The sequence below is a fragment of the Aplidium turbinatum genome, chromosome 5, assembly GCF_918807975.1.
Source record: "Aplidium turbinatum chromosome 5, kaAplTurb1.1, whole genome shotgun sequence".
Taxonomy (NCBI): domain Eukaryota; kingdom Metazoa; phylum Chordata; class Ascidiacea; order Aplousobranchia; family Polyclinidae; genus Aplidium; species Aplidium turbinatum.
The window spans coordinates 33,093,150-33,164,894 of NC_137476.1; the positions used below are offsets into that span (position 1 = coordinate 33,093,150).

General features: G+C 36.6%; 5 protein-coding genes across 6 annotated transcripts in view; 2 read left to right on the top strand and 3 right to left on the bottom strand.

Annotated features, from left to right (window-relative positions):
* Positions 1-13,107: 13,107 nt before the first annotated feature.
* On the top strand, positions 13,108-16,217 carry LOC145771313 (uncharacterized). Its single transcript, XM_082583059.1, has 3 exons — positions 13,108-13,287; positions 15,000-15,154; positions 15,596-16,217. Exons 1-3 carry the CDS (start codon positions 13,172-13,174, stop codon positions 15,652-15,654), a joined length of 330 nt encoding a protein of 109 aa, XP_082439185.1. The 5' UTR covers positions 13,108-13,171; the 3' UTR covers positions 15,655-16,217.
* A 4,171-nt stretch (positions 16,218-20,388) lies between these two features.
* On the top strand, positions 20,389-22,437 carry LOC145771380 (uncharacterized). Of its 2 annotated transcripts, none has more exons than XM_082583136.1 (3): positions 20,389-20,596; positions 21,149-21,291; positions 22,175-22,437. In XM_082583136.1, exons 1-3 carry the CDS (start codon positions 20,469-20,471, stop codon positions 22,273-22,275), a joined length of 372 nt encoding a protein of 123 aa, XP_082439262.1. In that variant the 5' UTR covers positions 20,389-20,468; the 3' UTR covers positions 22,276-22,437. The 2 variants fall into 2 exon arrangements, with proteins under 2 accessions (XP_082439262.1, XP_082439263.1); XM_082583137.1 differs by having other exon boundaries at positions 22,193-22,437.
* A 1,360-nt stretch (positions 22,438-23,797) lies between these two features.
* Positions 23,798-37,516, bottom strand: LOC145770410 (broad substrate specificity ATP-binding cassette transporter ABCG2-like). Its single transcript, XM_082582051.1, has 15 exons — positions 37,401-37,516; positions 36,528-36,587; positions 35,872-35,989; positions 35,094-35,249; positions 34,393-34,550; positions 33,791-33,942; positions 32,962-33,093; positions 29,948-30,072; positions 29,251-29,346; positions 28,834-28,985; positions 28,481-28,570; positions 27,627-27,751; positions 26,628-26,872; positions 25,851-25,972; positions 23,798-24,745 (listed from the first exon to the last, which is right to left on the bottom strand). Exons 1-15 carry the CDS (start codon positions 37,508-37,510, stop codon positions 24,598-24,600), a joined length of 1,989 nt encoding a protein of 662 aa, XP_082438177.1. The 5' UTR covers positions 37,511-37,516; the 3' UTR covers positions 23,798-24,597.
* A 9,243-nt stretch (positions 37,517-46,759) lies between these two features.
* On the bottom strand, positions 46,760-51,588 carry LOC145771161 (gonadotropin-releasing hormone receptor-like). Its single transcript, XM_082582898.1, has 7 exons — positions 51,513-51,588; positions 50,962-51,068; positions 49,640-49,762; positions 48,816-49,035; positions 48,251-48,438; positions 47,556-47,683; positions 46,760-46,862 (listed from the first exon to the last, which is right to left on the bottom strand). Exons 1-7 carry the CDS (start codon positions 51,586-51,588, stop codon positions 46,760-46,762), a joined length of 945 nt encoding a protein of 314 aa, XP_082439024.1.
* An 18,695-nt stretch (positions 51,589-70,283) lies between these two features.
* Positions 70,284-71,745, bottom strand: part of LOC145771316 (gonadotropin-releasing hormone receptor-like) — a 10,144-nt gene continuing 8,682 nt past the window's right edge. The window contains exons 6-7 of the mRNA XM_082583062.1: positions 71,141-71,334; positions 70,284-70,683 (exon numbers count right to left, since the gene is read on the bottom strand). Of these exons, the coding sequence (XP_082439188.1) occupies positions 70,516-70,683; positions 71,141-71,334 (362 nt within the window). The 3' untranslated portion in view covers positions 70,284-70,515. The remainder of the gene's footprint in view (positions 70,684-71,140; positions 71,335-71,745) is intronic.

Here is a 71,745-nt window from a genome sequence, read left to right on the forward strand (position 1 = left end):
CAACTGTGCGCCAAACTGCACATGCCAAGATTTCCAACTCAATTTTCTTCCTTGCAAACATATGTTTGCCATTATTCATAATGTGGCAAATGTTCGTTGGGAATCCTTTCCAACGTGGTACACCAAATCTGTGTTGATTGTGCTCGATCCCGACGTGGTTGGTAAGTTAGCGGTGCCTTGCCCATCATATTCTCCACAAAGTGTTGTGCAACCGTCTTTCGATTTTGCCACCAATGTTGAATCCATAAACCACGACGCCCCTGGACCGAGCAATGCATCACCTACCACACCTATGACATCTATGAGGGATGTTCATGCATCTGTAGATCGATTGTGTAATGTTCTGTATCGTGTTAACGATCACACATTGATAAATGATACAGTCACTCGGATAGATGCAATGACAGCTGATGTTCTATCAATCTGCCAAGACGCTGGATTAACAATCGCAGGGGAGGATACTCGGCCTAAATCTCTGAAGGCAAAACGAAAGCGCGGATCGGATAGAAAAGTTGCGTGTGATCCACTGCCACAAAAACGTGCGAAACCAAACCCCTACACTCACCGTTATGGAGAGCATGCGGATGCAATGAGGGCTGCTTATGGTGCAACAACTCTGGACGCAATGAGGAAAGCAACTACATAGAATTGACTTGTTTGCAATCAAACCAGGCGACAATGAGCGATTGGCAAACGCGATACCCCCCAATTCAGGGATAATATGCGTGTCTGTGACCGCAGGGGACCTGGAGCCGAGTTGTTTTGCACGTTGATAACACCGTGCAGTTGCAAGCACAGTTCTGTGATCTTCACACCAAGGTTTTTTTCAGTTGCTAACACGGTCACAAATCGCAGCACATATGCGTGCTTAACTTAACGTGCTAGTGTTAAATAACAGCCTAATGGAAAGTGTTGTGGACTGAATTTGTTAGTTCAAATATATTGATTTCGATGACCAAAGCCTCAAATGATTTCACAAATGTCGCAATTGTTAACGACGACATATAATTGAGGATGTTAATGCACACACAAACTAGGGAAAGTATTGCTTGAAGAGTTAATTCCTGGGACAAAAATTGAAAACTGTAGGCTATGTTGAGCAGAAGCTGGTTTAGTGTGTTAAGGTGGTCAAAACTGTTAGCATGCGTCTACTTACATCCAACAAATAACGAAACTCTAAACTTCTCAGTTTGGTCGGGAAAAAAAGGGTTGCGAGGACAAATGGCAGGTCTCATCTAGGCAAGGGGAGGAGAGACACATGGATGATGATCTGGCCTAACAATAGTGGAAGTGCCATAGTGCATTGGCTATTTACAAAAAGTTAATACCGCACATGTTAAACAAAAATTATATATTTTGGGTACCGCAGCGGCAGAAAAAGTTGAGAAAGATTTAGACAAAGGCAGTTGGAGCTAATTGAGCTAAACTTTTAAATGTGGCAGAGTGCAGACTTACACATTTCAGCTAGAAGTATGTTTGATTAAAGTAATTTCACAAAGTTATTGGGATTTATAGTACTGAAGATGAAGAGCAGTTTTTTTGTCGTATCCAAGCTCACTCCAGGTGGTTGAAGATTTAGATCAGAGGTGACGAACCTGCGGCCCGTCAAAGAGTTTTGTGAGGCCCGCAAAACTCTTTAACAATCGCTCATGCATTAAAGACATCTCAAAGCTGTTTTATGCATTCACTGGTACACCTTTCCTGTGCTATTTTCTTGCCCTAAACACTAACTTTCAAGGTATAAAGTTAGAAAAAGGAAAGCTATAAGGCAAAGTTGTTAAAACACTATTCACCAACTTCACCTTGTATTTTTGGTCGATTCCAATATGTGACGTCATAGAATTTTGACAAGCGCTAAGTTGTGTGGCCCGATAACCATGTGTAATTGACAAAGTGGCCCGCGACCGCAAAAAGGTTCGTCACCCCTGATTTAGATTAAGTGAACGGGAAGACTTATACGACCATATGCTCGTTTCTGTGCAACAAGAAGTTTTGTTGCTGTTTCTCTGCATAGTCTTAAGTGGACTTCATGCCATCTTTCACAGAAGTGAACCACTACAACAACAATAATAATAATTGTATGCGCTGGCAAGTAAACACAGTGCGATGATCATTCATGATTTTGACGTTCTTACGTCACAGACAACGTAGCTTCTGATTGGCTCGAGGTTTTCTCGACAGTTAATGAAATTTTGCCGTTAAAGTGCTTACCTGCCTAACATGTCTACCGGTGAAGTTTACCGTAGTTTGAAGATTTTTGTTTATATATAGAAACGAAAAAAAAAATCAAAAAAACGCAAAGTTTTTGTATTTTGTCAGAAATTTTAGTCATTTGTAAACATATTTCTAAACACTGTTGAAAATGCAACAACTTTCATGTATTGATTTTTTCCTGGCAGTCACCTTATCAAAATACAGCCGTTCAATATCAAAGCCTTACTCAAGCAAATTTCTGAAAAATGCATTAAAAAAAAGCGACCAGTAACTCTTTCACTGCCATGACAGGATATCCTGTCAAGAAATTTCTAAAAAATACACACTGTTTGCAATCACCATGAATCTGGTCTTTGTTTGCCAAACTGCATGAGTTTGACTGTTTTAGAAAGAGGAAGACTTGTATTGTCTAAAAGTTGAAAGAAATTACTAGGTTTGTATTTAAATTACTTCTGCAATATTCAATTATTTACAAAGAATTGTCATTTTTTATAAAAAGTTGTCATTTTTTGTGCAAAGTGAAGCTTATCCAGTTCTTTCCTCGCATAACGCGTCAATATCTCCGTGACAACCTTTGTGCGGCAAGTGTAGCACTTGCCGGACATCTACCGGTAAAGTTTATCGCAGTTTGAATATTTTTTTCCGATTTCTAAACAGAAGCGAAAAAAGTTTAAAAAAACACAGATTTTTGTAGTTTGTCAGAAATTTTAGTCATGGCATTTTCAAAAAAAATACACAAAATTTGTAAACATACTGTAAAAGACTGTTGAAAATGCAACAACTTTCGTGTTTTGATTTTTTTTTCTAGCAGTTTCCCCTTTGAAGGTTGGGGGGGGGGGGCTGTCAATTCAACTTTTTTGTATCAACAGTTGTATCTTTAAAACCACTGAGGCTGCGACTACGAGATTTCTTGACTTTTCCTAACTTTTATTCACCTCTATTGAGCTGAAATTTTGAGCGAATAAAGGTTATAAATTGAGAGATATAAGGCATTTTCTCAGCACATCTTCTGAAATATTTCTTATTCTATTTATATGTTATTTTGCATTATTATATGTTATTTTGCATTATTATATTATTTTGCATGAAAAATATAGATTCAGATTGAGATTATGTAAAAAAATTGAATCACAACATTGCAAGGCATGTTTTTCATTACTCTACCAAAACATAATGTGTAAACTCACGCAATTGCAAAATAATCCAAAAGTCATAAGTCACCTCAACATTTCAACGTATATGAGCAGTTCTAAAATTCACATAGTTTTAATTTTCGGATATGCTCAGCGTGAATCATTTTATAAAGTGAATCCCAAATTTTGAAACCGTGCCTTAAAAAATAACAGAGATATCACTTCTAAAGCATAAGCAGAATCGACAGCCCTCCCAAACTGAGCAAGACTCCAGGAGCCCAACCTTTTAAGGGTTAAACAAAGATAGAGCTTTGTTAGAAAGTTCACTTTGCTGCACCCATGGCCATGTTAACCGCCTTCCGTATCCCTGGCCGGGGAGTCCACAGTTGTTAATGAGCCCACTCATTTTAGTCTGTTTGATTGTTTCTTGGCTACTTAAAAAAAACTGCTACAGAGGCTTAATACTTCATAGCTTAAATCACTCAAGACAGTAAATTTCGCTTCTCGGACTGGGGGCCCATGTCTATCTAGACCCTAGGCCTAGGGGCACACGCATGTTTGGTTGGTGGAGCGTTTTTCGGCTATTTCAAATAAAATATATTGGGGTTTTGCAATGCTAATCAGCATCTGGCATGACTATTTCCAATCAACGAAAACAGTAAATCTATGCTATTTTGTTAGAGTTTATAGAAAAAGAGATAATATTATCCTCTCGCTGTCTCAGAAAATGTTTTTTTTTAATTTATGGAATGACACTTGACCAACACTAAACGCTCTTGAAATGGAACATAAATATTGACAGCCAGTAGCGTTAGCAGGAATGGTGCAGAGAATACTTTTGTGTCTGAGAGGATTTGATTGGCTCAAAATCTTTTTAGGAGGGGCATGTATTGGGAAGGTTTGGCATAGGGAAAACGTTGAGTGGAAAAGATTTTGCGTATTTGTAGAGCTAATTGTAATTGTATGTAATTGTAATTGTAATTGTAATTGTTTGTAGGCTAATTGTAATTTTCTCAACTTTTGGTTAAACTCTATAGCTATCTACATTGTTATCGAGACAAAGACAGTGCTACGGAGTCAAAGGCGGATGTTTTTGATCCCCATTCACAATCCATGTTTAAAGCATAAAATAAGTGTCATAAATAAACTAACACAAATTAAAACATATGCAATATGCACTGAAACAAATCATGTTATGTTTGGCAGATTTTATTGCAGACTAGTAGCGGTCCAAGAAGTCAAAACTTGGTCATGTGCCCCTCTCCAAAAAATTGATAGAAAACCTGTATTTTTTTCGGTTTTTGCACTCAATCACTTACTCAATCAATCAATTTGTGCTCGTATTATCATATACTTATTTGCAAAATGTTAAGGCCGATGAATTTACGCTCGGTTTATTCAATACTCACTGCAGCACACACTACGCAACGGTGTCCAGCAAAGCAAGTGTTGTCAGATGTTTTTACAACTTACATACAATACAAAGAAAGAATCTTTAACAAAATTATCTCCACTGCAAGTGGTTGCAACATGCACTACCACTAAAATACATGGCCATACATGGCACTAAATGTTATGAAAAATTATGTGAGTGGAATGCAAAGCAATAGCCTACACGTTGTTTTAAAGTCGCACTTACGCAAAAAATGCGTTAGTCCAAATCTTTTTGTTAAATTGCTCAGAAACAGCAATAAGCCAGTGACGGATACTAAGTATCCTCAATCATCACGAGACAACAAACAGAAATATGCCAAAAAAGCGAAAATTGCTTTTCATGCTGATTTCATGAAATATAAAAATAACTTAAATAAGCCGATATCTCAAAGTGGCTTTGGTACTTTTTGATCTCACCTGTTCGATTTGAAAATATCAAATTAAAAACACGTCATCGCCAACCTATCACTTCCTCAAGTAAGAAACTCAATAGGCTACTCGCCAAACTTTTCCCAATACAAGATTTTAAAACGATGTCCAGCATTGTTACCTTGGCGAACAGTGGCTGAAATAAATTTCTTGTAAAACGGTAAATCTTAGAAGATGTTTCTTAATAAGTTGCATCACTTCCAAATAAAAACACAAAAAATATGACTTTGCATTGAACAGGAAAGTTTCTCACGTACAAGATTTAATGTCATTGTTATTTCTTTGTAAACGAATAGAGACAATTCAAAGATTCTTATTTGTCATAGATTAAAATTACATAATTTTTATTAAAAAACACCTGATAAATGTCGCAATGTGCAAACACGTTGACTCTAAATTAAAAAGTTTGTTGCAGGCTACGTTAAGGGTTGAGAATGATAATAATGATAAACTGCATGTTCGGATCCATGTTTAAATCCTGAATATATCAAGCAAAGCATCTCAAAACCTAAGTGTATTGCTGCATAAATATGAAAATATTCTATAAAAAATGAGTTTTCTTCTAAAAATGAACTAACACACTTGTGAGATATTGTGGCATTTTCGAGTAGATGAATGATGTGAAAGATGTGGATTAGCACCTTCATAATTATAGCAATAATTGGGATAACCGCCATACATCAATGTTGTTTTTACCATGTTCTATCCACAAATAGGGCTTGTATGTGTTTTATAAAAAAAATTTAAGCACAAAGTTTCCTGTTTTCTTCGTATCACTTCAAGATCCTGATCTACAGTACTAGCACGCAGCGAACAAGAAAAGTCTCCCACGTAAATTATGACTCATTTTATCAAACATCGAGAATATCTGTTTTGTGCATGTTAGATTGAATAAATCGACCATTAGTTTAATGTTGAGAGCTACAATCTTACCTATTGCTGGCGGTAGCCTATAATCACTAACGCAGTAGGAAAAGACTCCAATTTTTAGAAACAAGCGCAGCAGCTTACAGAATGGAATAGTTTTCTTAACCCTTCGCACGCCAACGTTCCCAAAATGGGAACATCAGCCATAGTCCTGACGTACTGAAACAACACGTCAACAAAACAAAAGTATTTCTACCACCAAAAGCAGATATAAATCCCGCTAGTCATTCTGCTTTTTTGACTAAAACTTCTTAAACCGTATCATATTCGTTTTTAGTTCTATTAAAGCTGTTAATATAATGCAATACCTGACAAATAAAATTTCTATATATACATACAAACGAAAATTTTGGAAGTGGTTAAGATACAAAGCGTTTCTGTTCATCATAAATTACGTCACTTCCAAGCTGATACAAAATCTATGAGATACGTTTGAGCAGGGAAATCCTCCCACGCAAAAGATGCCGTTTGGAATCTGGGTAAAATTCCATTTCATTGCAAGTATCGTAATAATTATAGGTTTTTTTTTAAAAAGAATATAATCTCACTTAAAAAAATTTGTCTAATTTGATTTAAAGACATCATTCCTTTTCACCCTAAAAGGTTTGCTTGGGTTTCTTTTAAGAACAAGGAAAACCAGCGTTGTACCTAGTAATCCCCCTAATCTTTCATTTGCGTCTGGCCAAAACTTTCTAAAAATCATATTTTCTCATCTTTCGCCTGTCTGACAATGCTATTATATCAGTTTATGTTATTAGGAAAAGAAAAGGAAGATGATAAGTATTATTTTTGGTGAGTGGCTAGCAGTCTGCTTAAGTTTTCAAAAAATGAAATGTTTTTTTATTTTTCACTGCCAAGAGATGCATCAACCTATTTTATACCCGGTGAAAGGCAGTGGTTGACGAGAGAGTATGTTGTTTAGAAAATTTCAGTTCAACTAAACCCGTGAAAATTTGCAAAATGCACAAATCAGGCTGAATCTCTATGCAGTCCTGCTTAGGTAAAACGAAAATTATTATTTCGTAAATTAATTTGTGAAAAACAGCTGACAGCAATCGTTTTAGTTGGTTGGGATCTATAATACAATTATCACTGCATTTGCTGTGTAAGTGCAATAACTCTGAATTAAAATGTTGATGCGTTTCATTGGTAGTGGTGGTAAAACGAAGTGATCTCTCGATGACTTAAAAAGAGACGCATGTTCAGTTGCATGTAACGCCACATCTAACAAATGTGACAGTGTCATCATACACTGTACAAAAAAATATATATATTACAGAAAATATCTTATGGATTGTTGAAAATTTAGTAGCCTATACTTTTGTAACTTATTATTTCATATTCTATCCATCAGCCTAAGAAGCATGTTATTAAAGAGTAACTTTAAGCATGTATTGCTTAAAAATGTTCAATTTAGTTGTATTATAACTTTTGGAGAGAAATTCATTTTTTACCACAAACAGGCAAGTCACAACAATACAACAGGGTTGAGCATTATAACAATATATTTTACATATTTACAAATAGTTTTAACAGTCATGCGTTTTAAGCTTAACTGAAGCCTTCATCAAAAATCTAAAGATAAGAAATATTATATGACTGTCATGGCAATATATTTCAAAATGTGTAGCTTTTACGACTCTTTTAGAGAAAACCGTTCTCGACCCCTCACCCTCATCTCGTAAAAATAGCAACTTTTCAAAACCTGTAACCTCGCAAATAGCAAACAACTTTAAAAATAGCGTCACCTGCGTGTTGCATTCGATTTTGTTTGAAAGATATAAAGTAACCACTGTTTTGTCTTATAAATTTTAATTTATAAATTTACTGCTTTTTGAAAGTACAAGGAATACTTAACTTTTATCGATAGCGGTTTTTGCAACTTTCTTTTCTTGAGCATGTTTCAAAATTCACTTTACAATAGTTGCAATCACGATATTGCACACAGTATATGGGTTGCAATGGTTGCAATCACAAACCGCACCAACAAAATAATTAAAAATTTATGTCTATGGAAAAGAATAAATCCAAAGCTTTTGCAGAGGTTTCCTGTAGAAAATGCAATCAAAATAAAGACAACATTTCAAAGAAAACATTCAATTTCCGTCCTTTTATTATCAAAGCATAATGATTTCAATATCTTTTTGCAAAACGGTAAAATAACAGAGTTTAAATTAAGTCACATTCCAAGACAAAGAAAGAGCAAAGGACTTCCAACCAAAGCTTTTCCACGCAAAATTCCTTTTCCTAGTTTATTTAAAATCAAACAACTTTTCGTGAAGCTTTTATGGAGGCTTCTGAAAAAGAAAGGAAATAAAAATTGCAGTGGAATTAAATTAATTTACGTGAAATAGACGACAATAACATGTTGGCTACTACAATCCTAAAGAAAAAAGACCAGCCATTTTAATTTCCAAGCACTTAATGAAGAAATGGGATAGAAACCCCAGCACCATCATTTTCAGCCTGTGAGAGCCCACTGCAGAGTGTAGGCCTTCCCCTTTTCATGCCAATTTACATGATATGTGCTAGTTGATACCAATTGGTTGTAGTACAAATTCGAAATGAGAAAACACACGCGGTCTATATCTGAATTTAAAACACGCTGCTACGTTTAATCCAGACATACCGGTAGCCTACTTGGTGTTCATATTCAAAGCTTCATTGCTGATTTTTTGTGAAATAAATTGATTTAATTGGCCTCTTTAGCGTATCTAGATGGCGTATCTGATAAGTTTCATTGGTAATAAGGGCAAAACGAAATGATCTATCAATGAGTTAAAAAGAGATGCATGCTCAGTTGCATGTAGCGCCACATCTAACAAGTGTGACAGTAAATAAAGTGACTTGCGTTCTTCTGGTGACTATAGGCCACTATACTAGGTCACCTCCTGATGTTAAGGATGATATCCAGCCTAAGAATAGCCTAAGAAACATGTTATTAAAGAGTAACTTCAGACATGTATTGCTGAAAAATGTACAATTTGGTGGTATTATAACTTCTGGAGAGAATTTGCTTTTTTACCACAGACAAGCAAGGCACCACAACAGAGCTTGGCATTATAAAAATATATTTTACATTTTCACCAATAGTTTTAACAGTTAAACGTTTTAAGCTTACCAGAAGCCTTCATCAAAAAGATTAAATACATCAGAAGTGTCATTTAAAAGAAAAACAATGTCCGTTTTCTTTCCTTGAGCATGTTTCAAAATTCATTCTACAATGGTTGCAATTAATCACGATATTGCACACAGTAGCCTATATGGGCTGCAATGGTTGCAATCACAATCTGCACACACAAAATAATTAAAAAATTTATGTCTATGGAAAAGAATAAATCCAAAGCTTTTGCAGAGGTTTTCTGTAGAAAATGCAATCAAAATAGAGACAACATTTCAAATAAAATATCCAATTTCCGTCCTTTTATTAATTATTTATCAAAGCACGATGATTTCAATACCTTTTTGCAAAACGGTAAAATAACAGAACTCTGTTTATTTTAAATTAAGTCACTTCCTAAGACAAAGGAAAAGGAAAGGACTCCCAACCAAAGCTTTTCCACGCAAAATTTCTTTTTCTCGTTTATTTAAAATCAAACAACTTTTCGTGAAGCTTTTATGGAGGTTTCTGAAAAAGAAAGGAAATAAAAATTGCAGTGGAATTAAAGTAATTTACGTAAAAGATACGACAATAACATGTTGGTCACTACAATCCAAAAAAGATACCAATCATTTTAATTTCCAAGCGCTTCATGAAGAAATGGGATGGAAACCCCAACATGACCTGTACGAATTCGAAATGAGAAAACACACACGGTCCATCTTTGAATTCAAAACACGCTGCTAAGTTTAATCCAGACAGAACGACAAACCGGCCAGAGCTATTTGAAAAGCTTTTTCATTAACAGGCAACAAAACGTAAAAAGTTTCTTAAAACGAAATTCTTTAATAAGAAGCTTAAGTTGAAATAAAACAAAACGTCTTCCAAAAATAATCCAAAAAAGAGTAGAGACAAAGAAATTGTGTTGAAAAATTCATGAAACATTTCTGTTGTAGACACGTGAAAGCCTGAATAACAATAATTAATTGGTAAAAAGAAAAAGAAGAAGAAGAAGATGAAGAAGAAGAAGAAGAGCAAGAACAAGAGCAAGAGCAAAAACAAGAACAAAAACAAGAAGAAGCAGAACAAAAAAACAAGTTTCAAGAACGAAGAAGCTTCAAGATCAAGGTTCACTTGTTCAACCCTCGAGGTGTGAGCTTGAGCAACGCACGTTAAGGACTGCTTTTCATTCAGTATCACTTAATAGATAGAATGATTGTCAGTCAAAAACACTTTTACAATCGAAAACTTCACTCTGTCAATCTTGGTAATCGGGCATGCATCAGTGGTTCAAAGCCTCTACAAGTATGCGAAACTGCCAGAATTAATCTCTCAAAGAAGCTTTCCGAGTTTGAGAATAAAGATCAATTCAATCAATCTATTACCCTGACGCAAGGCTACCAGACTTCAACTTCACACCTGTTTTGTTTTCTTTTTTAAAATTCTCCCATGCGGTTTGTTTTCGTCTATCAAGACTCGGTTCAAAACTATATTGCTTGGATTTCAAAAGGTAAAGAAACCTAGTTTGAAACAAATTTAACAAATTAATGTAAAGAAATTTTCCTACGTCCAAGAAAATATTGAATCTATCCCTGCGATAGCTCGTTTGGATAGAAGCCTGACCTTGTGAATGAAGAAACAGCAAGATCGAGTAACTCTAGCTTAATTTGCGTTGTGTATGTAAAAAAATAAGCATTCGGGGATGTCATTGGCAAGGTGTAGCGGACGTCGTATAGTCCAGACTATCCACTCATACCTAGCTGTAAGTACTTAGCCTACAGCAACATTCCGAACGCGGTAATGCGGTGGGAGTGACCAAAGAGAAATATCTAGACCTCTTGATTACATGCATGTATTTATTGTAGAAACAATTCTTCAAACCATCACACTACTTAATTGGTTGTAACCGCAAAATGTCTCGATCTCAAAAAGAACTGAAATCAAGTCATGTCTCATAAATGATACCATCACAGCAACTGAACTGGAATCATGGCTTGACCACGAATAGAACATGGTGGACTGATTGAACGATGTCACCACTCAACGACTGAAAAAGAATAGTACTAAGTGACTGAGAATAAAATCATAATGGCATTTAAATCATAATTAATATTAATAAAATCACTAATGGCATTTTTGACTCTAGACGCGTTTAAAGAGTTTGCAAAGTTGAGCGAATGCCCTGAGCGACGCTTGCAATCACGATATACAAAAACGCTGTGGCATTCAACATAGCATAGGCTACAACGCTGAACAGACGTGTCGCAAGTATTAAACTGCCGGTTGCAAGAATGTGGCATTCCAAATTCCTAAAAAGCACAAAAGTACTAGAAGAAATGCACAAATACCTGAATTCCTAGCTAGCGTTTCAAATTACTAATACACGACACAATGTCCTAAAGAAAAACTGCAGGGGATGAAAGGCCTCCAGGTTTCACAACAGCAATACTAATAAGACACAACAAAACAAATAAGAAAAACCTCAGGAGGCTACACAAGGCATTTGATCAATGATATTTCCTCATCTTCATCGGATTTCCGAAAGCAGTGAATCTGAAATCAACTGTTTTAAAATCAAAATTAAATTAAATAATACAATTACGTAGAATACAATTAAAGTCTGTCTTCACAGTTTGCAGCCTACACACAAATGACGAATGCTTTTGTGTCATAATCTCTGTGCGTTTGTTTTTGGTGTCATCTGACCCGAGTAAAGTGATCTGTTCCCGTCATTGGCCTACTTTGACAAACTTAAGCTCTTTAGAGCACTCAAACAAAAGACACAATAGGTTCAGCTGGACTGGCTAGGTCGGTCCGTGTAGTGTAGTAAATTTACTTTAAAGACGGTTTGTTTTTGTGCACTCTGAGAACACAAGATTCAATATAGCCTATATATAGTAAGCTAGTTATCATAAAACACTGAAATAACTTCTTAAAAAAAGACAATTTAGCAGTAGCCTACTTGATGTTCATATTTACAGCTTCATTGCTGGTGTTTTGTGAAATAAATTGATTCAATTGGTTTAGTCAAAAATAATTTTTCTTCCCATGAAATCAGACCCTATCACATAGGCCTACTAAGGGAAACTAAATATCCAGACATACAGTATTGCGTAACTGGAACTTGAAGTGGGCTTATTTCTTGTAGTATGAAGTATATAATTTACATTGAATTAGCAAAAGTAACATCTGATCTAAGTAAAAACACCGAACATGTAGCATTGGAGTTGAAAATGTGGAGATTGAGTCAAAATGGGCAAACAGGTGAAGACAAGTCCGTAGCAAGATTGTTGTGTAGAATGAGAAAATAATTTGAATGGGGGGGCTACAAAAATAAGAAAATGGTAGCATCCATTCGAGCAGACGGTCTTTTCTTTTACCACCCCAGATTCACGATTTCTCCGAATATACACTGGAAGGCTTTTGAAAAGCAGCCAGTCTTAGGTTTCATCATCCAAGACACGTAGACCTTCCACTTCGTTAGGTGGGGTAAAATGGTACAACCATTGATGATATGGTCCATTAAAAACGCACTTTTCATCATCAAGGAAACTTGAATAACAAACCAAATAACCTTTCATAACAGCTTCACCCTCTTGTCCGTACTTACTGGTTAACATCCCAGTTAAAGAAGAATCTAGGCAGTGTAGTCAGCAATGGATTATTTTTATTATTCTATTTAGCATTTTATCGTTCTTCATCAGCGAAAATACTGCGGAGTATTAACTTGTCCATTTTTAGCATGATTTCTTGTTAAACATCGATTTAACAATGGTTTGTTTGTGGCTTAAGTGGTAAAAGAGTAGATGCTTCTTGAAAACTTACAATAATTTGGTGTTGTGACTTGTACGTATAACATCCAACAGACAACAGACTACTGTAAATCAGTGATAGAAAGTGATTTGAATTGTTGAAATCAGGTCTGTTGTAAACGATGGCAACTTGTGCAGACGTTCTTGATTGCCCAGATGCACAGTTTTGTTGTTCTGGTGTTTGTTGCGATTGGGACAACACAATTGATGCTACTATCAAAACAACATACAACATTGGGTAAGTGGGTATTGTAAATTCCCTATCGATTAACAGGTAGGCAATGCACTATTTCGTTGAAAGAAGGCCATACATTGTTTTCGCAGTTGGTTTCAATTTGGAAGAGGCTGATTGCTCATCGAGAAAACGCATTTTAGAGCATAATCTTAGCTGTTTGTAATTATTTTCAGCAACTTGAAGTTGACAACTTGGAAGTCTTACTATTTATATCCATTTTATACCCACTAGACGCAGATGAAATAATTAAAACACCAAGACCAAAACGACGCTGGTTCGACTTTTTGGCTTGTGTTTGAGCACCGCACTTCAAACAATTCTAGTGGGTGAAATTATTTACGAACAACAACACTTCAACAAAAAGCGAATGCATCACTCTGTCAATCTTGAAAACCGGCCCTGCGTCAGTGGTTCAAAGTCTCTACAAGAATACGAAACTGCCAGGATTAACTTTTTAAAAAAGCTTCATCAGTCCGTGAATAAAGACTCCCAAATCAATCCATCAATGACGAATTGCCTTGAAAAAACATTCTAAGGCTTGAGTTGCGGTGCAACTTTTATCTTGTTTTACTTTCAAAAAGTTACCCAATGTCTAGGCAACAATTAATAGTTAAGTGCACGAGCAAGATTCTAAGGAACATTTAACCAGAAGTATTGAAACTTTTACAACGTACGTCCAGAAGGGAAACCTTTTAAAAGTGTCGAAGACAGCACTTACATCCGAGCAAAATGGTTAAAAAATCTGGTCAGTTTACTAAAAAATAAAAAAGTCTAAGCTATAGATAGTAAATTAAAAATATTGGAAGTATAGTATGGTGGAAAAGAAGATGTATCACGTCGTGAGTTCTATGAATTGACTGGTTCAAATCCAAATAAATTTAACGTGTGTTAGTTTGCACTAAAGGTCCTTCTTTAACAGAGACCACAAATAATGTCTCCTTCTCTTCAAATTAACACGTACTTTAAAGGGTAGACGTTAATATCTTAAAATTAATTCAAATATTTTTTTCACGATAGATAGTAATCTCATGTTCAGCATACGTTTCGAAACCTCAACCATGACTAGACTGTTTTCACCCCCAGTGTTATTAAATGAAATCATTCCTTGGTGCCACTTATTTTTAAATTAAATGACAGCACACATCGCAAGGGCCAACCAACAAGCCTATTGTGAAGAAAGATTAGGTAAATAGAAATTAAGGTTTGCAGTTTTACAAATCGGCATTTAACATTGTCAATCAAAACGGCAGTGGATAACCTACAGCCTAATTTTGTACGTTTTTAAATTTTGTATCTTCAAAGTTCTTCATTCTGTCAATATGTTTCTGTGATGTGCCATTTTGCTGTTAAATGGATAGTTTTTGCTTGTTTTAGTCCCTTTGATAAACTTCGTCGTGCTGACCAATGAAACGTTGGGAATAAAGCTAGTTATTACCATTAGCATCTTCTGGTAGCCTGGTCTACAGTTACTAGAAGAACGCAAAACAACATTTGATTGTTACTTATATTAGATTCTATTTGAATAAGCTGAAGATGCTATTACTATAGCGAAATCGATTTTTAGTAAATTACACTAATAGGTTAGATTGTTGTGTAAATGCCAGCATTTGATGAATGCAAAATAGCAGTACCATACTTATATTAGTATTATTATTATTTTGATGCCTCATAATTATCTTCCTCGACTGATTGTTGGAACTCTTATCTGTTACCAGGGTTGGAATGATCGTTGTCATGGTCATTGGAATCTTAGCGGCAATAGGAGGATGTATTGCTTGCTGCGTGTGTTGCTGCAAACGCGAAAATGCAGGATATGCTCCGGCTCCTCATGTCGTAACCACAACCACAGTCGTACCTCCTCCACAACAAAGTTTGTTAAAGAGAGCTTTCTTTTTTGTTGAATCGTCAAGACCTAATAGACTTAACCATCAATTAACCTTTTCTAAACTATGTGATTTTTAAAAGGTCGGTAAGCCACTTTTTGAGGTAATTGCATTATTATGTGTAGACTATTGGGCTAGTATTACATATATTTGATCTATTTTAACTAATCAGTAGCGAAAGGTTAAGAAAGTGGTGTTTCTCCAATTGTGTTATAACAGTTTCAATGTAGCTATAGTACAATATTATGGAGACAAGTTTTCTGCACAAAGCATTTTGCACCTTATCTAAACAAATAATTTTGCTTTTTTGCTCTATAAAAAGTTTTAAAACTTCACTGAAGCCTACATGCAACTTTTCTGAACTTTTTTAGATAACGTTTTATAAGTAACACGTTTATAATACATTTTTTTCATTTTATTTCATGCAGACCTCCAACATACCAAAGCAACAAGCAGATACCCAAATGAAACTATAGTGATGGAATAAAACCTTTTATTTGAGCAAACAAAACGACTCCAAAGCGGACATTATAATTATATTAAAATATACCAGCCTACATTAAAACCAAAGAACACTACTTTGGTAGGCTACAGTTATTCCCATCTTGAAACCTGTGGAAATTTTTCAAAACTCGGTAAACGGAGTAGCCTAATTTGAGGAAAGGCACTAAAATTAAATGTTATTCATTTCAAAGCTGCGTATTTTTTTTTAAATTTTTGCAGTTTAAAAGTCCACCTGCTAGTTAAGTTGTTCAAATGTTGACTATAAAAAAGTTGTCTTCAATTTTGCCTTAACTTCGTAATGTTTTCATGAAGCGTTTTAATAATTTTTTATTTAAATAGTGCTAGTATCTAAAAATAAATTTCAAGCAACTTTCAATTTTGTCAAGTATTTTTTGAATTTTTCCTACTTTTCTATGTCCAAGAAGTGTCCTCAGCTTTACGGACATAATTCCAAATAACGTCTAACAAATATTTTCACGATTATCTAATATTGTTCCACTAATTATAACAAGGCATATGATAAATAAAAGGCTCTTAAAATTAACAATCTTGTACTTTTTCCAGATTTTTTTTTTAAATTGTCTGTCAAGTAAAGTTGAATTCCTATTTTGTTTAGTCGGCTGGCGTGTTTTCAATTGTCAAGGCATCCTTAAATTTTAAGTTTTTTGCAAAATAATGCAACCAGTAAAGCAGAGCAAGAAGTTGAACAGCAGAGTTTGCAATAGTGAACAAAACTAGTCCTTTCTATTATCTTTTGTCATATCCCAGCTGACGCCAAGGTATAGATTAAGTGAACGGGAAGGCAAGGAAGCCATCTTCGTGTCCACCTTCAGGCATGCCTTTAAGTGTTCTGTCAAAAACACAGCCGCATGCTCTTGAGCAGTGTCGAACTGGCGCTCATTCGAGTGTGGCATCAGAGCTCTCACCACTCGACTGTTTGGCTGACTACACCTTTTCCAGCAATTTTAATCTTGATTCATCCTCAGTTATTTTTGCTAGCTGGAATGCTTTTAACAGCGCCAACCTTGCCTAAAGCTAACCTGCTCATTTTGCGCAATCGTCAGTCAGTTACAAAATGGAATTTGAAAAGCGCTGATTACTAAAAAATTTCTCGTTTTTTCTGCTGCCTTCAGAAATAAGATGCTTTTGTTATTTCAAATTTTTGCAATCAGATTCGAGTACAAGTTAGATGCAGAGGTTTCGGATTCTGTAAAGTGTTTGCAAATTTGCAATCACGAAATGTGACACTTTCATTGAGAAACTTAACAGTAAAACAGCAACGTTTAGGTCTATGTCAAATCGTTGAAAACTGTAGTACAACTTTTACTGTCCAGTTAAGTTGCATGCAGCTGTAGCCTACCAATCGCGTAAAGATTTGATCCATGCAGTTTCTTACTAATGATTAAGCAGTAGCTAGCCTAGATGTTTATTTTTGAGTTAAATGGAATACTTAAGTTATAAATTCATTTTGTTTCATTGGAAAAAAAATGGTCATAAATATTACAGTTTTGTTTGTGAAGGTAAGCGTAGAGCACAAGGATAAAACCGTCATGATAGGATAAAGAATAAGGACATAAAACAAATTAGAAACGTCTCATTTTATAAAAAAGTTGTCTGTTTATGACAATGCAATTGAATACGTGAGTTCAATAAGGGCCCAAGTCCTTTTTTCAAATTTCACTTTTTAAGCTTTCCAATTCTATTGTCTATTCAATGATACCTGAAAAAACGGCTCAATTTTTCAAGCTTAAACATGCAAACCACCTCCTCAATATTTTCGTTGGTTTTAAGAAAGGCCAAATTCTAGCAATTGAGCTTTAACTTTGCCATAAGTTAGTTTTTCTACAGAATCTTCCTTGAGTAAAATTTTCAAGCATAATGCTACTTAACAGCATGCCTAAGCATATGCTCATTATCGAAATTCTTCTTCAAAAGTAAATTGCATAAATAGTTAAAATGCATTTATCTCAAAACACCTTTAAATTATGTCCTTCTTGAACTCACGTATTCAATTGCGAATGAGCATGGCTGCTGTTACGTTGTTTGATTTTATGTGTTTTTCAAAAGACAGCCGCTTGTATCCAGTGGGTCTCGAATCTTATACAATCCAGTTAATTTTTCAATCTAATATTTTCGTTAAACAAGTCGTTATGGAAACGGCCTGCAACAACGTCATGGGGTGTCCTGAAGGTGAACTCTGCTGCGATGGATTCTGCTGTACTGATAATGACTTTAATAACGCCTTGAAGAACACCGTTCAGACTGCTTTGCCGTCCCAAGGTAAAGCGACGTAACTACAGATTTTTGATTTTCCCACTTTTTATTAAACGCTTCGCAAAGACTATATTTTTCTTCCAGCAAAGACTCAACAGCGTAACTGCAGTAGTTTGCGAGATATTTGTTGGTCAAAACGACGTAACTACATATAAAGATCATATATGCAAAGCCAAAACGACATAACTGCCAGTTACGTCGTTTTACCATAGAATCCAGAGCAAATAATCCCAGTTACGTCGATTTACAATAGAATCTAGAGTTAATCCCAAATTCTCAATGGGATGTCGGTCTCTGCCAAACAACGCCAGCTGTTTCGCTCGTTATGCAAAGACAATTACGTAGCAAAAGAATAACCTCATTTTGTAGATAAAATTCTTATTAGCTTCTGAAGTGAAAACATTTTATTTACAAAATGAGGTTAATATTTTGTTGCGTGTTGACTCTGCAGCTTCTGTACCCAAACACTCTTCATAAAGCGTCTTGTAGCATCATCCTTTTAGTGAACAGAAGCAGTTAGCTTTAACGCAGCTACAAGTTAAACGCGAATAATGGCAAAACAATCGACTTACATAAAGTTGTGAAAACGCTCATGAATGATTCTGAGGACAATTACGCTAATAACAGAGACCACATGCTGACATACTAAACAAGCTATGCCCGTTTATGCCGGAAAATCGACCACAATTTTCAGAACAGTTACCCACGAACGACAACTACTTGACCTAATTGATGTTGACTAAAGATACTGCATTGTATTTGAACCATATTATTATATTGTGTGTGAATTCAATACATTGTGTCAGATACGCCGGTTTACCTTTGCAGCACTGTCAGAAACACAATCAGGTTTACAAAGGTGAAGCGACGTAACTACACTAATTATCTTAATTAGCGAAAATTAGGACAGCAATCAACGTTTTTGTTCCATTGAAACAAAAAGTAGGCAAGGTCTTTTAGTTAGAGGTATCAAATGTTGAATTGCGATTAAAATGTCGTTATGGTTTACGATTAACTTTAAAGCGCTTTTTCTCGGTTTTAACTTTTCTGTAGTTACGTCGCTTTACCTTTGGACTGCAATGCCTTCTGTCTTCAGCATTCGTTTGGTTCGTTTCGTTCTTTGCGAATGATTTTCGTTGGTTTTAAGAAAAGCCAAATTCTAGCAATTGAGCTTCAACTTTGCCCCAAGTTAGTTTTACTACAGAATCTTCCTTGAGTGAAATTTTCAAGCATAATGCTACATTAACAGCATGTCTAAGCAGTGGCGTATTTAGGGAGGAGGATAAATGGGCGATGGCCTCCTCATAATGATCAGGTAAAAAAAATACAACTTTTACAAAAAAAAGTTGTAGCGCAAGACATAATTGTTTGGATGATTCGTCCTAACGCGGGGAGGGGGCGGGGGTATACTTTTTGCACTGTAATTTGTCAACAGTCTTTCTGCCTTGGCAATTGCTTGGCACAAATTCACGAGAGATTCAATGAGCACTGCTCGCTAGCTTTTAAAGTCAGCACATTTCTGCCTTCATTGATTCATGAAGATGAGGACAGCCTGATTGACAAGATTTTCGACTTCTACCATGAAATGCTGGATGTTGAACCAAGCAATTGCTTTGCAGCTACTATTGAATTGCGAAGATGGAGAGCGAATTGGCTTGCAGTTTCTGTGGATAAACGACCTGCGACTCTTGTGGATGCGTGTCAAGCTGCTGAACAACTCGGCACTATTCGAGTCTTTGCTACACTTCCAGTTACAACTGCCTCCAATGAGCGATGTTTCAGTTCATTAAAGTACCTGCAAAATTATTACCGCACGACCATGATCGAGCCACGTTTGGATGGTCTAGCTCAGATGTATTTAAACAAGGATATTGTACTCGAGTTCGAGTATGATGCAGTCATTGATATATTTGCCAAGCGCAGCCATCGCAATAAACTGTAAATTGTCATTGCGAATCGCCAAGAATGTTCAAAAGGCATTCGAGGTAGGAAGGACTAACTTATTGTTTATGTTCTGAAGTGTTTGATATCTTTCGTTAGTTTATTGATTGGAACAGTAACTTACTTCTGCCGATTTGCTCTTGATTTTAGACCCCTCCCCTTATGTGACGGTTTCAGCTAACCCTCTCCCCCCGTTCTGACGCATCATATGACATTTTGGTATACCTCCCCCACCCCTTATTTAAAGGGTCAAACAAGTTCAATTTGAACCAAAGTAGAACAATTTGAACCAATTAACAGCCATTTTACCCAAATTTGAGCTTTCTGTGTATACTACCGTTCAGACTACCCCGTGTGTACTACCCCCAGACCTCCATTGGCCTCCAGCCGCCGAGTCAGCCGCCAGCCTGACTGACACAATGTCTTGGCCTCCCCCTAACAAACTTTCTAAATACGCCACTGGCTGTTACGTTGCTTAATTTTATGTGTTTTTCAAAAGACAGCCGCTTGTATCCAGTGGGTCTCGAACCTTAAACAATCCAGTTAATTTTTCAATCTAATATTTTCGTTAAACAAGTCATTATGACAACGGCCTGCAACAACGTCATGGAGTGTCCTGAAGGTGAACTCTGCTGCGATGGATTCTGCTGTACTGATAATGACTTTAATAACGCCTTGAAGAACACCGTTCAGACTGCTTATAGCATCGGGTATGAAAGTTCCTTACATGTGCTGCTAATCTGTTGGGCACTTGAAGCAAACATAACATGAGCTACAATAGGTAGTTAGTAGGCTAAATCTTTATGCTCAGATTAAGAAAGCTTTTGATAGGTAATTTTTGGCTACTGCGTACTTGTGGTTGCTTTGAACCAATGACCCAGGCTCGTTACCGAAATTATCAGGATGGTTTTCGATTGTCAAAGTGTTATCTGTGAATTATTTTATCCACTAGGTACCGCTAACCGGAGAGCAATTCTTAAAGTGTGTTGCTCAAGCGCACTCACCGAGAACCGAACCAGGGTCGCTTGATCTTGAGGTTTTTGGTTCACACAGTTTGGCTCTTAACCAACCGTAACTTGTGTTTTTAAAGTATCAGCAACAGCTCCAAAGTAAATTGAAGTATAACACGAAACATTCAATCACCAACCAAATTTTCACACGTCTAAAAATATTTAGTTTAATATTTTGTTTCATTATCTTTTCATCAAATATAAAAAGTATTTTCATCAAATATTTAATTCAATATTTTTACATGCTTCTAGAGTTGGAGTAATTGTTGCCATAGTGATTGGAATCTTAGCCGCAATTGGAGGATGCATTGCATGCTGTGTGTGCTGTTGTAGGCGCCAAAGTCCAAATTATGTTGTCAGTCCAAACGTACATTCGACAACTCTCGGACAATCAGGTAGTCTACCACTGTCTTCATCTCACTGTTAATAGTCTGCGTTATAAGAGTTTTGAAATCACCTTTTGTCAGCTGATGTCTGAGACTTAGTAGTTGCATAGTTTATATTAGGACTGGTTGGTCAAAGAGAGGCTAATCTTGGATACTTAAAACCAATACGATAACTGAATTGAGTAGGCCTAATACTTAATGGAAACCAGCATTATGTGGCCATTTGCCAGAGCGTTTTCACGTTTTTTTAGTGGTGTTTCTAAAAGTATTTCATTGCAATGTATTGTGCTTCGAAATCCAAGCAATTTTATTTTATTTTGGGCATGAGAAGCGCACAATACACTCTCAGAACGCATTGGTAAGGACCATGGGGCGTGGCCCAACATAAAAGTCGGTGGTTAAGTCGATTCTGAAACTTTTATTACAAATCCGTAGTTCTTGTTCCAAGCAAAAACAAATCTTCAACAAGCTAACTAGGTTGTTGCAACTGAAAAGTTTTCGCTTTGTCTTTATTTTTAACCATTGGTTTTTGCAATAAATTTCGTTTCGCACCGCCTTTCATGAAATAAACTTTTATTTCGAACAATAACAATCCTCATGGAATCGCCTCAGCGGAAACGCCCGTAGATAGGCTACAAGCAACATTTAAAGTTTATGAAAATATTGCATTTCTTGTCAGAATTACTTTCCAGCAACAAATTACAACTATTACCGTAACTGAAAGTATTGTATGACTGGAAACTATGATTTTATCATTATCATCAGATACAGCGCCCAGGAGCATAGTTTGCACTGAGGATGTGGCGCTGCTATATAAATGCTGTTATTATTGCTAATGAAACGAGCATCTTTGGTGAGGAAAACGACATGTGTTATTGCCTATTTTTAAAAGGTAATCCTCAATCTGCAGAAGATGGCGTCAATCCACAGATGAACATGGTGCCAAGTGAATCTAATCCACCCTTTTATGAAACGAAGAATACGATGATATAAAAATGCGATCAGACAGCTTTTTGACTTTCACAGCACAGTTGGAATCAATTACACGCTGTTTAATTTCTAACGATTGTTTTGTCTGCTTTTTTTTTTACTTTCATGGCACCTTGGTTGCAATCTAGTGACTCTTGCCACGGTTTAGTTGCTTTGCTGTAGTTTCAATGTTTTCTTAATAAAGCTGCAACATTACCTTCGCTGTTGAACCAACCTTACCGACAAAGAAGCAATAAAGTGAAGCAATAAACCATCCTGTTGTTGCTTTTACTTTCAATTTCATCAGATGAACGATGCAACTAGTGCTATAAACGATAATTGTCCTGATGAACACCCAAACTTTTCAGTATTCAAAGAAGCCCTTACTACTCTCTTGTAGGTTGTAGTGATAATGTGGTAGTTTAGACGTGTAGAATGGACTGATACATGCAACTAATAGGCCTATAAGCAAAAAGCAAGCGAAGTAAGATAAAGTAGTCCTATACTCATAACTGTCTTTGGGGAATGAAAAGATAAGGTTCTTTATGCTAGGTCTTTGGCACTAACGAGGGTATGGTGGCCAGTTCCATTCTCTTGGCCGCCTTCGGCTATGCCCACCCAACTTATTACACCCTTGGTAGAGGGAGCGGCGTTTATCAACAACCAGCTTAAGCCGGGTGTCGGACCAGGTTCAAATTATTGAAAAGCAAATTCTTATCCGCTGCACCATCCCATCGCCAAGTTAAACAATAATTACCCAAAATCAGCACAAATGATGCAGGATCAGTAGGCTATTAATCTCTGTCTTTCGTAAAAAACACAAGGCTTACAATTCTTTAACAACAGCTATTTCCTGCTGTGGCCTCAGCACGCGATTTTGCAGAAGATGGTCTTCAATTTAATATTTGTGATTCACTACCAACACAATTGAAGAAAAGCTACTGTACGGTTGAGCATTCCAAACTCTAACGAAAATGTTTCTACTCGAATTCATGGGCATTTTTTAAGTTTTTATTCATTGGGTCTAATTTGGGAAGTTGCGTTGTATTCGTAGACGGTGATCAAAAAAGATCTTATTTTTTATGTAATTTCTGAACTCACGTCTACTTTCGATATCGTGCATAAGTGGACAGCATACAAGTAGCCAACAATATGCCAAACCGCGTGCTGCACCTCCACTTTGTCGTCGCCAGTTTTCTGAGTTTCTCTCACGCCACTGATTCAGACTGACAAACACCAAGAGACCTTCCAAATTTTGATAACATGGTTGATATGGGGTAAATTTTGGATCAATTAGGAAAGACATGACAAAAAGCGGCGTAATAAAATAGCGACTGTAAGACCGAGACCAATCATTTGACTACTAACAGCCTATCAAGTTTAGGGTTTCTCAGGATTGCATGAAAGCATTTAGATCTTGTAATCTGCAATTCATCCTTAAAATTAGCCTACAATCTCAATGTGCAGGCTACTTTAGCTTCAAATTTTAAATGGTCTTCAACGTTATCTTTCTAATTTTTTGTTTACAAACCACAATGTGCAAATCGATTGCATTTTAATCTTAAAAATTTTTCGCAATTCATTACAAATATCGATAGAAATCAAAAATTGCAAATGCAAAATCGAAAGATTACATTTTAACTGGTCTTAATACTCAAGACAAACAATTCGAATCAGTTCAATTTTGATCGACAGAAATATCTGTGGTATGATAAGTTAGCTCAACATGACCCAACAGGGCCGCCGGTCAAACATGGCTTGCAAAGAAGTTTATTTGGCCGCTATTGAATGTTAAGGTTACAATTTGTTCGGCCAACCACACGGTTTAAGCTTTCAGCACGCTGTAAAAAATGAATTGGGCCACTTTATCGCAACATATAATATATATCAATGTAATACAGCACACAGAGCTTGCATAGAATACGCATCAGCAGTACAGAACTGAGATAGTGGTTTTCAAAGCTATCTTACACTTTGTTTAATCTGCAATCACGTTAACGCTTGGGTTTAGACTTATCCAGAATTACCATTTCATTTGCTTTCTCTGTAGTTTGTTGCATAAACTTATGAAAGTATTTTCTTCAAGTGGAAATCCCAGAAGCCAGAAAAAAATGTTTTAAACATTTTTAGATTGTAACGTGAGACTTCACAAGCAAGTAATAAAATACCAGGTAAATAACCAGAGTATCGAGCCACTGGGTTTAGACAATTAGATTTACGTTTTCTCTTTGTGGAATGCAGGTGCGTTGCATTTTTTTAAGTAGAGCTCTCAACTCTGTTACATGCAGCACATAAAAATATTACATTTTGTACAATATTTAAACACGAAAAACTTTTGGAAACAATTTATTTTAGTTTGTTGACCCTTCTCATTTGAATGTAAGCCAACAAAAGGAATCCCACTCCAATACCAGTCATTGCAAGGATGTTAATCCACATTTGCCAAGGTCCATAATCTATCCCTTGCATTTGCATGTAGGCCTCTCCAGTCGTGCTGAAAACGTAGAGAATAAATTATCTTATTCATCATCATCATTCACAAGTGGAAGAATATTGATTGAGTGCAACTTAGCCATTGCGGCAAAAAAGGTTTTAAGCTTAGTGTTGTGTTATCACTAATGGATTGATAACACATATGATAACTTTTGCTATGATGACAACATCTAAGTTTAACCCAAAGCGATCTATACATACAGGCCTTGACAGCGTGCAAACTAGAGGCCTGACTGAAGGCCGATTTAATTTTGATTTTGAAATCTAAGCTAAATTTACTTGATATCCATTTGAAATGATAGTTTTGAGATCCAAATTGCCAAAGTGTGATCAATGAATCTCAAATCACTGCAAAACTACTAACTTTAAGTTCAAAAAAGACAAATTTTTCCGAATTACCAGTGGTGCCAGACGCTTTTTGGATTTCCAGCACCTGTGGCAAAATCTACTCCATCCTTTAAATGATGACAGTAGCACAAAAGTAACTCAAAATCACATAAAATATACACAAAACTAAACTTATTAACTAATACTCAAACTATCAACTTATACTAGCGATTTTGGCTACTAATAGATCAGTCTTAAGTCAAATTTTCAGCTGCACCGTCATAGCCTGTGTATAAAGGTCGTCATGGTTTAACCCATTTAGATAAGTGAAGCAAGCCTGCAAATTTTCTAACATTTTGAAAGACAATCATGTCAACACTGTTTTGCTATCTACCAGGGTCGTTGAGAGGATGGCTTAGCCCCAGTACCAATAAGATCTTTGGGCCCTAAATCGAGCCACTTCAAAGAAAAAAGCAGTTTGTTCAAAAAATACGCGATGGTTACTGTAAGTTCCCAGGCTCTTTCGAAAGGTTACGGGTTCCTAAAATCATACTGGGCTGGGGTTCAAAAGTATCCTATGGCTCCCTTGTCAACGCTATCCGCTAACTAGTGCTTTGAATTTTAAACTTCATAAACATAAAAGCCTACAACTAAACCAGGGCCGAGGTTGGAAGTCAACAGTTGCCGAAAAAGGATAAGCTTGTAGAAACATAATCGTACAACGTTTTAAGTTTTTCCGAATTGTTATCTGTTAAATGTCTATCAAATTGGCTACTTACCAATTAGGTATAAGCTGATGAGTGATTGTGCTGAGGCACGGAGTGTTGGATGAAATGTTGAAACCGGGATAAGATGAGTTGTCAATGAATACTAACCCCGTCATCTCATTGATGGTCAAAGCCTAAAAATGTTTTAATTTTGTCTTGCTGTTTCTTCAGGTTTTTACCAACACCAATGCTTTTTATATTTCTAGTCGAAGAAAAATGACTGCAGCCTATCAAGCCTATACTCGGAGGAAAAATATGTAGCCTGATTGGGAAGAAAATGATTGAAACGTTTTGTCAATCTGAGGTAAGAAATATAGTCCCAAAGAAAAAAGAATTACAAATTGTTCGATTTTTAGCACTGATCATAACAATTAGTTTTTGAAACGTTTGCCAAATACGAGTTAGTTTCTGCAGTTTTGGCTCATTTTCTCGTATACCTCCCACTTTTCTTGATAAAAAAATTAAAGTTGAATTTGTGTGTATGCAACTTTTTATTCTACAGTTTATAGAGTAAGTTAAGATTTAGCGGATAGGCAGGCAACTCATATGACTAGTAAGTTAATTTAACAAATTTGCACTACCATTATGCATTAAGTTGTCAAAGCTCTTTACAGACTGCAGAAACAAGTCTTTGAAACTTTAAAACAGGCAATAGTTTTTTCATTGCCAATAAATGAATGTGCGCCCACATAAAAAGCACAAAAGAAAAATAAACAAAAAGTTGTTTTTATTTTTATTAAACTGGCCAACACTTATGCTGCACTGCATTACACGACGCTTACAACTTACGTTGATGCCGTATCTGAAGATACTGAGGTACTTGACCCATTCCAACCAGTCCAGCAGAGAGCTGACGTTGACCAGAAAACCACCAAACAACATCATCAGTACGTATGGCAGAGACACCACAATATTGGCAACAGCAAAAATACGAACGGAAGCACTGACGAAAAATGCCAATGAAGCAGCGCAAACGGCTGTGAAGAAGATTGTCAGCAAGAAAAAGAAATATTTTTGAACTTCTTCTTGAAAGCCTGCAAAGAACGTAGTACCACAATTATAAACAATAATGATAGACTACTGGTACAAAAACAAATTGTTAAATTGTTTTCCTCAATATGAAAACCTGCCGGCTAAACACGCGTTGTTATACAGTAGAGAAGCCTAATTTAAAGAATGCTATTGTTTGGTATGACACTGTATACATATTTGATTGCAACTCCAAAAGGCTTTCATTTAGCCAATCTTTGAGGACACTATTGCATTGGTGAGCTGTGAGATGTACTTCTTACAGCTGGGATACCGGGTAACACTTATTCAGTGTTTCCATGATGAACCGGTGCAAAGCACAGTTATAACGTTTCAAAATTGAACCGGCACAGTTCGGCCGAAAATTCAATTGCATTCAGCCTGTTACACTAACACATGCCTTTAATTTGCATCGTCTATCATGACAATAATTTCTGCGCTTTAACCCTTGTCCGATACTACAAGTTTCAGCAATATACAATATACCAGTATCGAAATAATAATAATTAATACCATCGTAGACATACGTTGCTCTCAGCCCTAAAATGATCCCGAAAACATAACGAATCCTTCAAGACTTTTCGTCTTGCACAGGTAAGCTAGATATAGTTTATTTTTAGTATAAGGAATAGGTAACAGTAAATTGGTAAAAGTTATTAATTATCATTCACATTGATTTCGGTGGCAAATGGTTATGTATCAAGTCTATATCACACGATTGAACAAGTGTTACACAGGTATTGTAACGAACCGTCTTACCAATCATGAAATATATAACAAGACTGTAGGGAATGTTTGGAATTAGTCTGTTTGGAATTAAATCTGCAAATATTTGAGCAATGAAGTACACCGACACTCTGTAGTACCCGCTGGCGGATTCATGTCTGTTGAAAAAATTTTTCATTGTTAGATGGAAACATCAGCAATACACTTTGTTTTGAACGTATTACTCGGCTATAAACACGGTAGTGGAGGCTTAACAATATTTGGAAGATTAAGCAGAGACTGAAAGTTCACCCCTTCAAACGGAAATTTTGAGATAAAGGCAAATCTTTTACTGTTGCGTTCTCATACGTACAATTGGACATATTTGAAAATTTTTAGATAGACTCCACAAATTTTTTCAAAAATATTACTAAAATTAAAACTGAAAAAATGACTATCCGTGTTTCAACATTAAGTTTTTCATAAAGTACACAACCGCACATTTTATGATCTTTTTTCCAGTACGGTATGGCACTCGTTCGATACGTCGAGCTGATCGAGCAAGTCAAGCTTTGGTACGGCGCTCGAAAAAAGCAATAGGCTACACCGCTCAAGAGCATGCAGCTGTGTCTTTGTCAAAACACTTAAAAGCATGCCTGAAGATGGACACGAAGATTGACTTACTTGCCTTCCTCACCACTTACTCTCAACTTTTAACCAAGCAGCGTAAGCCTTGATACTGCAAAAAAATCTTTTTTTCCGGAAACAGATACATCGATTACTTAAGGCCTTGCTGGTAAAGGGGGAAAAACCATTACCAAGAATCACGGTACTGTTGTGTTGAGAAAGTCAGTGATTGTGAATATTGAGAATTTAAACAATTATGTAAAGTCTATACGTAAACTTACATGAAGTTTGCTCGGTTTTTGAGGAAGAGTTCTAAAGCAGAAAGGTTGGCCATTACTTGAGACATGATGAGGAAAAAGAAACATCCAGCCCTGAAGATGGAAAAGATTATTTTCTAGTTAAGTAAACTTAACCTTTGGTAGATATTAAAGAATCCAATTGACTGGCAAAAAAACTGCGAGAGCCCTGTTGCATAAATTAGTGGTGCAATACTGATGTGCCCTGCCTTTTGGACGAAACACGTGTCTATCGCTGTCAATTCTTGCTACTTTCGACTTCCAAGAATTAACTTTTTGTTTATATTCAAAAATTACAACATTGATTCTTATAAAAATACTCAAGCAAATTCTCTCACCTGTTTTGAATACCACTTTTAAAAGAAGTGTCACTTTGGTAATAAATCAGTCCAATGAGCACTCCAAAAATCACCATTATAATGATTTGAAAGACTACTGCCAAAGGATTTCTTACTAAATTCAAGCCCGTACGCCAAAAGACCTCCTTCAACTAAAAAATAAAACGATTAAGTGTCGTCGTAATTTAAAGATTTGTTACTGTAATGTGTGAAACATCTGCCAGCAGACATAGAAACAAATTCAATGCATACTGATTGCAAATAAAATACATTTTTTGTCCGTTGGTGCATACAGCAACGCTATCTCAATACAAAAATCTTTTCAGTTTTTTTTTTTTCAGACATTTTTTGATGAGCAAATCATCAAAACACCCTTGTTGCCTCAGTTGTGCATGAAACATACGATGTGGTAATTACCTGTGTAAAGAATCCATTTGCATAGCTTACATCTGCTGAGTTATTGCTTTTAAAACTTCCATCGGATGCCGTAGACAAATACGAGTTTTTAATCATCTACAAAAAAAATTGAAAAAACTGTGCACTGTGTGCAGTGTGAAAAACAATGACACCCCAGCCAACAAATTAGTCATTTTACAAGGTCTGAAGACGTTGAATCAATCTAAAAAAGACAAGTTGCTGGCTGAGATTTATCTAAACCAAACACACATGGTACTGAGCAACCAACTGCAGACCATATCACCAACGACTGTGTCATCTTTTGCCCCTAAATAGAGAAGACCTGCGTCCAGCCAGCAAATCATCCCCTTTTTACATTGATCAACGTCTATAAATGTTGAATCAATGTAAAAAAAGACTGCTTTACTAGCAGGACAAGTCTTGGGGACAAGATTACATAAGAGATGATCTCCAGTAGTCTTTCAATGTAGTCTGGTCAATCATCAACTTCCGCGTGGTAAAAGAATAAAGCCCCAATCCCCAAGGCTTCAAAAAGAAAATAAACTAAATTATATTTTTGCTGGTGTTTTTGTGAACTTAGTTGAAGAAGTCCGTTACAACCAAATAGTTGAAAACTGCTGATATAGCTGCATGGTTAAGCATTATTTACATATGTTACCAAATCGAGTTTAAAAATATGTTGAGCAACAACAAATACTTGAAGTTTTCCCTCTTCTTCCTGACAAAGAGCTGATTTTGAAAACAATTCCATCAGATGATTGTCATCGTCATTGGACTCTCCTGGGGTATGGTCGATTTCAACAATGGTTTGTGTTTCTTCTTCTTCAAATATTTTGCATAAAAAGAAATAATATATGTTATGCTAACTCTAAAAAGTATCAAAAAGCTTGTTTTTTATTCGATAATCCAGCTGATTAGAGCTCGATTTTGTAAATGAAGAAACAATATGTTCAAGCAACGATACTCTTGTAGTTGGCGCTTGAGCAATGCCATCTAAGAACAGCTCTCCAGCGACACTCAGTGAATGAAATAACTCTGAAAACAACACTTCAACAACAAGCTGAAACGTCACTCCTCTTCCAATCTCGGTGACCAGGCGTGCTTCAGTATTATACTTTAAATCTTGTGAGCTTATAAGAAAATAAGCATAGTATGCCAAATACCAGAAATAAGCCTTCAAAGTGATTTTCTCAGTCCAAAAATAAAAACTTCTTTAATCTCTCAATGAAAACTATAAATTTGTAACAAGCATTTGCGTTTTCGAAATCAACAGAGCGAATTTTCTTTTTACTAAAGTTTTGCGGTCTATAAATTGCATTCCGTCTGTTATGTTGCAGCGGTTGAAGAGCTGTTCTTGAAGTGTGTTTTTCAAGCGCGAAGTCCGAGAGTCGAACCATCCGTTTTTGATCTTGTCGTTTCTGCGTTCACAAAGTCGAATGCTTACCAGCAACTGCACCGGGCGAATAAACAAACAAGAAATGATCAAGTATGCTGCAATACAGTTGCCAAGGACATCAGGAAAGAATACAAACGTAATTTTGAAAGAAAATAGGATCTGGATGGCTACTTGTTTTTTTATGCAGTATCAATCCAGAAGAATCATTGAGAAAGGATCCTTAAAATCTGTTTTATAATAATTAATTCATTTGTACTAAGCATGACCTTAGTTTCAGATTATGTTGCAAAGATTGTCTGCAAGCCTTGCCAAACTGATTTATGCATCTTTCGAACGAAGGTTCACAACCGGAAACACACGCTGATTTTTTTAAGTAGTGTAGGGTTTTTACGTGTCTGAAGCCCCTAGTGTAGGGTTTTGCTTAACTTTACGACCCCAGCGTAGGGTTTGGCTGTCTAATTGTCGTAAATTTTGTTAATAAAAATAAAAAGGATAATTTAAAAAAGGATAATTTAAAAGAACATTGAGAGACTCTAAGTCTCTAATTAAAAAAGGATAATTTAGGCTTCTGGCTGTCTAGTCTAGGGGTATGACTTCCTACATAAAGCAAAACGAATTAAATAAAACTAATCATTTTTTATTAAATCAAAGTTATAAAATGCGGGAAATTGAAATATATGTCTAACTAACTTAATTTAATTTATTGCAACCGGTGTCAGAATAGCGACATTCTCCAGTTGGGAATTTTAGTTCTCCTCAGTCGCCATACAAAATCTCTGTTTTATATATTTATGTTATCAGTATTTTCCAATTCCCCGCTTATTTAATAATATGGTACATTTTTATCAGTAATAGCTTATCGTGAGAATTATGAAGCAAAACCAGTTACACAATTATATCGCTTCAGAAATACGATTGTGGTTAGCTAATTCCGTGAGAGTGGCATTTCTGGGAAAGCTTGACCTAGATTCCGTGAGAACAGAATTTAGGTTTTGAATTTGCAGCGTTTAAATGCATTTTTTAATTCTAATAATTTCGATTAAATGTTAAAATATAAATTTGTTGCTTAAAACATGGTACATGTTACACACTTCCCTCCTTACGGCAAAGTAACAGATGAATCATATTACAATAACTCGGTTATACAAGATGCAACTATGTACAGATGTGTGGTTATAAGATACTTTACAACAAAATTGACAATTGTAGGCTAACAATTAGTAACATAGGGGAAGACGCATGACCCCCCTCCTTACGTGGGATGAGGAGATTAATCGCACACATAAGCAAGTAGATAGGTTAATACATACTGCTGTTGAATTATACTGTAGCAGGGGTAACACTCGTTTATCATAAGAGATAAGTCGATGTCGTATGTTCCCTGGAAGCCCTTTGGCTTAGGACGATATACACAAATTGCAGTTTCAGGGGTAACAGTCGTTTATCATAAGAGATAAGGCGATGTCGTATGTTCCCTGGAAGCCCTTTGGCTTAGGACGATATACACAAATTGCAGTTTCAGGGGTAACAGTCGTTTATCATAAGAGATAAGGCGATGTCGTATGTTCCCTGGAAGCCCTTTGGCTTAGGACGATATAGGCTACAATAATTGCAGGACTGTAATAGGCTACAGTAGTTGCGGTTACAGGGGTAACATTCGTTTATCATAAGAGATAAGGCGATGTCTTAAGTTCCCTGGGAGCCATTTGGCTTAGTAGGCTACGATATAGGCTACAATAATTGCGGGACTGTAATAAGCTACAGTAGTTGCGGTTACAGGGGTAACATTCGTTTATCATAAGAGATAAGGCGATGTCTTAAGTTCCCTGGGAGTTATTTGGCTTAGTAGGCTACGATATAGGCTACAATAATTGCGGGACTGTAATAAGCTACAGTAGTTGCGGTTACAGGGGTAACAGTCGTTTATCATAAGAGATAAGGCGATGTCTTAATTCCCTGGAAGCTCTTTGGCTTATGTAGGCAAGGCAGCAGTGGCTTAACTAATGGCTTGGGTACAGTTTTACCTCTTGTCCAGGAGGGATACCGACTTAGAGGCGTTCAGTCGTAAGCCCGCGGACGGTAGCTTCGCGCCGCTGGCAGATCGGCCAAGCGCACGTACCAAATGTCCGAATCTGCGGTTCCTCTCGTACTGAGCAGAGTTGCTGTCGCGACGACCCTCGGTCGCGAGACGAGCGTTCATCAGTAGGGTAAAACTAACCTGTCTCACGACGGTACATGTTACAGTAGCAAAGAATTAAATATTTCTTTTCACACGTGGACTATATAATGTTTTCAGTTTTTCAAAATGCTCTTACCGTCCGAGGACTTTCTTGCCTTCGACCGAGATTTAACATTCAGTTGACCAAGCAGTTGAGCAGTGTTTGCGTCTCCACCCAGAATATCGAGAAAATAATCTGCTGGGTTGTGATATTGCGGACAAACATAGCCTTGAAAACATTCAAAACAGTTAGAATTAGATTTCATAGTAAACGAAACTTCGGTTTCACTTGATCTGATACTTTTTCACAAATTGCAGAAATGTATCTAACATATCTGAGATTTTTAAAGGTGTACGATGCGACTCATGACTTCGAAAAGTGGGTACAAAACAGTGTTGCCATGTATTCTTCAAAGTAGCTGCCTTGATGCTATTTGTAATACTAGTAGTGTAATCCAATATTAGTCAGTGACCTAAGAGCTACCCAAGCAAAATTTTTGAATACGATAAATAAATATGAAAAATATAAAACTAATCTGAAGACGTATAATACTTATATGTAGTGATTACTAGTGATTACTATGTAAAAATTTCTAAGAGGTAGCTTATCTGCTTTCTGAAACAGTTTTCAACCTTTTCAAGCCGCAAACGTGTTTCACAACAGCTTAAATATACAAAAATAAAGCAATACAACATTATCGTGAATTTAACAAAAGTGATTTTATTACCTTCACGCGCCGCGAATCTCAGTGAGAACGTTTACGGTACCTTGGAAACCATTAGTTTAAAGTGCAGGCCATTCACAGATCAATTACTATTTTGACAGTTAAGGACTACGCCATCGTTATAAAATAATGCAGAAACCCTTTCAAAGAGTGCTCATATATATTTAATATGATATTCATCTTTTGTACAGCATTTATTACCTATTTCTTTGAAATAATCTACAGAAAAGTCTGCAGATCCTCTGTATACAATTTTCCCTTTGTGCAACAAAACCAATCGATCGAACAAGGCAAAGATGGAATACCGCGGTTGATGGATGGAAAGAATGATGTTTCTACCGCCTTGTGCCAGCCTAACAAATAATGAAGAAAAAAATAGTATTGTTCAATGCTTTTAAATTGAAATATTGTGGATTGTGCAAAGTATAAAATATCCGGTAAAGGATGGTTTTGCGTAAACTTGGACTCCTTCCTCAGTAAATCCTTCCTCAGATATCAGGCCATAATTTAAGTCCTTATTTCCTGTCAGTTAATTGGCCAATCAACAAATCCGTCATCTAACCTGATACAGACAATAACAAGTTGGTGATAATAACGTTAGTACCTTGTACTCTGGTGATGTGCTTTCTTCACGTTGGACTCTTTTTAAATTCTATATTATTGTTGAGCTGATAAGATCGTTCAAGACAGCCAATGGAAATTTAATTTATTGCTTAGCAGAATCAGGATAAATTAATAAAATCACCAGAATGATAAAACTGGGAAATCTGTAAAATGCACAAATCCTGTTTCTGCAAGCCTACTTGTGAAGAAGAAGCACAATGGAGTTAGCTGTGTTCGCATCCAGGCCAGTGGTGGGCTCATCCAGGAAGAGGATGGGAGGATCAAGTATCATTTCCATTCCAATGTTGACTCTCTTCCTCTCTCCTCCAGATACACCGCGGACAAACTCGTTTCCGACCTAAATATGAGGAAGAAATTTAAAAAGCGAGTGGATTGAGTGATTGAATAAAGCGATGGAGTGTAGAAGGTGTGTGTAATGAGAATATCCAATACGTGTAGCGCGCATGTGTGGCGGGTACTTGTTTGTAGCAAGTGCATGTAGCTCGTGCGTGTAGCGAATGCGTGTAGCGAATTGCGTGTAGCGAGTGAGTATAACGAGTGCGTGTAGAAAGTAAGTGAGTGTATCAAGTAGGCTATGATAAGTAAGGGAGCCAGTGAGTAAGCAGACTTATTGACCTTGGTGCAGCATTGCGGCCATTTTCAAGTATTTTCAAGTAGGTTAAGAAACAATGTCAGCTACACAGTAGGTCAGACTACCTCAAAAACGTTGGTGAGGGTGATACCGCTCAGATCACATAACTAAAAGTAATTCAAGGATAATTTTTCTGATAAAAAAGTTTTCAAGTTATAAAACGTGTTTCACTAAAAAAATGACGAATAGATAGTAGATATTATAACTTGATACAAACAAATATTTACAATTATTAACAAACAAACTTACAAGTGTGTCAGCACAAGCTTGTAATCCAAGTTGGTTAATTACTTCTTCAACTTTTTCTTTTCTAGCTTCAGTGTTGTACTTCTTGTTGGATAGTCGAAGGTTTGCAGAGAAAGCAAGGTTCTCTCGCACAGACAGCGTTCCCATGACAACGTCATCCTAAACAACATTAAATTATTTTTCAACGTAAATAAGGGAATGGAAACAAGTCTTGCCATTACGAGAAAGTAGCTTTAATTTTTTGGTTTTAATTCAAGCTTAGGCTACGAGTGACTAACATGACACACTTTTAGTTTTGTTTTGCGACTTGCCAGTTATTATCTTCCAATCAAATCTAATCGTGGCTGAGATCAAGTTAGAATCGTAAGTTACAATTATTTTGATTACAACCTTTGTAAAGTTTGTCTAAACGTATACTGCTCAGCAAAGCGACCTTGTATAAACAAACAAGTTATTTTGCCAAGTCAGACATTTAGTGTTGTCACTAGAACCGTTGCATATATTCGTTAGCTTTCATTCGCAATCAGTCAATCATTGATTTTGGTCTGCACAGCATTTGCAACCCTAATGTGATACTTCGGTCATAATTTAAACCTTTTTTTGTTGCTTGACTTTTAAGTCACCGTATTACTAGCAGAGCAAACAGAAAACAATTCCATTTATTTTTTCATAATAGCATACCATATAATACCACAGAAAAGTTCTTATTATATAACATGCTATCATTATGTTATTTCAATCCAAAAAATACACTTTTCTTTAGTACAATATAATATCTCACTTGCACCACATATCCACTCATTAGTCGAAAGTTGGATGGAGGAGTTTGGCCATTTATGAGCACCAGTCCTTCACGTAAGCCTCTAGGATCTTTTCTCTTTGCCAAGACGTCCAGCAACCTAACAAAGACGCTTTTTAAACGTCAACTTTTAAGTATTCTTTTATGCATTGAATATTTACTAAAATGGTCAAAAGTATCAATTATTGTGCAAGTTTAAATGAATTTAATCTCTAACTTATGTGCTCTGTTTTTTAGGTTAAGCTAAATTTCATTATATTCTTTCTTAATGCGCACACTATGATGTGTAAAAGGGTTCGAGGTAAATCTTTGTTAATGTAGCTTTTTAGTGCCGCCTTACATGTTTGTGGAACAACAAAACAAGCTCTCTATCAACGCTCTATCATTTTAATAAAGTGCAGCTTTCAACACATGGAATACCGTTTGCATAGGTGTTGAGCAACGCATAAATAAATCACACATACATAGCTTTTTTTTAAACATATTAGGCGGTAAGGCCTATAGGGAAGTTTTGTCTATGTATAAAAACTAATCAAATAGCTTAATGTATACTGTAGCTAACTAAACTTTTCACTAAGAACCGGGATTGCAAACATGCATTGTTTACACATAATACGGTCGCTTTATGTTTGTCTTACGATGTTTTTCCACTTCCAGTTGGACCCATGATGGCGTTCAACCCCGGTGAAAACACTCCGCTGTGAATGAAAGATAACGTATTATTTAATATTATTTTATTACATACAGATTCTTCACGCCTAAGGGTGTCTACGCAACATGTATTGCTACTGATGCTATTCTACGGTAGGCTTTCACCACTTGGGTTATATAAGTAGGAAACTGCCACAACAGCCTGAAAAGGGATAAAATTGTATATCAAGAAGAAGTTGGTTAATAGCTCAGTTACTTTCCTACCAGTAGTTGTTTGATTTTGTTCAATTTTTCAAACCCACTTTTAGATAAAATTAAATATAAAATTAGTCTACACGCAGTGGTAAAATAGTTCAGGTCAATTGAATGCTGATAAGCATAAATTTTACTAAAATTTACTTGGGAAATCTGCTATTTATTGCATGCTGTGTAACGAGCTGTCATTTAAACATGCAAGATTGCGCAGTAGGAAAAGTAATAGGCTACATGGTTTTGTTGAATGTGATGCTAACTCATGTGGGCCAAAATAACAACGCAGCCAACCCCGATAGCTCAGTAGTCCTCCCCAATAGCTCAGTTAGTTAGCGCGTGACTTTGTGAAGGAAGAAGCTTCAAAAGGAGGCACCTACAGTAGTAGATGGAATAATTCCCGGCAACAACACTTCAACAATCGAAAACTTCACTTTGCAAATCTCAGTAACCGGCCCTGCGTCAAGAGTCTCTACAAGTATGCGAAACTTCCCGGAATAACCAATCAAGGCTTTGTCAGTCCGAGAATACAGATTCAAAACCAACCAAAACAAAGAACGCTTAATGGGCGTCAGTAACACGTATTGCTTACACTCATCAAATCATCATACCTCACTCCATTCAAGATTTCTTTCGTTGTTCCCTTTCCACATAACGGGGACTTCTTGATCTCATAGCACAGGTCGTGAAAACTTAATGTTACTCCATATATATCACTCATTATGAAAGATTTATTTGAAAGTCGACATTGAAGCAATCACTGCACACAAAATCTTATTCAAACATTAAACGCAAATAACCTAGCTTCTAGGCTAAAGTCTGACAACAGCTGTTGTTTTACATAGTATCAACGTGTTGAAAATGATGTTAAACTGGTAACTTTTGCTGGTTGAGAATAGCTGGACATAACCTCACCATCTCTGACGCAACTGGGTACTGTAATTGACTGTTGTTACATCAATTGTCATACCTTCAATGACTTCCTTATTGAATACAACGAGGTGAATTTTCCACCAGCTGTTGCTTACGCTTAGCTCATCTTGTAGTGCAACGTCACGTGATTGTTGTAGGTTATATAACCATTTATTTGCGCGCTCAACACGTGCACAAACCCAGTCAGAAGGTCATGACATAAAATCTTATGGAGTATCTATACTACGTCTTCAATAGCTTGTAAATATACATGTTGCCTAATTATTGTTATGTAACTTCAAACGAGCTTTTGCGAAAGATTAAACGTGACTTATTTACCATGCTTCCGTCTGCTGCTGTCTACATTAGTGATTGAAAAAAACTGTATTGTAATAATGGTTTTATTGCTCTTCTAGTACCGTATCTATACTTGTACAAGTTGTTGTCATACAAAGCAAAACCCGTCTGTTTTACATTGATTCAACATCTGCAGACAATGAGTCAATGCAAAAATTACCAGGTTTTCTGGCTGGGTCATTTTAGAAATGCACTTGGAAATGAAAACAATCAAAGTACCGTACAATCCGAACTCAGCAGGCTTATTTTGCAGGCGAATGTGGTCAATAAAATAGCTTGCGTTCAATGAAGCTCGACACAACAGTGTACCTCCCAAGGCAGAAAATCAGACCTATTTGCATTGATTTAACATCTGCTGACGTTTGATTTAACATAAAAAGGACATGTAGGTTGACTGGCTGAGTCGCAACATAAAACCACAAACAGAAGCAAACCTGCCGCACAAGGTGAAAACCTGAAAAAAAAACTTTGAAAATGATTCTTCTCAGCTGCTATCGGCGCGAGGCTGAAAAGGTGGCCACGCACTAATAATAATGTTATGGTTTTATTTATTGTCGCTCTACAACAGCTAAGGTCTTTTAGCGACAGGGCTCATTTTTAATTTGTATCAGGTTTACGATGTTATCACATTATTACCCGACTCATTCTCACTGCGCTATGCAGGATAGAACACAGTCGGTACCGTTTTTAAAGTCTTCGGTTTGACCCGACCTGGAATCGATCTCAGATCTACCAGCACCAGAGCCGAAGGCGAAACCACTCGGCCACTGAGCTGGTGACTGACACAACGAGCATATTGGTGATCGCCTTTTAGAAACCTCCCTCTTTCATTTTGTGCCTTTGGCTACAACTAGTGCTTTTTATAGAGTTTTGTGGTTTCTAATTAGCAAATCAGTCCTTTTTGACAGCAGACATTAAATCAACGTCAAAAAGGACCGATTTGCTGACTGAGAGAATAGATGTGATGCTGAAGGCCAAAAAACCAAAGCGCTTGTGTCTATCGCTATTCTCACAAAGTATAACTACTCTATAATTGTTCAATAGCAAACAATGCGATTGGCTTTTTCATACAATTTATAGAAGAGGGTAAGTTTGAATTGCAACTCATCAAGTACAAAATTTCAAAGCATTGATTAGGAATTTCCTGCCTTTCCTTTCATTCAAGTTACGTCACAATAAAACTAACAAACGTCATTTACACAAGCTGAAGTCCAACTCAGCCGATGATTTTAATACAAAAACAACACCTATTTGAATAGTAAAAGTATAAAAGCATTGTTATAGTCATCTAATTGATTAATTCAGGTAGAATAATCTTTAAACTGCTTCCCTCTACCAAAACAATTGGAAGGCTGCAGTCCAGATGTGTACGGAGTCAGGTTTTTTGGACTCCTGTTCGACTGCGACTCCGAAGTCTGTGTCTCCAAATCTACTCCTGCTCCAAATATTTTGAGAATATTAACTCCAAACTCCACCAACTCCAAACGCAAACCATGAACCACAATCCACATTTTTTTTTATCTTATAACTTATACTTTTGCTAACCACTGTCATGAAAAGAAAAGCATACTTTAAAATGAAAAAAAAAGAGTGCTTGAAAAATAAAAGCATAGAAGTACACAAAAATAACAACTGCATCAAGCACAATGTAAAAATTTGTACGCTGAAAGTACCAACTGGTAAAAAAGTTAGACTCCGGCCCCAATCCGGCTCCTGTTTTTGGCAAGAATTTTACACTCCGGTCAAAAACCGAGACTCCGGCTTCTGTACAAACCTGGAGTAGAGTTCTGCTGCAGCCCCTACTGTAGCCTATCCCTCTGCTGCAGCGCCTATAATCTTCACGAAAGAACCGCCACTGTCTGAAACAATTTTTTAATAATAGTTTTTAAAAAGAGCTTCCTGAGTTGACTTTTTTGGCGAAGATTAAGCATTTTGTTATTTCTTTTCAACATTGGCAACCAAATTTAATTTAAAATTCCATTTAAATCAAAATTTAATTTGTAGATGTTCAACACTGTTCATGGAGCTCTCGCTTTTGTGATTGACAGCCTTTTCATTATTCAAAGACCTAGTTATATAACTGAGGCTGTAGAGTAGACAACCTTCTGTTATTTAGCGTCCGCGTGCTATCTAGTTGTAAAAGAGAAACCACAGAAAATAAAATCACAACATTCTACACTCATTTGCTAACGTTAAAAAGCGTTAACTTTAAGAGTGATATTCAGGCAAGTTACGACAGTTCAACAATCGCGAGCTAAAAATCGATTTCGATCCGCTAGAGTAGCTACACCACCTTCAATCAAGCAAACAACACAAACATAAATAGCAAGACAACAGATCCCCATAAGTTAAGATCTTTTTTGCCACCCCATGTTGACGATGTTCACTGATTCTAGCAAGATAACGCAAATATACCAGCAGTTGTAACCATAGCCGTACGAGACCAAACCATTTTGAGGGGGCAGAACGTAAATTTGCCCAAATCTGCACGCTTTTATAGAAATTGCCCAAATACAATGTATGCGGTGCATGATAACAGTGAAAAACTAACATAACAAGATCACCAGCTAGCTAGAATTTCTTACCAAAGTAATCAAGGTAGAACAATTGAATTCATCTAGATACGCATGCAGCTTACCAACATTTTTTTGCAACCAGAAAAAGCAGATCAAGTTAATGCAAACAACTGGATCTGTCTCCACAGAACAGAAGTCAAGACATTAATGAAAAAAGTGGAGCTGCCATGTTTCACACAAAATCTTGCAAAGCAAATATTTTGCCAGCTTGCATGGCAGGTTTTGAGTTTGGAGAGTTTGGAAAGCTTTGAAATAAATGAATATATTATGATTGGTTTGACATTATCAGCAGTAGCATTTTAAATGTTGGTGAAATTAACATGACACAGTTGCATAAACAAATTAAATACTTTTTTTTATTTTGGGGCGCAACTGCATCATTTTAATTTGGGTAGTTTTATAAAAGTAACCAAACAAAGCTAAGCAACACCACAACATTAACATTAGGCTACACTTAACAGGTATAACATTTTTTGTTAAATGTTGTGGTGTTGCTTATAGCTATGTCCGTTTATGGTTGAAAAAGTACTGTTACCTCTCCACCCGAATTGTTTTATAAAAGTATTCACCAGATTTATATAAATTCATATTTTGCAGTTGCCCAAATCAAGATGATGCATTTATGAATATTATGAAAAAATTAAAGACTTTGTAAATTTTGATGCCGAGGCAACTGCATCATGCCAATTTGGGCAGTTTTAGACTATGATCAGATAATTTCATACTTTTTTGTTGCCCAAATCTAAACAATACAGTTATGTAAATGGGAAAAATTAATTACTTTGTTCATTTTGGGGAAACTGCCTCATGCTAATTTGGGCAGTTGCATAAACAGACTAATCAGTTTTATTATAATTTTATGTCTTTAGCTGCCCAAATCAAAACGATGCATTTGTGAAAATTTATAAAATTGGCTGTATAGCAAATTTTGCGTTTTGATTTGGGCAGTTTCACAAAAGTATTAGAGACATATTTTGGTGGCTGCCCAAATTGGCATGATGCAGTTGGTTAAATGCATTTCGTACTACAGTTTGATCACCATGCAATACAATACATCAATACGGGTGTGCCAAATGAAAATTTTGCGGCACATTTCTTGTGCAAATAAGAGGTTGTAGGCTACTTAGTTTGATAGGTAAAAGATATTAATTTATAGTTTTTCTTAATTCATGCAATTTTGTAGCTTTTCATATAGCAATTTTTGCCCTAATAATTGCAAGATTTTGCCCGAATTTGCGACGTTTTGAAACAACAGGGGGGCAGCTACCCCCTTGCTCCCCTGGCTCGTACGGCTATGGTTGTAACTGAGAGCATAAGAGTGATTATGGGTTCTATGACAATAAACACATTGCTTTCCTTGTACAGTATCTGGTTGGTGGACTTAACGAATATATTTAAAATTAACTAAAATGCGCATTCTGAGAGTACTTTCAGCCTAGATCAACAGTAAAACTTGGTCAAATGGAGTTGTAACATAGCGGAACATTTTTGTTTAAAATATTTCGGGAGAGCAATTGCTCACTTTGCCCCCCTGACTACGCCCCTGGATATTGCTTTCTGATATCGTGAGCAAACGGTTTTGTGCTGGCAGGTTGAATGATGACTGCTGGAAGAAAATTACATCGTAAGCTACAATATACAATATTTTCTGCTTGGCTACAGTCAATTGATTTCCTTTTATCGTGTAGTATTGACGAGGCCCAGAGGACGAAACAGCTGCTGTTCATCGCTTCTGTCTACTGAACTGCTATCATCCAATAATACTAGGACATCACTGGGTTGCATCGTTGAATATTGACAAAAAAGATTTAGGTGTAGGCACTGATGCGTGACCAAAAATAGCAACTTTTCTGAATGAAGCGTTTACAGTCCACAAATGGCATCAAATAGATCCCTTACAGTCCTCCCCGTTGATCAGTGGTTAGGCGCCCTACTCAAGATCAAGCGACGCTGGTCCGACCCTCGAGGTGTGCGCTTGAGCAACGCGTTTCAATGACTGCTTTCCATTCAGCGGCACGAAGTGGATGGAATTATTATCCGGCAACAACACTTCAACAATCGAAAAACTTTACTTTGCCAAATCTCGATAACCGGCCCTGCGTCAAAAGTCTCTACAAGTATGCGAAACTACTAGAAATAACCTATCAAAGGCTTTGTCAGTCCGAGAATAAAGATTCAAAAACCCTCTTCGCAAAACATTCGGTGTAAGATGTTTGTCTCACTGTGGAGCTAGCTATTAGCCTTTATCTGCGCTGACACTGTCAGCGTTTTTCAGCAACAAAAGAAACACGCGTTTAGTAGAAGTGGTGCCATGACATTGAGTAATAATCTTATCAACTCTCAAGAGAACCCTTGATAGAAGCCAGCAAACAATCTTTAACACTCATCAAAACTTCCTATTATTTTTTTTTCGATTGATTGTCATTAGGCCTACTCTGGCTAACTGGCTTACTCTTTTCATCATTGCTTTTATTGCTTTTTTTCTTTTTTTACGTATTCTACTTCAAGATTTTTCTATATCATGGCACAGTCCAAAAAAACTTACGTTCTTCATACATACGGTACAGAATATAAAATTTATTTTAAAGTTGGTGATACAGGACAAAATCTGAAATGCAAAAAGCAAACCATAGAAGCATGTCTCAAAGCTGAACCTGTTCTCATTAGTCATTACCCTAAGGCTTAGGGTAATGGCCTAAGGCCATTAGAGTGCTCATAATTAGCTGCCCTCACGTAACGAATCTTTTCATTCAGACCTTATCACTGGCGATGCACACTGCACAACGAGTACTAAACTTATTGACTTTCTGATACTCGGCAGTCAAATGTAGCAAGAATTGACGGCGATAGATACGTGTTTCGCCCATGAGATTGGACTCATCAGTATCGCACCACAAATCCATGTCACATAGTTTTTTATAGCAGTTACCCTATGTTTCTTGCGTTCAGTGAAGTGTAGCTTATCGCATGGTTGCGCTCGGCAACCTGGTGTAACACAAATTGAACTAAGCATTATCCACTGTTGAGTGGAAGTCTTTAAGCTAGAGTGTCTGTAAACTACACATATGGTAAGCGAAAGGCAATATGCTCTCTGTGTGAGTGAGTGAAATCACGTGGCTTTTCAAATTACATAATAATTTGTTTGCACGTCATAAATATGTGCACAAACGCGGTTAAAAATTACCTTTTGAAGTTGAATGAAATCTTTATGATACACATTTATAAGCTACCTTGCAAAGATATGTGCCATTTGAACATTATAACTTTGAAAACAATTAAGCAATTTGGCTTTAAAGTGAACAGGCAATGCAAAAGTTCTACTTTTTAAATCATAATGTTCAATTTTCACCAACCAACAAACAATGAAGTTGAATTGTTAACAAGTTGAATCATTTGAAAGAATGAAATTAAGAAATGCATTTTAGAAACGACTGCAAATCCAGAATTGGAAATAGCTGAATTTAAAAACTTTATTTTTCTATTGACGTTTTCATAACCTAAAGAGCCGATTTTATGACTCCCTTTTATAATGCAGCTGTCGCTCACTTACGCAAATTTTTTAACTTAAAGGCATTCTTTTGCCTTAAAAGCATGAGCAAAAAGCATTGAAGATCGAATGTCAAAAACTAGAACATTTTCAGAACACTTTGTTAACAACCCGATGACTTTATGAACCTCGTAAAACATTAACTTAATAGGTGTTAATTATTGATCATTGCGCATAAATGCATAACATAACCTCTTCTGCTTTGCAAAATTTTTTCATTGCCCATAACTGTAACTGCAACTTTGCCTTGCGCCTGCTGATTTTAATTTTTTTTTTTTTACCAGTGCTCTAAACGCAAATAATGCTTATACATTATAATACTGTATAACTGCAGATAGTGCACACCGTTTCGGTTTTTTTTTCTGGTTTTACTTTCGGCTTTCCGGCCTTCTCAGTGCAGTAGGTACATTGGTATGGCCCTGGAGATACATACCTTCATGTGTCATTTTCCAATTTGTGGTACCTAAGCACCAAAAATGGTACTACTGCCAACCTTGCCAAACTGCTCAAACTGCAAGCAATGAGCTTTGAGCAATGCATAGCAAGGTGCCTCCAGTAAAGTGCTCAATCGGCGTAAGCCAAGAGCGTCCATAACTGCAAACAGTGCACACTGCGCACCGTTTCGGCCTTCCGGCCTCCTCAATGCAGTAGGTATACTGGTATGAACAACCTTGGATACGCACTTCAGTTAACAAATTATCGTTTTCAACTCTATTTGCATCATCATTATCATCATCATCATCGTTGTCTGCTTTGTAAAGCGCTTCTTCTCTCGTGTTGTCGCTATATGTCAGGGCATCCGTTGGTTAGCCACTGCCTGGTGTCGTCATCGATGGAAATTAGGCCTTCCATACCATGGGGTGGTCTGTATAGCCGGCAATCCTTGATAATGTGGGCTGCCGTCTGCATTTCGCCACACTCACAAGCAGCACTCTCTGCCAAGCCCCAGCGCAACATGTCTGCACCATAGCGTCCAACACCAGTGAGCAAACGGTTACGCCTTGATGAGGCAAGTCTAGAGAGGCCATGTCCCAGCTGGTTTTCGGACGGGGATCTGAATACTTGGCGAAGTGGGGACGTGCTGCTTGACCATTGTTCACACCACGCCGCGTGGCACCACTGTTTGCTAGGGCTTCCACCAGAGGCTGCCAGAAGGTCTTGTGCAGCGCGTACAAATGGCTTTCTTGATTTTAGCCGCTGCTTTGGTGGATATCTCAGCGTGGTTGTGTGTAGCGGATGGCCAGGGTTTAGGGCTTTACGGCTCAGGGAAAGAACAGCACGTTGGCGCCGTAGTGCAGCTGGCTCAATGCTTGCAAGGACAGGCAAACAGTCAGTTGGAGTTGGGCGGAGGCAACCTGTGACAGTTCGCAGGCAGTTGTTGATTGGTACATCGACAAGGTCAGTATGGGCACTTCTGCACCAAGTAGCAGCACAGTATTAAGCAGGGGCGTAGACTAAGGCTAAACCGCTTGTTCTCAGCACTGAGGGGCTAGCACCCCACCTTGTACCAGCAAGACGTTTCATGACCGCTGCTGCAAAGCGCTGAGAGGGACGCATGTCATCATCAATATTGTGATTATTGCTATTATGTCATCAGCATCATCATTACTCAGATAGTATTGACATTTCATTTCAATCCCGAAAAACAGCACAATGGCTCTTGAGTTGCTTTTAGAGCTTGACTGACATTGACAGACAGTCGACTTCTTCAATTGCCTTGCCTGAACCTGGCATCGACGGCCTCAGATAATAATTAGACCAAACATTCCTATTATATGTTGCATGGATGATTGTTTCTGTCTTGTCGTCAAATTGTTTTAGATGAGTTTGTCTTTGTCTGCCAGGTGCCCTGTCTATGTAAGCCTCAACAAACAGTGCGTTATATTTTTTATCTGCTTTTTAAAACTAAACACACTATTTTGCACATGCTGGATTTCACATATTTAATTGACTTCCTCGCCAGTGAAAGAGTAACACGAATCTATATCTGCAAATCAGTCTTTTTCGTATTGATGTAATGGCTGTCGACGTTGAATCAATGTAAACAATGCAACCAATCGAAAAAAATGAATCAATGCAAAGAAGACAAAAAACCGACAACAATAAGTATTGCAGTTCATCAGATTATATTTTGACTAGCGCTTGAATAGGCTACTTGAAACGTTGGGGATGAAAGCAAGTAGGCCAATTATAACCGCCAATATGGCAACCCTGTTTGCCGTGCAAGATGAGGCCTATAGCGTCTGGCTTCCAGTCCAAATGCTATTATAGCGACGTCCACGGCCTAACTCCTCTCTAGGTTGCCTTTGCCGCATATGCAGGCCGACCCAGGGGCGGATACAGAATGTACCCCTTAGGGGATGGCTTCAACAAAACACAATGATGTGTAGGTCTTCTACATTAATCCGACCTAGCAAATGTTTTCCGACCGTGAATAAAATTAATTAGAAAAAGGGAAGCTGAACTTGCTGCATCGGTTGCTACATAAACAATACAAGAAAAGATCACTTGATAAGAACAATATAAAGTTCAAAAACTATGAAATGAGGTTCACTTTGTACAATAAGTTTAACACAATTCAAACAAACTCTTCGCACTTTGTAGTTTGAAATTGATCCAGCCTGGCTTCCTGGGAGGACCGCTTGCTGTTATTTCGAGTAAGAACAGCATGGGAATCCATTCTGTAAATTGTGAGCAGCTCAAAATTACTCTTTTTATTGTAACAATCTCTGTTGTTTGTGTACTCTATATATATTACGCTTTAAAATAATTTATTTTGTTGTATACTATATTGTATAGTTGAGTTGTAAATCTATGTAACTTACACCCTCGCTTTCATACGTTGGAAAGCAGCGCTTCAAAACACTGACTTAACTTTTCAATTGCTGGAGAGATGCCACTTCCCAAGATTACAAAAGGCTTTTTTAAATATTTATTAATGTAGCGAAATTAGAGCTTGATATAGTCATTTTAAAGAACGTAGCCACGGAGGGGCTTTGTGGTAGCAATCTTAACCCCAAAAAATTATCTTTCACCCATCCCAAAAATGGGTTATTAGTGGTATTATTACAACATTTTATTGACATTGTATTACGTGCTGAAAAACGATTTGTAAATGTTTGGTTCCATTCAGTAGCTAGATTTAAATAAACTCTGTATTTCAAGTATTAAAATTTGTCTGCCTCTCCAGAATTTTCTTTCTAACTACGTCAGTGTTCAAGAATGTCGAATTTTTTGTAAGATTTTTCAGATTCAATCTATGTTATCTCCAATTTTTATATTTTAATAACTATCTTAGTGAAAATCTTGCGCATAACTTAAATAAAACGCAACTAAAACAAAAAAAGTCACCGAGAAAGCCATTTAATTCTAACCTGGACAGCGTGGGCTTTGTGGCCTTCACCCATGGTAGGCTTTGTCTGATTTCTTTTTTCATGATGATGACGATAATTGGTTGAATGCATGGGTTCAAGTACGATGAAAGAATCATCACCATCTCTACCTGAAAAAGTATAAGTACCAATAACAGTTATACTTATTAAATAGTCAAGTGGTTAAGTGCCCAACTCAAGATCAAGCGGCGCTGTTTCGGCTTTTGGGGTGTGCGGTTAAGCAACGCATTTCAGAGCTGTTCTTGACTCAGCGGCAACCAGTGGATGCAATAGTTCCCCAGCAACAACATTTTAATAACAATCGGAAACTTTACTCTGTCGATCTCGGTAACCGGCCCTGTATCAGTCGTTCAAAGTCTCTACAAGTGTGATAAACTGCCAGGAATAACCTATATCGAAGGCTTTGTAGATTCAAAACCAACAAAGGTAACTGAGGGTCATAAAAAACGTAATTTTGCTAAACACTTGTCGTCGTCGTCGTCGTGTGAACCTCTGGGGACGAGGGTCTATCCTTTTACCACCCCAGATTCACGATGTTCCCGGACTACACTAGAAAGCTACTATAGAGAGCAGCCAGTCTTTGGTTTCATCATCCAGCATGACATGCAGACCTTCCAGATCTAGATTTTACAAAAATTCATTCAATGTTTAAAACCCTTGTTGTTATTGTAACTGACCATTTCATTAGGTCTTGTCAGATCAAACCAATGGATGACACCAATGACGTAGTAAGGAAGCCAGCATATGACGTAACATAGTAGCACCAGAATGGTGAGAAGTCGCGACTTTCTTCGAGCACGGCTGAAGCTTTTTTGCAGAAGAGTTTTCTTGCATGATTTAGCTGCGGTTTCATCATGCCCGAGTTCTGTTGAAGAGTTTTTTTTTATCAAATTGTTGTAAAAGTGTCAGATTCTTGACAAAAAATCAGATTTTTTGTCAACAAACGATAGGTTTCTTTGTCTGTTTTTCCTTTATATTCTGCATGAAAAAGCTAACGACCTTTTATGTTGGTTTCCAGTTTTTCGATTTTCTGAAACTATCAGTGGATCCAGAAGAGGGCAATTGGGGCGATCGGCTATAAAAAAGTAGCTTTATTTACGGTGCATTTGTAAGGTTACATTAATGTAGATTTACACATCATTGTGTGTCGTAGAACCCCCCCCCCAGGCCACTTGCTGAATCTGCCCAAGGAAATAATTAACTTTTTGGTGACTGCTTTTTAGTTCCTGCAAAGTTTCTCACCTACGGCTGTTTTGGTCATCTGCGTTATCTTGGTGAAGATAATGACATAGCATACGATGATACAAACTAATGGAATAAAGAATGACATGCACATGGAATACATCAGGAATGACTTTCTTTCCGTTCCATTAATGAGGCCAAAGTCTACGCATTGAATAAAAGAGTGATTCGGGCATGTCTCCTTGAAGGGGTATCTTGGAACTGCAGAATACATCACCATCTGCAATATGCAACAATGAATAAAAATGAAAATGAAGTGATTGACTGAAAACTGACAATATAAGTCTGACGTTATTTTTCAATCATCAATGGTTTCATCTCATAATCTCAGTAGGTGTAGAACGATGATAAATAACTATTCCATTCATATTTACGTCAAGGCAGTGATTGTAACACCAAGCACATATGGGCACTATTGACAATTTAGGCTGCAGTGGGCCTAATGTTTGAGACCTTTGACTAATGATAGCCAATACGCTCTATTGTAAAGTAAAGGGATGACGCAGCGGATAAGTCGCTGGCTTTCCAACAATGCAAACCTAGTTCGACACCCGGCTTAAGCTGGTTGTTGATAAATATAGCTCACCTCTACCAAGGATGTAATAAATTGGGTGAGCATAGTTGCTGAAAGAATGGCGACCGAAAGAAAGGAACTGGCCACCCTACTCTAATTAGTGCCGAAGGTTCATATGTTGTCCAGACTTGTTTGAAGACGTGTAAGAGTCATATACCAAACCGTTGTCCAGTCTAATTAATCAAAACAGCTTTCTCTAGTCTAGTGAGATTGCCAATACCAATCACTGGATACTTTTTCGACAACTTACTCCTGGTATAGAGTTAATCCAACTAAATATCCACACAACAAGTAACATTTTCTTTATTCTCTGTTTTTGAAGATGAGAAGGCAAACCACTGAGCAAACTTACGGCTTTTTCCACTCCCATCAGCTGTTCAAAAGATGCAAATAACCTTTTTTGTTGATAAGTAAGTTTACTATAGTTGGACTAATTTTCAACAATTATAGCTCAGTAGTTACTCGCCGGCTCAAAAATCACGCGGCGCTGGTTCGACTCTCAAAGTGTGCGCTTGAGCAACGCATTTCAATACTGCTTTCCATTCAGCGGCACCAAGTGTATGGAATAATTCCCCGGTAACAATACTTCAACAAACGGAAAACTTCACTCTGCCAATCTCAGTAACTGGCCCTGCGTCAAAAGCCTCTACAAGTATGCGAAACTACCAAGAATAACCTATCAAGGCTTTGTCAGTCCGAGGGTAAAGATTCAAACCAAGCCAAATATTTAGATTTGAAACCCAAGTTTTGTTTTCACTCCTACCAACCCATTCATATGTATTTGTTTGCACCCAGCCTTAATTGTGCCTAGTGTTGAAAATCACCAACGGGTGAGAGAGAAAAAAAAGAAAAAAGAAGAAAACAAGAAAAGAAAAAAAAGAAATTAGGAATTTTGTGTTCACTATTTGTGCACGCCATTAAGTGTTTTGTCAAGACACAACTCGTTCTTTCAATGGGTTTTAAACCGTGGTCTTTCTATTATGATAAAGCAGAGGCCTGTTTCACCTTCATTCAAGTTATTTCGCCAAAGTACACTTTACATATTTTTTATTCAAAATTGCTTTAATTTCATCGACTGCCAAGTTCAACTGAAGAAAATACTTCGATAATACTTTCTTGATTAACCAATAAATATTTTTACTGCTAATAACCGTAAAGGATTTACGTTACAGTTAATATATTATTATAATCATTTGTTGAGTTCCATTAAGGATAAGAGATCTCCTGACTACGAAGCAGCAGGCCAGCGATTCTCCATCAAGCATCAGTTCAGTATTTTTTTTTATTAAACATTGATGGAGAATCAGCTGAGCCCTATATATGGCATATGCATTTCGCTCTACAGTAGTAGTATTTTTTACTACTGTAGAGCAAAATGCATATGCCATAAATAGGGCTCAGCTGATTCTCCATCAATTTTTAATAAAAAAATATTATTCTAATCCATTTACCCAATAAAAAAGATAATTAGTTATTAATAAGTGCTGATACTAAAATTACATAATATATTGTTTTAATATACTGTAGCCTACTAATATTTATTGATCTACTAGTTGGATTTCGCTGGATTACCATTATCATCGATGACGACATATACATTGACATTTGCTTCAACATATTCAGAAACCGACACAAGAAGTCGCCAGCGAGCCACTGAGTTGTGTGGTGCCAAGCTGCGTCTGAAGACGAATAAAAAATTGTTTATCTGTTCAGTTTGTTCCTGTTAGTCACTTTATAACGTATTGTTGTAAACTGAAAAATGAAATTGAAAGTAAAAGCAACAACAAACAGAATGGTTTATTGCTTCACTGACGTTTTGCGCACCACTGGTGCTCGAAACGGTATTGTTGTAAATTATGGAAAAGTTGAATCCCAATTGATGGAGATGGGCCCTTCCCAAAATCAATCAAAATATTGAAAGAGGTATTTTTTCATGTTTGGAGTTAAACATTGGCACGATTTCACGTATCATTTTGAAGACACTGAAAGGAATTCGAAAAAACAAAACAAAAAATTTGAAAAAATAGAGTTGGGCCCTTTTTGAATTCACACATTCAATTGGCTTATTCTGTATAAAAATCCACTTATTTAATATTTGACACTTAACGAGATACACAACTTACCCATCAGCAAAATAAAGAGGGTGAACGCGAGATTAGCGATTGACAAATGAGCAATGATCAGTTGTTGATGAGTCATCTTTTTACATGCTCTGTCACGCTTGATTGTGACATTGACAAGCACAAAGATGTTTCCCAAGAGCGACAACACAACAAGAGGCCAAGTGATTGAGACTCGGATGAGACTGTATTGGCTAAAAACTAAACGATGTTCTTTCAAAAAATTCTGAAATGTTAACAAACAATATTAAATGAATTATTTTGCTTGAAATACAGTTACCAATCAAAGGTTGTTTAGAAGAAATATCTTCGAAATAAAAGCAAAATTCTTCATTGAAAACTTGGTGGCCTACGAAAAAAGTAAAAACATTTTGAAAAACTTTAGTTAAATTTCAGAACTCGTATTAGATTAGTTGATGCGTACACTTTTAACAAGCAGACACTTATGTTTAGTTTCCTTTTTGTAATCGCCAACTTTTCAACTAAACTTTTAACATTGTTGCACTTTTTCTTTAATGTAACTTCGCAGCTGGGTCACGTAATCATATCCCCATACCCTTGCTTTAAAATCAAAGTTAATCTTGTCAGTGGTGTAGCTAAGAATATGATATTTTTGAAAGGACTTAATAATTTTTATCAAGCCGTTCAAGAAAGAAGTTCAAACATAAAATATTGTTGTAAAGCAACAATTATTTATAATCTTTAGGTTAATTTTTATTTGAATTATTAGACAGTAGAGAAGCAATCTTCATGGTTGCGAAAGCTTCACTCAAATACATACAAGTTACTGAATCTGGTTGATATAATTCATATAGAATTTAAACGTTTTGGGTGGATTCTAAATCTATGGATTACAAATCATTCTGTGCAAGCCAGACCAGATGTTGGGATACATGAGTTGTTCCAATTGTTTGCTGTTGCCGTGCATCAAAAGCAAGGCTTTAATGACATCATAATGTGATTAATGTTATTTGATTAGAATTCCGAGCGGCAGTCGATTTCTTAAAGACGAAAATTAATTAAAAACGGAAATCATTTCCGCAAACGAAGCAATTTAATTGCAGCAATTATTGTCAAGGAAAAGGAATCAATTGTTACGCACTAAATGACTATTGACAGCAATTTTTGACATCTCAAAAAGACAAACAACCTCTATTCTATCGCAATACGGTCAATATCTAAGCATGGCTACCTAAAGATACGGCCTGATTTGTCACATTTTGCAGAAATTTCCAGGTTTTGCTAACTTTGGGCGAATGTTTAAATAAATTTTTCTAAAAATTATATTTTTACGCTTTCTTTACTGTTTTTCCCAGATGACACAATAGGTTTTAACTTCCTGAGATGTTGAAAAACAAAGGAAATTTTACTTCGAAGATTTTAGTCAGATTGTTAATTTTTCAATAACAGTCTGATTCAGCGTTGTTCAACTTACTTTTTCTTATTTGCTACTGCTTCCCCAAGGCAACAAAAAGTTTTTACATCATTAGGAGACAGCAAAAAGTAAAAACATCTCAGAAAATGTCAGTTAAACGCTAGCAGTAGCTGTAATCGAAATCTGCAAAATGTGACAAATCAGGCCGCATATCCAGGTGGCCATGATCTAAGTCGGGGTCACCAAACTACGGCCCGCGGCCAGAACTGGCCCGCGAACTGATTTCATCCGGCCCGCCACGTGCTGCGGAAATAACAGCTGCACTACAACTGTTTTTTATCATTTTTTTTATCATTAGGCCACCACAAATGGGGACAGCCTAGGTCAAATTTGGAAAAATGTAATGCTTTTTCAACAGCACAATGCCCTGTACAGTATCACAGCAAGGGATAACTTTTCCAGCAACCTTTCGATTTTCATCACAACTTTGCTATTCCACCGCTGACTTTGTTATTTATTGAGCTCAATTCAAGTCAATGGAGATTCTAAATAGTTGTATATCTTTTTGCACTTTGCATCCGGCCCGCAGCTGTTAATCTCGCAGCAACTTGGCCCTCAGAGAAAAAAGTTTGGTGACCCCTGGTCTAAGTAATCGTTTGTCTTAGAACACATTATGTAGACACTTTGCGTAAACAATTTCGGCATTTTCAGAATGTATACAATTCATGATGTCATGCTATATTATCACTAAGCGAAGCGCATTGCTTTTCGATCGCAGTATCGCGCAAAACCAGTATCGCGCAAAACCAGTATCGCGTATGTGAGCTAACTAATTTATAAAAAATTCTCTTGAACAGCTTCAAGTTATTTCGCTTCACATGCTCCATACTTGTCGCAATACTTTTCCATATGAAACATCGGTTTGTTTTTCGGCAGTCGAGTGTTGTAAGAGTTGACAGCGATAGACACTTGTTTCGCCCATGAGCCTGGGCTCATCAGTATCGCACCACTAGTTCATGCCACATAGTTTTTAACCGCTGCTTTTGTCAGTCAATTGAATCCTTACCTGGTTTGCTGTGCTTTCGTAAGAGTTTATCTTGTGAGAAACTATTGCTTTCCTTACACATCAACAGCCTGACAACTGTGGTGTGATAAAAGGATTACCTTTGGCTTACCAATTAGATTTTTCAACATGCACATTGCTACCAACTACTGTACGTAGCCAAGTAGTAAACCTACCTATATCCCTACTTCTTGCAGTGATATCCATGGTCGGATTACCATTATGCATTGAACAAGAAGTTTAAAACAGCAGTCTCACGTTTTGATCAAACCAAACTTATATTAAAGTGCACAATGTTTTTTGTAGGCGAAAGTCCGCACACGTGATCATACTATGGTGCTTCTAAATATTGTCACCACTTCTTATACAGGACAATGATGGCCACCACTTCTTATACAAACCACGTGGCCGACCAATGTCAAGCGGACTGTTGATAAAGTTCCAAACATTTTGATGGGCTAATGCATCTTTGAATCCAGGTGAAATTCTAAGTTGGGTATACTAAAGACTTTAGAAGTTATGGAATGACAGTGAGGATAGACAGAAGATTAATAACTCACCAAGATGATAAGCACGACCTTAAGGAAGACTGTGCCTGTTCAATCATTTTAACGAAACATTTAAGTTCAAACGTGTTACATTTTTTGCAATGAAATTGATTTAACTATGACATTACTTACAAGAGTAGGCTTCAAATTATAACACCTAACTTATATTTTCCACTGAAGAAAACACGAATGTAAGAGTTTTTCTATTGAAAACAACACAGATTAATTAACAATACAAATTATTTAAACTTACCATATGCATAGAGTCACAATTCAGTGAGGTATTGGCGGTATTCTCGGAGAACATATTGTACATTTTTGTAACGGAAACACTTGAAACCGTCATTTTAATATTCAATTTTTTAATTTTATTAAATAGCAATTTATAAAAAACACTTTTTCTTTGTTCGAATTCTCAAAAATATTTAAAAACTTTTCTTCAAAATAGTTTCAAATGCTGAGAGCAAAAACAACACTTATGATGTAAATAAATCTTTAGACGTGGATGTCGCATTTGGACCGGAAGCCAAACGCTTCCGACCAAGATGAGGCTCAAACAGGATTATCAAATTGGTGGTTTTACTGTAATGCCAAATTTGAGTAGTTTGGCATTTTTTTAATACGTTTAGCAGGCTATGTTGAGTTTGTCATTTTGACATGTTTTGGGCATTTTTTAATTTTTTTTTAGTAACATTTTAAATACTTTAAAACTTCTGTTTTATCAATGCGCAGTAGCCTATTTACAAACATTAGATGTAAAAAAGCAAGTTTTCCTGAATCTTGAGGCTTTTCATAATATTGCATTTTGCGTTGAGTTTTTCAACAACATGATTACTACCATAGCTTAAGGTGTTGTAACTGTGCCATATTTTAACCTGAGAATCCATTACAAAAAGCCAAACTTCTGAAATTTGGCATCGAAACCGCCAATATGGCGATCCTGTTTGAGCTTTGTCTTGGGCTGCAACCTTTGTCTTCCAGTCCAGATTCTATCATAGTGACGTCCACGATTCAGGTTGTTGACCGCAAGCTAGTGATAAAACCAGCACGCTTTCACTTTTGTTTGAATGAGTATTGATAATGCTCTGATAATTTTGGTGCATCTTTAGAAAACAAACAACTTGTTGAAGTAACCTCATTATTTTTTAATGTTAATTTTTGCTGTTGCGTGTGGTCAACAGGTAAGAACGATTGCACGACGTTGGGAAGCCCTCAGTTCAACCATCATGAAAAGCACAAGCCTGTGTTTTTAGCAAGGAACTTGAAGAAATGCTTGATGGTAGACATGAAGATTGGCTTCCTTGTATTCCCATTTAATGAATCAACATCATCGTCATTTGCTCAGACTACATAGAGCGAAAATATTTACTGTAGGCTACTGTAGTAGTGGGGCGTGTTGATTTGGGAAATTTTTTTTTTTTGCAAATTTCTCCAATGACGGGGTCTAAAAATATGTGTTTGGATCTGAAAAACACGAATCTGCTAATATTTTCGCATTTGCAAAACGTTTAGCTTGGTAAATCTGCGTTTCAAAAAATAGCAACAATTGCTATGGGAAAAAGCATCGGCTTTTCATGATAATAGGCATTAAAACAACACTTTAATTTCTTAACATGAAACAATCTTATTCAGGCAATTTCCAGAGTTTTATCAACATTGTTCTTGCTTAGGACCTACAAGATTTTTTCCATTGTTGTTTTTATTGTATAATGTGAGGCCACCATAGGTTGTAGGCATTCTGAATTCTATATGTAATTTGTGCAGCATTACAGAGAATATACGGTAGTTATTCTGTTAAGCTGGTCAAGGATTAACATTTGTCTAACTTCAATTTAATTTGTTCTAGAATTTGCAATGACAGATAAATATGTTGGCACTTCGGAAACATTATTTATTGTATAGTGTATATACCTGTGGATAACACATCGGAAATTACTACAAGCATGAAATATGCTAAGAAACTGAAGAGAACATTAAATTTGTTTGTAGCAGTTAAAACATTTACACAACAAGTTTCATCAAGTCTTGCTTTGGCTCGTTCTTTGACATCAGCCGCCGACTTGCCTCTTGCCCTCTGATATAGCCTTCACGTTTCTCGTGAGTATACACTTTGGCTGCTGCCTCTGTGACTTGCTTCACACACCTTTCTATTGACTGGGTATGGCAGGGCCAATTTGGAACTTGCATGGGCTCATCAATAAACTGCATTACTTCAGCTGTTGTTAATTTGCAGGTCAAAGGTGGTTCATACACCTCCACAGACCAGTCTATCAACTCCAACAGAGAAGAAGCATCGGGGTTGATTGAAGGTGTCTTTCTGGGACGAACGGAAAGATCACCCAATGTACAGCCATCTCTACCCCTAATGTCAGCAATCTTTTGTACTCCAACTTTCCTCTCCTCAATATGTTTTGAGCACATGAGTGTTTGAATTACCATTTCACTAAACGCGGACCATGCTGAACGCTTGATTGATGGCATGACAGCGTCCACCACAACTTCCTTCTGCAGCCTTAGCAGTTGCAGCTGAAACATGATATGACGAGGACCTTCTGTCCAAGTGTGCTTTATCTTGATGTTGAACCAGCACGGAAAGTAAACTCCAACAACGTTTTCCACTATTAGTCTTAAGTTGTTGAGGGTTTCACCTTTTAAACGGTTGCCTTGTCCTATAAAGTTGCCCTGTCCTTATGGCCTTTGCGATCCTATATCCATACATTTGATTAGTAGAGAGATCCCTTATGACATCGTCATGCAGTGAAATAAGAGGCTCTCCAATGGAGATTTTGGTAAATGAAGGATCCACTTCAAGTTCAGTAGCAGTGTCTAGCATTTTTCCAATCTTGCCTGTCCACTTGTTATGAGACAATGTCTTCCCATCCAGTTTTGTGATCAAGTGACGTAAGGGTAGCTCATTAGTGTGTAGAGAACAAACCAACCAGACCAGCTTACGACCAAGTTTCACCTCTACCCAGTGCATGCAACTACCCCCCCAACCAGTATTAGCGTTCGTTGAATCACCTCCAATGGCTTGCAGATTGTTATCAATACCCTTCTTCTTATTGAAATCAACGAGATTGTCTGCAATAACTTCTGCTGGTTTTTTCTGTAAGCTTTTCTCAGGAGTGAAATGGTACAAATATCTTCCACCTGGCTCACTACATACACAATAATGCTCTTGTTTAATGACGCTGGGGAACTGACGATCGGAATTATCTGCTTTCAGCATAACTTTAGTCATATCTTGACGACCATCAAAGAAAATACAGTCAATTTCACCCCTGCTACAACGATCATCAAACTCTGGATCTAGAAACTTCGTAACTTTTTCTTGGGCCCTCTTGACTTTGCTATGGTCAATTACAAGACTCTTGTCTTCTTCACTGATCAAACCAACATCTATTAAGGCAGCGGTGGAGATGGCAGCTGTGGCACGTAGGCCAACACCATATCTGATACTTTGCATGGCAACATTACGTATCTCTAACGTGTTGTAGAACTGCTTGTTGCTATAAGCGGAAGATGCCGATGTACTTGGCATTTGAACTGTGACTTCCTCATCTTGAGTTTGAGTACTGTCACTTTCATCATCTGAGAAAGTAAACGAAACATCTGACTGACAGTTTTGCCTGTATTTATCTATCCTTCTTTTCTCATCTTCTTCCCTTTTCTGCCTTTTAACCCTATTTCCTGTGGGGGGGGGGGTCGGTGGGGACTTGGTACTTTTCAAAGCAATATCATTAAAGAACTACGCGATCCACAGCTTTAAAATTTCTTGACTTTTCCTAAAAATTATTCAAGTATTTATTCCGCTTTAAATGACGTTGCTATTGTCTATAGTTTTAGAGATATGGCATGATTTTCATACCATAATCTGATATTTTAGCTAGCTACTAGCTAGCCCTTTTGTTTTCAAATTATACGGATTAATAGGATTACTGAGCGCCGCAGTGCGTGGAACTGCGACGCAGATATCTCATGAGTTGGCTTTGTTGTAAAGCATTCAACCATAATGATTCCGCCTTTTGTTTGCAAACTCGAGTTTTGAGTTGCTTTTATTAATCTTTTAATTACATCTGAGTTGCTTTGAAATTATCAGAGAGCATCCGATAAGCTATACTGAAAAGAATGTAATTTTACGTTGTTTTCTATGGCGAATACATTTTGTTTCTAACTTATAACAAGAAGCAGTAGGAAAATTCTTGCCAAAACTCTGTTTATCTCATAAAACAAACAGACTGATGTGGTAAGTTTCTTGATTTCTTGTCGGAAAGCAAGGAGTGCGTTCTTGACCCGCCAATAAACTTTTTCATGTACCTGTACACTTATATTCACATGAATATTTATGAATGTTTTATGAAAACGAGAGATTGATGGATACTGAAAAGAACTTGACACAGACTATCTAAACTGCTTGGCTTTTGTGGAAAAACACGCGCAGCTAAATTACTGTGCTTTGACAAGCATTGCTTGAGAGATTACAAAATTATTTTTTTATACGAGGATTGAAAAGTTTTGATATATCTCAGCAGAAACACTATTAGGACCAACTCAATAATTTCAAACTTTTCATTCAAATGTTGGTCTTCAAAAGCTTATTTTCACAAAACGGTGTAGGCCTACATCTTTTTCTCAATAAATTTAGACGTTTGTGTCATTTGGAGCAAAGTTGTTTATTGGGTTGAAAGAATCTGAAATCAATGCCTCGTTTGTGTAACGTATCGTAACGTAATCTATCAGTCAGCGCTTTTGTGCCTTTTTGTTTCCGAATACATTTCCGTGACAAAAGATTGGCTTTTGTAATAACGCCATCAACCATGGAGTTGTATTCTCTGACTGCATCTCAAACGCTATGCCATACTCAGCAATTTTTCTAAAGCATTGTTACACAAAATGCATATCTGACAAAAGAAGGGAAATATGTTGAATTGAATTATATTTTATACGGATCGTTTTCCTTGTCCTTGAAAAAAAGAAAGAACGATTTTTATCGTTTGGCATAAAAATATGTAGGCTATATTGAGGTTCACCTTGGTTTGCATAATGAAAATCACTCCAAAGAATTGCTTGAAGTGATTTTCGCAGCTATTTGATCCTTCGCGATGATATCAATTATAGTTTCTATCAGATGAAACCTGTTCAAACTATTTTTTTAAAACTATGGTTCATTCAAGAATGTAATACTTTGTAAATATAGCTTACTTCATTTTTGCGTTTTTACTTCAATTTTTTCACAAGCAAGACTTTACACAAAACAAGTTATTTGCAACGTGAGTTGATTGACCATAGTAGCCTAAATGGACCAAAAAGCTGTGGCCAAAACTTGATTACTTTTTATCAAAATGTTTGCACATTGGAAACAGCAATCGCTTTGTTTCAAATCAGCAAATTACTTTTTGTCATTGGTTCAACGTCTGCAGACGTCTAATCTAATATACGACAAAATTGGTTTTCTGGGTCTTCGGTTCGGAAAAACATCATTATGATGTATTGTGACGTGGTCTATCAGCCAGCAGTAGTTTATGCGTCTTTTGTGTTTGGATGTGTGTCAATTACAAAAGATGGCTTTTGCAGTAACGTCATCAACCGCAAACTGCATCTAAAATGCTATTTCAAAATTTGAACAGAAAGAAATCTTCTAATGCGTAATAAATAACTTGACACAAAATGCATGTCCAACAAATCAGAAAAAAAATGTAGAAAACGTTATTTTGCAAATCTAGTTAACAACATGAAAAAAAAACACTTCAATCATTTTGACATAAACGTGCATTTTTAAAATATCAATAACCTTCAATTTTTCCCAAGGAAAAAGTCAACACTTTAGTGATCTTTTGTTTTTTTTACGACAATAGCACTCGGCCTGAAAAAGATTTTTTTTTCTATTTTTCGTATCGTTATGCCACGACTTTGAGTTTGTCACGCAGAACGGGAGTTCCATTTGGCAAACGACCTGTTCTATAGCCTACCAACACGATTTGACTAAACAATTATTATCACTACATTTTGTCACAACTGTTTGCAAAATTGTTTCATTCAAAGTGATCATTGTTGGTAAGTATTGAAACATATCACTTTTGTAATGCATCGTGACATAGTTTATCAGTCAGGAGTTTTAGACGCTCTTTGTGTTTGGAGTGCATGATGGCCTAAAATGGAACAAGCTCCTATCGAAGCAAGTCACTACCTTTGGATAGGTTGTTGTTCAAATACCACGTGACACCATAGGCTACCTTACTTTTCTGTATTCAACCGCTACCCAGACAGCAAATCAGACACTTTTTACATCGATTCAACGTCTTTAGACGTGGAAATAATGTTAAAAACGAATAAATAGCTTCCTGAGATGTGCTGTGAAATACAAAGTGTTTCTTGATCATGCATAACCAAATTCGACAGTGTGAATGTGAAAAAAAAATTTGCTTGATTTAGTTCCAATATCAAGTAATGACAGTACGTTTGAAAAAGTGTAGACTATAAACATGTGGCTCAAAAAGAACTTGAAATAGTTTTTTTGCGGTGATTTTGTCTCATTCTCTGCAAATGTTGAAACAAAGCAAATTTTTTTTTACAATGCCTCCGGCAAAACAACAAGCAAACGCGAGTCGGACGCCAATTACGATTTCATTGAAGCGTGGACGACGTTTCCGCGTAGGAGATTAAAATCTACACAATGGAATTAACCCGTCACACTCAATTATAAGTTAATTACGAAGCAATTTCTCAAGTCAAATAAAAAAATTTGACCAACCATCAAATTATTTAATTTCTCAAGTTGCGCTGTTGAACAAATTGCAAAAGAGTTTCGATGTCATGTTGTCAGATAAATTATCTACACCATGTGAAAATTTGATTGATCTATCTTGCGTAGTTTTTGAGTTACACGAGCTCAAAGTGATAGTGTCGAACCGACCCCCCCGTCCGCAAGTCAACTTGCCAAAATACGTCACAGGAAAAAGGGTTAACTTGCCTCTTATGCTCTGGCAGATCTGGTAATGCAATCTGATGTGGTCCAATTGAACCAGTCTTTTCCCTCTGACCTTTGATGAATGTTAGTTCTATCAGAGGGATCTTCATTTGCTTAGGGCAAATACAAATAACATGAGTTTCTTGTTTACATCCACCATCTTTTGGGCAACCAAATTCAAAACAGCTAACAATTTTACATTTGCAGTTAAGAATGTCGAAGAGTTTGTCAAGTTTTGCAGTAAACTCTTCTTTGATCATCAGTTTTCTTCTCCCAAGAGAAATGCTTTTTGCATGCTCCCAGCTCTCTCGAATCTTTCTGAGGACAGTAGCTTGCGAATTTAGCACAGGACTTTCAAATAACCTGTTTACTCGTTGCCATTTTTCTATAACTTGTGGGTAAATATCTTTAGCAAGAGCAGCTGTCGGATAATTTCTGACATCTTCGCAACTTTGTTCTCTTACCAGTAAACCAAATCGCAAAACATCTCGAAGAGTTGGAAGCTCTGACGGCAACAACTCCCTGCATGTACCAATGAAGTTACTCATATGTGTGAATGCAAGCCTCGTCCTCTTGGAAGCCATTCAAACAGTAACAGAAATCTTTGAACTCGAAAACTTTAAGAAGCACAGCAGCAAAATGCCTTCGTTCTCTTCGGTAAACTCAGCTGTATATAACACTCAATCCAACATAAATCTACTCCTGAAAGTAGTTTTAACTTAACTCGAAGTAATTCACGTCCTACAAAAAATTTATAAAAGGACATGACACTTTTTTGGATTATGCATTGTTTAATTAAAGCTAAGAGAATGGTGTTTCGCCCTCACCACTTCAAAGTTTATTGTAACAGTAACACTACCGCAAACCTGTAAGTCTTAATTGCAAAGATAAACTTACCTTGTCAACAATAATAAAACTTCTCACACGCTTATAATAGTAAAACTCTCACAAAACGTCATAACGCTTGCTAACTACTTTTATTTTTGCTACAACCAGCCCCCACCAGTGCCAACAGATGCAAATAATGCATCATTATTACGCAGTAAGGTTAGCATTGATGTAGATACAGTTGTTGCAACAAAATTCTGTGTTACGTCACAATTGGAAAAAAAAACTTACTAATTCTTATCAGCAGGAGGAAAACTTGAAGAAGCAAGATTTCGATAAGCTATTTACCAAGCTAAACTGCTTTATTTTTCGTTTACTAGGGTATTTTTAGAAGTTTTACACCAAGCCACAACTTTTTAGCACCAGTCATTGTTGGAATTTGGCAATTGAAAAAATCAACACGCCCTAGTAGTAGCTTTTCTTACCTGTTGCACTTTACCCTTTAAAGTACATAGAAACATTGGTTTCATAATGCTGTGTACAAACTGGCAGCCTATTTTCCAACCGAAACACTTTCCCCTTATCCATAATATTTAGTTCAATCCCATGTTTTTTTTTGCTAATCTTATTGAACCTCGAGTGTGCTATGTTCTTTGACTAAACTAATAATAATAATAATGTTATGGTTTTATTTATTGTCGCTCTACAACAGCTAAGGTCTTTTAACGACAGGGCTCATTTTTAATTTGTATCAGGTTTACGATGTTATCACATTATTACCCGACTCATTCTCACTGCGCTATGCAGGATAGAACACAATCGGTACCGTTTTTAAAGTCTTCGGTTTGACCGGACCTGGAATCGATCTCAGATCTACCAGCACCAGAGCCGAAGGCGAAACCACTCGGCCACTGAGCTGGTCTTTGACTAAACTGTTCTTTCCGTTGTTTAAGATCTCATTTATGTAAAGTTGCCAGTAGCCTACAGCACTTCTGTTTTGATAACGCTTGATTTTGCGCTTACTCCTTTTGTAGGCTACTCCGTTCCCTTTCATGTCCTCATTTGCAAAGCCTCTCCATCTCCAACCCCTAGTTTTTCTGGGTTTTGAATCCATCCTTTTTCTAACTCTCAGTATTTGTCTATTTTATGACATTTTTTTTCATCGTGTCCACTGTCCACACCACACAAAGCCTAGCTTCGGCTATTTTACTCAGTCTGGTATGCTGACTTCAAACTCCTTTTGTTTGTGTCCTTATGGACAGTAAAACCGGTCATTTTTAAATTGATTCAACGTCTGCAGACGTTGAATCAATGTAAATATGATGGATTTTGTCGTTTGGGTATGAACCCTTTTAATTAGTTTGAGAATTTTAAAATTTCACACGATTTGTCTTATTTCAAATAGTGAATTAACAGCTGTAAGTAATAGATGTAGTAAGCTTGTAAAGCCGTATGAGGAAGCCGTATAAGGCACATTTATAAATCGTAACACGCACGAATACAAAAAATCAATTAATTCTATTACCCCAGAATGGAGAAAAGCTACGAAAAGCGGCATTTAATTGTTGTGATAAAAATGTCAAGAAATTCAAGCAGCTTTTAACTGCGATTTCTATTAAAGACATCACGTTTTTTCCAACCTTTATTCAAATAAACGAATCAGTAAACAGCTTGCAACATTAATCCTTTTGTTAAGGTGACTCTTGATTGTAAAAAATGCTCAATTTTCACTGCGATCTCTTGCCCTAGAGAAAAGCTAGTCCCACGAATAATGAGCAGCTGACTTTTCCCTCTTGCACAAAAAGCTACTTTACACAAGCTTAGACTTCTTTGCCATTCTGTTTTGTTTTTTTTGTAGTAACGTAAAGCTTCGCCTCAAGTTTACTTTCGAACTGACACCTGGCGAGGCCTCAGTCAGTGAACCCTCAGGAATAAAGAGATTAGAATTTTAAAACACGACACTGCACCCTACGAAATGTCATACGCTTTTATCTTTGTTGATCTCTGTTTCTGCAAGGAACTACGTAAGAAATACGAGCATCTTCTTGAACATTGAAAAAAATCGAAGAATGGTCACACAAATCAGCATTTTTTTACATTGATTGAACGTCTGCAGACATTAAATCAATGTGAAAAATATTGATTCAATAGTTGGAAGCCTTGAGCTGTTGCTCTGTGTTATTTTTGCTTTCAATTCACGTCACTTGAAATAAAATCTACCCAAAGTGGCAGATGTCCATTTGCCTTAAAAACTTTCGTTGCTGTCAAAGTACAAGATTGCGCAGGGACACCAGCAACAAGCCTCTGCATAGCCGAGTGGTCGGGATACTTGTGCGCCGCTCGAAGGTCGCCAGTTCGACACCGCTCAAGAGCGAGCGTTTAAGTCTTTGGCGGGATACTTAAAGGCACGTCAGAAGGTGAACACAAAGAATTTGCTTCTTTGCCTTCCCGACCACAATCCGAAATCTTTAAATCATTCTCTACAACCTTGCGCTACTGAAGATTATCCCCAGGCGCCTTGGGTGCTATCACAGCAACTGATATGACGTACACAAGCCTGCCAGGTTCATTGAGAGATTTAATTTGGAGTTACTGCTTCTGCAAGTTTAATGTATTCATTTTGTGGTATTTCAAAAGTTATGATTTTTTATTGGCATAATGTTGTATTAAATTTTAAAGGGCACAATTGAATAGCCTTGGCAATGTGAAAAACTAGTTAAGTTTTAAACTGGTGTCCAAACTTTACGTTAGAATGACATTTTCCTTGAAGTTGCAAAATGTTGTTTTGCCTGCGTTTATTCTTGTTGAAATGTAAACACATATTTCCTAGTTACCAACGAAAATAGCTTGCTCTCAAGAAGTTCAAACGGTGGTTTCCTTCTGAAGTTTGCATAGCTGATGTTGCTGTTGCCGTATCCAGGCTTACCCCTAGTAGTTGAAGATTTAAATTAAGTGGACGGGAAGGCAAGGAAGCCAATCTTTGTGTCCACCTTCAAGCATGCCTGTGTCCTGCAAAAGACACAGCCGCATGCTCTTGAGCAGTGTTGGACCGACGTCCTCTTTCACGTGCCGTTTCACGGCTCTCACTACTCGGCTACGTAGCCGACAGACGGCTATGCCTGGCTCAAACAGCTTAAAAAACGAGATTCGTCCACCTTCACTTTTACTGTACATTATCGTTCAGTTTGCTTTATATTTTTATAGTGATAGATTTATTTTACATTGTATTTTTATAGTTATTGTATATTCTCATAGCATTATTCTAAGCCCTTGCTGGCATTCATTTGAACGTAATTTGCATTAAACAAACCAAGCTAGCAAAAGTTTCCGTTTCTACATTGTTTCAACGTCGTCCGCAACAACTTTTAGCTGGCTTGGACCCAAACAGCAAATCAACCGTTTTTACATTGATTCAGCGTTTGCAGAAGTTGATTTGCAGTCTGGGGAGCACAGGAAAGCAGATCCGTTGTCATCACATAACCAACTACACGTTGAAAACACTTTCTGCATTTGATGCTTTTTGATCCTATTAAATTCTATTAAACTTCTAAACTGGAAATCAACCGTGTTTTACATTGATTCCACGTCTGCCAAAATGCAAAAAAAAAAACAATCAACTTTCTGTCTAGGCTTCGGTTGAACCATAAAATTGAAGGACTGTCATGTCTTATAAGCCTGTTATCACAGCTTACAGCGTGTTGATGGTACTAAAAAGTTTGGGTGTTCATCAGAATTATTATCTTTTTTCGCAGTAATTGCAGCGCTCATCTGATGAAATCTTTGTGGCCACGTTAGATGCCTTTCTGACCTCATCAAATTAACGCTGCGACTGCTGCTAGAAACGAGTAGTGACAAGCTACGTACTCAGGCATAAATGCTTTTCATATTTGTCAATCACTAGATTATCCTTGTTATTTTGGAACTCACTGAATTATTAATTATGATGAAAATCGCGAGAGGTCACATCTCTACACGTGCGCTATTCAAAAGGGTGTGAATATTGTGGAGTCTGTGTTCAGTGGTGTAGGCAATTTTGTTAAGAGGTCTACTCTGTATAATTTATCATACCTATTTGGATATAAAAATGACCACACATGAATTTTGAAGAAATTTATTGAGCCGACCTAAATTCCTGTGATCTATACAGGTGATACGTGCCGCCCTGTCAATATTCATGATGAAAATATTTGTAGCTTCAATATTCGAATATGACAAAATCTACTTTAGATAGATTTTGTATTACAAACAAACAGCATAATAACAAAAAGTAGCAAAAATCAACTGTATCCAGCCATCGACGCTTGAATTTATTTTATTCGGTGATACAAATAGTTTAATAGTTTTATAGTTTACAAATTAAGAAATTATCATGAACGTGTGAAACCTACTTAAGAAATCTTCACTTTTTTTTCGATTGTTTTTAATTAATTTCTTTAAAAACTTACATCAATATTTTAGTTCATAAGAACTGTTGATGTGCTATAAATCTTATCTTCCAAAAAACAACTGAAAAACTTTTTGCAATAAAAGGGGAGTGGTACTAAGCTTACTTAAAATGTGTTTTCAGTTGAAAAACAAGAAATCAAACATTCTACTATCCTTTTTTCTAATATTTGCAAGGAGCCCACCAAATTGTGTAACCAACGTTAATTTTTGCAACCCTTTATTTAACTTGGAATTTTTGATACTATGAACAAAATACACCGGAATTTCAAACAGCATCATAATCTAAGTTGAGTAAAAGACAACATTTTTCTTTGAAAAACTGAAGTGCAATTGAAATTAAATCGAAACAAAGAAATTTTAAATCATAATATTTTTATTTAGTGAACTTTAAAGTTTCTATTGAAGTCAATTTAAGATATTTTCAGCTGAAAATTTTCGGATGACCTAAGGATAAAAACTGAACTTTACCAGCAAAGTATTGGAATCCCAAGCAACAATGGTCTAACTTTCGAAATGTGCGCTTGCGCAGTATTAAATGAACACTAAAAAGTTTTGTTTTTATGACTTTATGTTATGTTTTTATGACGTCACCTAGTGGATAGGATAATAAACGAGAATGCTTCAAATTTATGAAACGAGCTTCACTCTGTCAAACTAAGAGTTAGCTTTTGATTTTGATGGTTTTTCATAAACCAACAAAACGGAAAAGAAAATTCCAACTCGGTGTGTCATTTGTCGAGTGATGGCAAGGAAAGAAATCTTCGACTTGTAGATGCCTTAAACTTGGTCTCAAAGTAAAATTTGACTTTTAAACGAGTTGTAGTTTTAAAATAACGTTTATTGAATTTCAACACTTCTGTGTTTCAACTTTAACAAAACTAATTCACACAAGAGTTGCGGTGCAGCACACTAGTTAGAGGGGGGGAGAACAGTCACCTTCACGCACCTCCCCTGTAAGTAGCATCATGAAAATGCGAAACGAAGACTGTCAAAAACCGAACCTCGACCCGGAATATTTGTTTAGACAAGCTAGTTGGTTGTAGAAACAGCTTCAATCCAGCCTGATGATTGAAAACAAATCATGGCTCATAACACTAAGCCCAAAAGACAAATTCTTTACAGATTTTTTTATCCTTGTTAACGTGTATGGAACGACAAATGCTTTCACAGGCCACAAATTCTAGCGCATTGAGTATGCGCTTGAGCAACGCACGTAAAAGGACTGCTCTCCATTCAGCGGCATCTAATGGATGGAATAATTCCCCAGCAACAAGACTTCAACAATCCGAAACTTCACTCTGTCAATCTCGGTGACCGCGCCGCGAATCTTTTTTCCCACAAACTTTCTGCCTCATTTGCATATTTCTGTAAGTGTAGCCGTTACTGGTTACCGCGCGCGGTAACTGTTTTTACCGATTCATTTTTCTCGAGCAGCTATCAAAGTCAGCAGCCAATTTTCGCCCTCCAGGTCCAAATCAAAACATTGAACTTGAAAAAAACGAAGCCTGGGGACACACCTGGTTAAGTCAACTATGAAAAAGTTGAGAAAAGAAGTTGATTCTGGTCACTCTAAAAGTAAGATTTTCCGAATTAGTTAATTAACCCTAACCCTAAGAACTAACCCTAACCCTACTTTTTTTGAAAACCTTTTGTACCCTACAAAAATTAATTTAAAGAAAAAAAAATGATTTCGATGGGCGTCGAATCGTTGCTTTCACGAACATTAGGAACAAGATGAAACCACTGAACTAAACATGCCAACAAAAAAACGTTTGCATTGACGCGGTGTTAATACAAACTCGATGCGAAGTAACCGACAGATAAATTTATCGCACGCGGTAACCATTTATGGCTACACTTACCGAAATATGTAAATGAAGTTCGTGGGAAAAAATTTGCGACTGGGCCTGCGTCAGTGATTCATAGCCTCTACAAGATTGCGAAACTGCCAGGATTAAGCTCCGCAAGAAGCTTTCCCAGTCCGAGAATAAAGATTCAATCAATCAACCAATGTTGCTTTATGCATTGCCACCAATGCAAACAATGTGCAGTAAAATCGATGGTGATTCGATTTTTAGTTTTGTCATTGACGAATTGACAAGTAAAATGAAGTACCCGGTGCAATAGGCAATACATCATCGGCATACTTTGATGAATAGAAAAATGTGACAATATCCTACAATCGATTTAACAAACGCTTACACACAAAATTTTGTTTGTTGCTACCATGGCCACCTAAAGATATGGCCTGATTTGTCACATTTTGCAGAAATCTCCAGGTTTTTTTAACTTTGGGCGAACGTTTAAACAAATTTTTCTAAAAATTAGATTTTTACGCTTTCTTTATTCTTTTCCCCAGATGACACAATAGGTTTTAACATTCTCACATGTTGAAAAACAAAGAAAATTCGATTTCGAAGATTTTAGTCAGACTGTTAATTTTCAATAACAGTCTGATTTTGCGTTTTTCAACTTACTTTTTCTCATTTGCTACTGCTTCCCCAAGGCAACAAAAAAGTTTTATGTCATTAAGACACCGCAAAAAGTAAAAACATCTCAAAATATGTCACTCAAGCACTAGCAGTAGCTGTAATCAAAATCAGCAAAATGTGACAAATCAGGCCGCATCTCCAGGTGGCCATGTTGCTACGTACCAGTAAGACATGTCTTTAATATCATTACTGCCTTGGTTATCGTTATTAACATCAGATGGTTACGTAGTAGCCATAGTCACCAGAAGAACGCAAGTCATTTTATTTACATGCCTTTAGTGTTACTTAATATTATGTATTGCAGAAAGTCCATCAACAAAGCAAGTCCCTTCCAAAATCCTACTTAGCATATACTGTGCAGTGTACAATGACATGGCAAAATATTTTAGCTTTTGAATTTGTTTGAGACTAGCTTTCAAGTGAACAAACTTTCAACATCTAGAGCTGAAGCTGAGTTGCAGTGGAACGGCCAAATTGCTGAAAGCAAAAACCTCTAATTAATTACTCTCAAAGTTCAAGCATTCACGTAGGTCCGGAAGTTGTGCAATTATGTTTCTATTATGAATGAAATTTGCTGAAAATTTGAAATATTACATTTGTAACATATATCTAAAATAAATCTGAATGTATTTATTTATTTATCTTATTATTATATTTATTTATCTAAATAAAACAATGAAAACTATTAATACTACAAAAAGTGATCAATGCCAAGCAAAAAGCAAAGCAGAGCGAATTAAATCAAATATAGTTATTATTATCCCTTTACGGCCTGTTTCACCTAAAAGGAGGATCATCAGAAGGTCCTTGGATTTGATTTTAATTCGCTCTGCTTTGCTTTTTGCCTGACTTTGAGCAGTTTTTGCAGTATTAATAGTTTTCATTGTTTAATTTAGATAAATAAATATAAGGACCTTCTGATGATCCTCCTTTTATAGGTGAAACAAGCTGTCAAGGGTTTAGATAGTAGCCTAATAACTATATTTGATTTATTTATCTAAATTTATTCATCTGAAAATACCCTCTTTGTAGCCTGTATAAATGCAGCCTATCATATTAATGGTAAATATATTTAGTTTTTACTTTTATTATTTTTGCTTTCCATTCGAAACAAAACGGTTTTTGAAACGACACGAAATCGTTTTGTTCCTATGCCAATTTTTGTCTTGGATTGCTTCCGTAGTTCACGTGGTTTCGATTCAGCGATTTTAAATTTTTTTGAAACAAGTTTTGTGTGCCTGGGTTTGAATTGTAAAACGGCACAAGACTTTTCTACAGTAGAGTCAGTTACAAAGGCTGTAATTCAGTTTGCACGGTCTGGGGAGAGATTGTAGGCTCACGGGTGGAAGTAGAGACGCACTTGAAGTTTTTTCTGATTTCCTTCGTCATTACGATGACAATGAGCGAATAAAGGCTTGGAGTCAAGTAGGAAGAAAGAAGCATAAGAGTCTCGGCCTGCAAACATTTTATTGTCATTAATTTCCATTTGCAGAGCTGAAAGTTTGCCTGTCCAATAAGTGCTAAGTATTTAATGTTAAGCTTATAGTAGACCTTATCATCTGTGCACCCTACAACATAATTGGGGCTCCATTGACTCGATAGATTCTAGATTTTTAATAATTGATTAAATTTATGTGTTTTTTTACTATCTGCATACAAATTAATGATATTTCGATTGTTTTAATGACAGAAATAGTAATCTCAATTTGCTGAGCTTGCACTATGATAATCTTCTTTTGTAAATTGTTGCAAACAAAAACACTAGTAAATTTAATTAAGAAAAAAATAAAGGACTTAAAGAATTTGTATTAATTATGCATTTTCTTATAAAAATACTATTAGTCTATAGCACAAAAATACTTAAAATCACCTCGGTACCAAAATTGTATTATAAAACACTCAAATAACTTGCCATCTTGTCAACCGGTTCATAGCCAAACCATCTGGTAATGCCAGTTGTGTAATATGGAAGCCAGCATATAATGTAGGTGGATGTGATAAGTATGGATGACAAAGCCGACCTTTTCTTTGTTTTCGTCAGCATGCGCCGTAACATGCCTTTTCTTCTAGAACGAAGATGAACTTCTGAGAGAGTTCCTTCTCTTTCTAATAAAATTCAATAAAATTATATCTTTGAAATTTTTTTGTGATCACCAAAAATGGCTTCAAACTTGACTTCAATTTTAAACCAAACTTTTAAATTAAACTACTGGAATCTAATTTTGATTCGATGATTGATGGGCAAATGCGGTGATACCGTAGGTTTTTGCTGAGAAGTATCCTGGAGCCAAGATTCTTAAAAACTGCAATATCAAAGTAAAACTTGTCGAAAGGTTTATGGAGGAAAGATCCGACACTTTCTGTTTCAACTTATATTTATTCTGACTTTAATTTTCATATTATTTATTCTCTCTTACAACTTATAGTGCAATAGAACTATGACAGCCCCAAAATATTTTTTTCGATTTGTCACTTTACAGATTGTACTCAACTGGCATGTACTGTATTGCTCATTTT

What these genes read in the sequence shown, in the direction of transcription:
- LOC145770410 (XM_082582051.1), bottom strand. Translation starts at nt 37,510, where the DNA reads ATGAGTGATATATATGGAGTAACATTAAGTTTTCACGACCTGTGCTAT. An exon ending in GAAATCTTGAATGGAGTGAG is followed by an intron (nt 36,588 to 37,400) that starts GTATGATGATTT and finishes TTTCATTCACAG; the next exon opens with CGGAGTGTTTTCACCGGGGT. An exon ending in ATTGTGCTTCTTCTTCACAA is followed by an intron (nt 33,943 to 34,392) that starts GTAGGCTTGCAG and finishes ATTATTTGTTAG; the next exon opens with GCTGGCACAAGGCGGTAGAA.
- LOC145771380 (XM_082583136.1), top strand. Translation starts at nt 20,469, where the DNA reads ATGACAACGGCCTGCAACAACGTCATGGAGTGTCCTGAAGGTGAACTC. An exon ending in CAGACTGCTTATAGCATCGG is followed by an intron (nt 20,597 to 21,148) that starts GTATGAAAGTTC and finishes ACATGCTTCTAG; the next exon opens with AGTTGGAGTAATTGTTGCCA. An exon ending in GACAACTCTCGGACAATCAG is followed by an intron (nt 21,292 to 22,174) that starts GTAGTCTACCAC and finishes TATTTTTAAAAG; the next exon opens with GTAATCCTCAATCTGCAGAA.
- LOC145771161 (XM_082582898.1), bottom strand. Translation starts at nt 51,588, where the DNA reads ATGACTCATCAACAACTGATCATTGCTCATTTGTCAATCGCTAATCTC. An exon ending in TGTCGTCATCGATGATAATG is followed by an intron (nt 49,763 to 50,961) that starts GTAATCCAGCGA and finishes TCTTTTGAACAG; the next exon opens with CTGATGGGAGTGGAAAAAGC. An exon ending in GGATTAACTCTATACCAGGA is followed by an intron (nt 49,036 to 49,639) that starts GTAAGTTGTCGA and finishes TGCATATTGCAG; the next exon opens with ATGGTGATGTATTCTGCAGT.
- LOC145771313 (XM_082583059.1), top strand. Translation starts at nt 13,172, where the DNA reads ATGGCAACTTGTGCAGACGTTCTTGATTGCCCAGATGCACAGTTTTGT. An exon ending in AAAACAACATACAACATTGG is followed by an intron (nt 13,288 to 14,999) that starts GTAAGTGGGTAT and finishes ATCTGTTACCAG; the next exon opens with GGTTGGAATGATCGTTGTCA. An exon ending in CGTACCTCCTCCACAACAAA is followed by an intron (nt 15,155 to 15,595) that starts GTTTGTTAAAGA and finishes TATTTCATGCAG; the next exon opens with ACCTCCAACATACCAAAGCA.